The sequence below is a fragment of the Carcharhinus amblyrhynchos genome, chromosome 3 (assembly GCF_965287045.1).
Source record: "Carcharhinus amblyrhynchos chromosome 3, sCarAmb.v2.hapA, whole genome shotgun sequence".
NCBI lineage: Eukaryota > Metazoa > Chordata > Chondrichthyes > Carcharhiniformes > Carcharhinidae > Carcharhinus > Carcharhinus amblyrhynchos.
Window position 1 is genome coordinate 10,321,438 of NC_137326.1, and position 68,205 is coordinate 10,389,642.

Consider the following 68,205-nt stretch of genomic DNA (forward strand, 5'->3'; position numbering starts at 1 on the left):
AATAGTTTTATGGAATAAACAGTGTTGGTTAAATATGTAGGATCTTATGACATTATTTCCTCAGCACAGGATTAATTCCCAGCCTGAAAACACACATGTTCAATTGACATACGAAGACCTCATACAAACACAAGAAAAACCTTTTGCAAGTTATATACAGCCTAACTTTGAACAAATAAATAAGAATCAGTGATAGTTTTTAAAATCAAAGCAGGTTTATTTAAAGAGTGTCCTTTCTGTTAATTTGTTGTAATGTTAGCTTTTTACAAGATGCATCAAGTGCTCTTCGGTTAACCTTTCAAAAAGCACCATCATTTAGTAAAATGTCTAACAGCAAAGTTGGCTCATCAGGATCAGCAAGGGATCTTCTTTTACTTAAATGGAGAACCTCTGCGTCGTTTCCGTTTGCCAGCAGTGCATTTCTAAAATAAGGAATAGACCTATTAGATTAGCACAAGAAACAATCAGAGAATCTAATGAGCAGAATTTTACAGTCCATAAATGGCAGGTTTGTGAGTGGGGCCTGGACTGGCCCAGCTCCTTTACCATTATTGAGGCCCTTAAGTAGCCAAGAACCTCTTCCCATCTGGCCTCAATTCTGAAGCTGATGTGATGTTCAGGGTTTGGGGTTATGCAGTGATTAATGTGTTTAAGATGAGGCTGGGGGGGACAGAAGGGGGACAACTTCTCTCAAGGGCTGCTTTTCCACATCAGGTGCCACTGCTTGGGCCAGTGGCTTGCTGGCTAATTTAAGAATCAACCACACTACTCTGTGCCTGAATTCACATGTAGAAAAGACCAGGTAAGGATGGCAAATTTCCATCCCTGAAGGGCATTAGCGAACCAAATAGGTTTTTACAAAAATCGACAATGATTTCCTGGTTGTCATTCCAGATTTCAATTGAATTAAAATTTCACCAACTGCTGATTCAAATCCGGGTCCCCAGAGCATTACCCTGGCTCTACAGATTACTAATCCAGTGATAATATCATTATGCTGCGCCTCCCCTATGAATCTGCCTCCCATCAATGCTCTTCTCCCCTCTCCCCAGCCCATTCATCAAGACCTCACCTCTTTTCCCCGCCATGAGAGTTCTCACACTTGGTCATGGACTCAGGTTCTTAGAATCTGGGGATTGCTTGTAGACCCAGTACTAGCCATTGCTGAGTCTACAGAGCTGCAGGGCAATTAGATTCTACAGGACATTAAATGGAAGTGGAGCTGTCCTGTTTGATGGGATTGTGTACCTGGCCAACTTTTTAAAATTCTGCCCATGTATATATGAGAGTTGGCTGGGATTATGATTCTGCACTTTGCAGGTACACACTCTGGACTAAACCTGTAGAATCATCACAGCAAAATGCCTTACATTAACATACCACCACAATTCAACACTGTATAGTTTTTTTTACAATTTTAAAATTCATTATTATTGGACCTTTTGCAGAAGAGTTTTGATGTCTTCTGAAATGTCAGTGGTGACGAAACGTTTACTGTAGCGCTTGTATGGTTCTCCATCTGCCCCAATGAGAAATTTCTCAAAGTTCCAGGAGATATCATTCCGGAGGACTGGACTCCAAATGATGAACTTGGGATCACGTATTAAGATGCGTGGTTCGTCATGAGGTTCAGGTAATTTCTCCTTCAGGAAAGTGAAGAGTGGATTCGCATTTGCACCATTCACCAGGGTCTTTTCAGTAATGAAAAAATTCGGCTCAAAGCCATTGCCTGGACGGACATACTTCAAAGCGTTGAGAATCTCACTATTGTCATTGTTCTCCTACAAAACCATTGGTAAAACAATGTCAAAAACAAAATTACTTGGCACATCAGCCTCATTCATCTATTTCTTTATATGGTTGGCAAGTTGTGTGGCTGGTCTTACCAAGGAGGGATTAAGGAAACTGGCCTAGAGTTTCCAAGAATGAGAAGTGATCTAATTGAAACTCACAAAATTCTTATAGGGCACCACAAAGAAGATGTAGATAGGGCGGTTCATCGGGTTGATGAATTTGGAATCAGGAGATATAGTCTCAGAGTAAGGGGTAGGCCATTTAAGACTGAGATGAGGAAGAATTTCTTCACTCGGAGGGTGGTGAATATTGAAACCCACTATCCTAAGGGGAAACTCAATCACTGAGCATGATCAAAACAGAAATGAATTGATTTCTGGAGACTACTGACATTAAGGGATAATGTAGGAAAGTGGCATTGAGGTAAGTGATCAACCAGTATCATTCTGATTGAAAGGCAAAACAGGCTATATGGGCTGAATGGCCTACTCCTATGTCCTTATGTTCCTGATTAGCAACATTTCGACAAACAGCTAATTTCCATTTTCGGCAAGTTTTATTGCACCATTTTCACTGGATAATTCCTATCTTCTGGGAATAATGGTTTGTTGGTGGACAACTATGCCTCCGAGAACTTGGAAGTTTGTTGAAAGCCCAGCAAACCTCTAAAACTCACAAATCTGGAGCTCTAGAATATTTATAGGATCAAGAGAAACCAGAGTGTAACCAATAACCATTCTGAGAATGTGACACTACCATCACTCTCCCTGACTTAGATAATTCGCAAGTCACTAATGTAATTAATTATACACAGTAGCTTCTGACGGGCAATAAAGCAATGTACACAAACAAATCTTTCTGAGGATCTTGATCGACTCCTTGCAAAACGGTGGCAACAGATTAAGTTTTTTTTAGTCACAAGTAGGCTTACATTAACACTGCAATGAAGTTACTGTGAAAATCCTCTAGTCGTCATACTCCGGCCTATTTGGGTATACGGAAGGAGAATTTAGCATGGACAACGCGCATAACCAGCATGGCTTTTGGAGTGTGGGAGGAAACTGGAGCACCCCGAGGAAACCCACGCAGACACGGGGAGAACGTGCATACTCCACACAGTGATCCAAGACCGGAATCAAACCCAGGTCCCTGGTGCTGTGAGGCAGCAGTGCTACCCGTTGTGCCACCGTGTTGTCTAAGGCCTGTGTGAACAGCAGCGAGGGAACTAGATGTCCTTACACACTTGGGATTAAAATGAGAAATCTGGGCTGAACTTCAAAACAAATATACAACGATAAATGTAACGATGCGCAATCAAGACCCAGTATTTATATAGAGTTAAACATGACGAAAGGAATGAAGATAAGCGCTTGGAAATGAGACAACGGCCACACTGGAGAAAATACCGAATTAGATTGCTGAAATGCAAAGCAAATGTATCCAATGATTTAGATACACCAGGATGTTAAACTCGCCGGTGTTGCGATAGCCAAGTTATTCGCTTTTTAAAAAAGAAAAAAGGAGGTTTCAAGACAACGTATTTCAGTTAATATGGGGAGAATGCGGAATATCCCGGTAAAAAGACATGAAAGAGAAACGGCACACTGACTTGGTAACCAAACTGGTTGCAAGGAAAGCCAATCACCGTGAACCCCTGATTGCCAAAGCTTTTCTGGAGCTCGTTGAGGTCGTGGTAATCCGTGCTGGTGGCAGATCAGAGAGACGCGACGTTCACGACCAGCACCACATTCCCCTTGAGCTTGGAGAAGTGGAGAATCTCGCCGCTGAGAAGCTTGGCGGAAAACCCATAAAACCTCTTGTCACAGCCAGCCATCCTCCTGGGCGGCGACCTTCGCATTACTCCGGTGCCTCAGAATGTGACTGTTCCGCGGGGCAAATGTATCCGATCACAAAGAAAGCCCCAAAAGTTCTGATGTACACAAATGTACGGTATACTCTAAAGTATATTCACAGTCTGAGTGAGCTAAAAAGACATGGGGAGAGGTTAGTCAAAATATCTGGGATATTTGTGATTGTTTTAGTGGCAAAGGTACGTCAAGGGAAATTGTCACAGCGATTGTTTGCGTAGCCAGTTTTATAAGTAGACTTAAACGTCCCCCCCCCACCCCACCCAAGAAATCAGTGTAGAGGATATCGCAGACACTGCTTCCAAACTGGGGGGTAGTTTCAAGGGAATTTTCTTGTGAATGTTTGGCCCACTTTCTCATAATTGCCCACACGTTTTAGGCTCTCTGTTAGATCAATTTTAGGGCTTGAGCTGGGTCACCTAACAAATGAAAAATGGGCAAAATAATAAAGAGCAAGAAAGCGGTTACCTTGCTGGACTTGGTAATCCAAAAGTGCGGACTGATCGGTCCAGAGGCGAGTCCACCTGGGAAATGTATCAATTCTTTAATAAACAAATCTGAGGGAACAGGCTCTGGCGTTTAGTATAATGATAATCAAATAAACTGTTTGATTGTCGTTAACCCAGCTGCTTCACTGATGTCCTTCAGAGAAATGAATCTCCTCGATAGGAATCCAGGCTCACAGCAATGTGGTTGACTCTTAAATGCCCTCTGACATGGTAAGCCCCTCTGAGGGTAATGTGGAATGTGTAACAACTCTTTATATCAATCTGACATCCCTATCTACTTCAGGAAGACAACCATCATCCCTGTTACCAAATAAAAGCCAGGTAGTGTGCCTTAAGACTATTGTCAGGTGGCTCTGGCATCCATCATTATGAAATGATTTGAAGGGTTAACCATGGCACAAATCAACTCTGGCTTCCCAGATTGTCTGGATCCACTACAGTTTGCCGATCACCGCAACAGGTCCACAGCAGACGCGATCTCCCTGACCCTATACTCAACCCTGGAACACCTGGATAACAAAAACACCTATGTCAGACTCCTATTTATTGACTATAGCTTAGCCTTCAATACCATTATTCCTATGAAACTCATCTCCAAACTCCGTGATCTGCGGCTCAGCTCTTCCCCCACCCCCCGTGACTGGGTCCTAGACTTCCTAACCCACAACTTCCTAACTACAATTATGGGCAATTATGAGAAAGGAGGCCGAACATTCACAAGAAAATTCCCTTGAAACTACCCCCCAATTTGGAACAGACTGCAAACATTAAGGATAGGCCTCCTGCATGATCATCCTCAACAACAGTGCCCCACAAGGCTGTGTCCTCAGCTCCTTACTGTACTTCTTGTACACGAATGAGGGCCAAATTCCCCTCCAACTCAATTTTAAAGTTTGCTGATGACAGCAGCGTAGTGAGTCGGATCTCAAAACAATGATGAGATGTGAATCTATTATTAAGGAAGTCTTAATGCTTTACTTAGGAAATCACAGTACGATGAAACAGACTCAGCATGGTTTTACAAAAAGGAAATCATGTTTGAAATATTCATTCAAGTCTTTTGAAATGTAACTAGTAGGGTAGATAAAGACGAACTTAGTAGGGTGGAATTTTTGGCAAAGTGTCAAGTTGGACAGGAAAGCGCTGTGTTGCCCACCTGCAGTGATGTGGGATTTTCCCACCACATCTTTAGTTATTTAAGAGAGCTTTGTTTTTACATCAGATTTCACACCACCTCCATCATGGACAGAGTCTGATTGACCCATCCCACCATCAGAGTGAGTGTTTCAATTAGTGAGGAGCTCCATTGTAATGTCTCCCCAGCCCCTGTTCCAAATCCAGTGCAGACGATGGCTGCCAGGAAGGCTGTGCTAAAGTTTTCAGGCTGAGACCTTACCAGAACATTGATCACAGTGGAGGCGAGGCTTCAGATATTTTACCCTCGGGTGGGGAGGCGACCCTCCAGCAAGGTCGCCAACCCAGCACAGACGGCGGTGGCAGTGCTGGTAAGTGCCAACTCCCTGCACAGGAGATCGGGAGTGCAGTGCAGGAAGAGAATGAATGACCTCCTCTGCTCAGCCAGGGTAAGTCACCGTTCTCATCAATCTCTACTCACCCACTCACATATACAAACCTAATGCAGAACCTGCTTCCACTCTCCCTATCTGTCTCTTAGTAGGGAATGCTGTCTTATAACTGTTGAAGAGAGCACAATCAGGGTGGACAAATGACCAATTTGAAACTCCTAATGGAGTTTGAGGAGAGATCCATTCTACTTTCCAGGGAGGACAGGATCTCATTCCTGTGCTGAGGGTGAGTGGGTGTAAAAAAAAATGTGAAAGCCCACAACCCCATTATCCGCCTCGCCAAACTCACTTGGGTTCAATCTCATATCCTTATGTCATTTCCCTTCTCTTGTAGGCACCAGAGGCACCTGCAGGAAGGGCATAAGAGAGCAGGGTGAACAGCAGCTCCCAGGATTTTGCGGATGTGCACCTGGAAGAGGCATTGCAGCTTACAGCCGCACCCTCTATCCGCACAGAGACACACACTTCAGTGGGACTTAGTAGTAGAGAGGCTTTGGGGTCACAAACTGATGAGCACCTAATTTTTTTCTGATCCACACCAGCCAGAGGCAGTGACATCTCAGGGACTTGGCACTCAGAGGACTGTCAGGGACTCCACTGAGCCTCAGCCAGGTGACGTGCTTCTCGACCCAATTGTCATGCAGCTGTAAATGGAATTTAACCCAGTGAAGTGGGAAGTGATGCACCTGGGCAGGTCAAGCAAGGCAAAGGAATACACAATTAACAGGAGAATACTGGGAGGTGTAGAGGAAGCGAGGGACCTTACAATCCAAAGAGCAGAAAATTGTGAATCTTATGATTTCCAACCCATAATGGGTCAAAGCTCCTCATGGTGCACTTGGTAACATGACACTGTGAACTAGATGTCCTGTTGAAGTGGCTGTTTGTTCCATTCTCTGGTTTCCTATATCACAAAGCCACGGCAAATTTATGACCTGTGGGTGAAATTAATTCCATTGGGCAGTTTGCATAAACTCCTCTCTTCACAGGTCAAAGAGTCATTGGCTGATGAGAAGGAACTTGATGAGCGATGCTGTACAGTATGTTATACCAATTGGGAATGATAACTGGTCAGAAAGCAGCCCTAAAGAGTAAGTTCTCTCTGTGCATCAAAAATACTAAACATCATTGTTCTCATTGGGAGTATGGCTGATGCACCTGTAAAATCTCGTCAACACAAACTACAGAGGAAGACTTTATTAGGTTCTTTATAGATTCTAATTTGATAATAATAGGATTTCCAAGAAGGAAGAAAATAGTCAAATATTGTCCGAAGCAAATGAAAAGATTGCTGTTTAGTCTATTGATGTGTTACATCAAAGGAGAGCTAATTATCTAATAATTTTGCAAAATTAGCATTTCATAATGAGCATTTTAATTTCAATTTATCAAGTTTTAAAGTCACTGAAGTCCGAGTTAATCAGGAAGCCATTCAACCTTCAAATATAAATTTACAAGTTAGAGAAAATGATTTGAATAACAATATTGAGAGAATATATCCTTGTAACCAATTTAAATGGTCTGTGTGTCAATTAATTTTAAATTCTATAAGCAGTTTTAGGAAGCATCATAGGAATATGCATAAAATCTCAACCTGTTGTTACCTCCAACAAATGCCAAATGAGTGGTATCATGCTATAGCATGTCACTATGCAAAGTGTGTGGGTAGGCCACAGGATGATAGAGTTATTAAAGGGATCAAGGGATATGGGGGGGATAGTAGGATCAGGATATTTAATTCAGTGATCAGCCATGACCATAATGAATGGCGGAGCAGGCTCGAAGCCCCGAATGGCCTACTCCAGCTTCTAGTTTCTATGTTTCCATGTTTACTTTGACTTAGTTTTGCAATGTAGCTTCTGTGAGAGAGGAATGAAAACTCAAAGAGGCCCCAGTCATCACGAGGTTAATCTACATCCTGGTTTAAGAAACCAAAAATGAATTGCCACCCTACGGTGGTCTTTCAATTCATAACAAAATCCAGTTTGGTTTAAAGAAGCGATTTTGCTCCTTTGCCGTTTAGAGAAAGAGTATCAAGATCAGAAGAACATCAAAGTCATGATAGTGAGGTAATTGACAACAAAAATCAATAAGCAAATCTCAGTTTAAGGATGGGCTGTTGAGGTGGTCAATCTTAAAAAATGTTTTAAGGTCCCAGGGAAGACAAATAACAAGGATCATTTACTAATAGGTTCTATGTCCACATCAGGAGAGGCGGAAGAAACAATTAGCCCCATTAACCATGAGAATGAAGTTAATATAAATAGAGACAAAGGAGCTACGTGTCTAATAAAGAACAAATATGATAAAACAGACACTTTGACATTGGCTAATTTAACCTCTAAGTTAATAATAATAGTCATTATAAAAGTGCACAGATTAGAAATATGGTAGCCTGTTACTTGACAAGGTAATTAATGTAAAACTTACAGCCAAAAGAGCTAATATCAAGCAATTTGTTGAAATGAATCAAATTAACTTGATAAATAAATATACTCCATTCAAAAATGTCAAAGCCAGAACATGTAGTGCCAGGAAGAAACATAAAATTAAAGTAACCCAAAATTTATATAAAATTTATATAAAATTAAGAAGAAAATCTTCCCAGTCAATTAATGGGAGAGGAGGGATCAAGCCAAATATCACATCCTTTAAACATACAGAGGTTCTCTGTGAGTAATAATAAGTCTGATATAGGTATTTCTTCAAATGTGTTAAAACAGCCAATAATTCAGAATTATTTATTCCAACAGGAGAAATTATTTAACCCAATAAAGCCAATACAGACCAATTTAAAATAGATACAGCTCTCAGTCTTGACAAAGTTACTGTCAAGGATTTAAAATATCTGGTTACTAAAAATTCAAGCTACTGCAAGATGGTGTCCTGGAGGTCCCACAAAGCATGGGATGTGTACTTTAGAGGTTGGAGAAACCCTACCGTTCCTCTATTAGTTAATAATCTTGTTAATAAACTGCACTACTATTAATCAATATTACTAATACTGATAAACCTTGCTAAGACTAATAGACATTATTAATACTGATAAAACCCCAAGACTCACAAGTTCATTCCCTAGTTTAAAGAAAGAGGAAATACCAGCCAATCACCATAAGATACTGGAGCAGAATTAGGTCATTTGGCCTGTTGAGTCTGCTCCACCAATCAATCACAGCTGATAGGATTCTCAACCCCATTCTTTTGCTTTTACTGCGTAACCCTTAATGTCTTTACCAGTCAAGAACCTATCTCTTTCTCAAATGCATTCAATGACCTGTCCTCTACAGCCTCCTGTGGCAGTTCCACAGACTCACCAGCCTCTGGCTGAAGAAATTCCTCCTTTTCTCAGTTCTAAAGGGTCGTCACTTATCTGTTTCCCTATGATATCAGACCTTGATCTGTTTTTGCCAAAAGCAAGCTCTGAACATAGACTGGCTCCTGGCACCACTCCTGTATACCCTAGCCTGCTCTGTCCCACCACTCACCCAGTGAAGTCTTTACTCTCTGCACTTTTTTAAGCCCCACTGCTCACCAAGGCTCTGCCAATGTGCTGTGTCTCTAATTAGCTGAAAAGAATGACTCATTGTAGTGAGAAATCTTGAACGTTGATTCACGTAGTTAGTTACAATCACAGCTTTATACTTTTAAGCACAGGTAGTGATGATCAAAATGAGTAGGAATTCAAAGACTGCATAGTATGCTGAAATACTAATGCTTAGCAACAAGGAGTGGGAGGATGCACTGCTTATATTTCATGATCTGAGCTGTATCAGGTGGGGAAAGACTGCTCTGAGTCAACATTTCTTTTTGTGCTAGAAATAAATGGTAAAAAATGAAAGACCTGACAGAGGCGCTGCTGAGAACGTCCTGTTTATGAGTTAAACTTATGAATTCAGTGTTTGGAGACTGTCGGTGAGAGGATCTGAAAGTAAGCAGATATCACTCAGATGAGACTTGAGGATTTGAGAAGAAAACAGTGGAGAGAGTATGTGCCTTTCACTTCCATTTTGAAATGCAATACTGTACTTCTTTATGCAAATCATCTTATTTGCACCTTCTTACTCAGCACAGGAAGGAAGTCTCAGTTTGTGGTATGGCCAAAGGCAGAACTGGTGCTGTAATATCCAGCTGCAAATTGGTGGGTTATCCCTGCAAATATCGTACAAGTTTTTTCCACAGGGAAAGAAAACTAGGTTCTTGTACAGCACGCTTCAATACTAAGAATCTCAGTAAGTGTTGTGAATAAACACCTCAGCCATCAAATTATTTCTACTAAAGGCTCATGGCTAACAGCCAACAAAGTTAATCAGAACCCTAACCAACACAGTTTGATCCCAGTGTGAGCAACAGCATTGTATAACGCGGTATTAACCATACAAATTCAGCAAGTTCGCAGCACAGTACTGGATCCCCGTAGTGCAGAAGGAGGCCATTCAGCCCATTGGGTCTGTGCCAACTCTCCAGAAAATCATCTTACCCTGTAACCCCCACCCATTTATCATGGCCAATCCATGCAAGTCTTTGGACTGTGGGAGGAAACCAGAACAATGTACAAACTCCACACAATCACACAAGGCTGGAATCTATCCTGGATCCCTGGTGTTTTAAGGCAGCAGTGCCAACCACCAATATAGAGTTAGCTGATCTTAGTACTTTCTAAAAAGATCAGTCTTGCAATATGGGAAATAAAAAAACACCTCCATGGGGGAGGCAATGATGTAGTGGTATTGTCACTGGACGAACAATCCAAGGACCCTAGATAATGCTCTGGGTTTGAATCCCACCTGTGGCTAATGGTGAAATTTGAATTCAGTAAAAATCTGAAATTAAGTCTAATGATGACCATCTGGTTCACTAGTCATAGAGATTCACAGCATGGGAACAGGGCCTTTCGCTCAACTTGTCCATGCTACTCAGTTTTTACCATTAAACTAGTCCCAAATGCCTGTGTTTGGCCCATAAACCTCTGCAACTGTCAAAATGCTTTTTAAGAGATAATTGCACCTGTCTCTACTCCTACTCCTGGCAGCTCATTGCAGATACCACCCTCTGTGAAAAAGTTGCCCCTCTTGGACCCTTTTCTACCTCTCCCCATCCACCTTAAACCTATGCCCTCTAGTTTTAGACTGAACTACCTTTGAGAAAAGATGTTGAATATCCGCCTAATATACACTCATTATTTAACAGACCTATATAAAATCACCCCCAAGCCTCCTTCGCTCCAGGGAAAACGATCCCACGGGTATCCAGCTCTCCTTATAACTTAAACCATCAAGTCCCAGTCGCAACTAGTAAATCTTTCTTGTACTCTTTCTAGTTTAATAATATCTTTTCTATAATAGTGACCACAACGGTACATAGAATTCCAAGTGTAGCCTTACCAAATGTCCTTTATGGAAGGAAATCTGCTGTCCTCGCCTGGTCTGACCTACAAGTGACTCCAGATCCAGAGCAATGTGATTGACTTTTAATTGCCCTGGAGGATGGCCCAGCAAGCCATTCAGTTTTTGGCAATTAGGGACAGGCAATGAATGCTGGCAAATAGAAGCAGAAGTAGGCCATTTGTTCCCTCAAGCCTACTCCACCATTTAGTATTATGTCTGATCTGTTCCTTTCCATGTTCCCTTCTACCCTCTGGTAACCCAATTCCCTAGCCTAAAGAATCTATCTACCTCTACCTTAAAACCTTAGGAGGTGGGGAATTCCAAAGTTGTGCAACACTGGGAACAATTTTCTCCTTGTTTCTGTCCTAGAAGAGCATCCCCTTAATTTTAAAAATGGTGCCTAGTTCTGGACTCGCTCGCAACAGGGAATATTCTTTCCATGTCCACTTTGTTGAAGCCATTCAGGATACTTCAATCAGGTCACCCTTGTTCTTTTAAACTCCAGTGGAAACAAGCCCAGTCTGTAAATGACAACCCACTCATTCCAGGTATTAATCTAGTTAAACCCCCCTGGACTGCATTTACAGCCTTCCTTAAATAATGAGTTCAAAACTGCCTACAGTAATTGAAATGTGGTCTCATCACTGCCGTGTGTAACATTCTTTAACACTGAAAAGTACGTACACAGTTAGAAATGCTGGATTTCAGGTGCTGCTGTTCTGGCAGTAGACTAGGATGGCAGCAAAAGGCAAATTTGATGGCCAATTCTGACACTTTAAAGCTTTCTTTTAAACCGAGACAGATCCATACATTATGAATCTTTACTTGGCCAGCAAGTCCCATCCTTCACTCAGATATGCAGCTTAGTAATTTATAGTCATTTCATAACCTCTGTTATATGGTCAAAGAGCTAAAAAATAAAATCTTATATGTTTAATAATGAAGGGCCTTTCATTAGCTGCATCAAATTAGCTTTATGAGAAAGTTGTTAGTATGCCAAATGGCTTTTTTCTGTGCTCTATCTTTCTATGATTCTATAATTAGCACATGACTGGCTGAACTTGAATCTCTGGTTTTAAGTAAAAATAGGTACCCTCCTTTGTTTGGTAGCCATCATGCCTGAGGATTTTAATCCATCAGTATCTGCTTAGAATAGATAAAGACATGCATGCCTCCTTTATCTTTAAAACATATTCAGTCGTACTTTGCTACACTCACGAATCGCTTGCCTTGCCTCTACAACATGTTGTCATTTTCTCCAAGTTAAAATGGCACATAACAGGAAGATTGAGGACATACTTGCAAACTGAATGGTGTTCTGCAAAGCGGTCACCAAGTCTGCATTTACTTTCCCTACTCTAGAGAAGAGTACTTTGGGAGCAGTGAATACAAATTGAAGGAATGCTACTTAACCTGAAGAGTATTTGGGGCATTAAATAGTAAGGATTTAAAGGGACAGCTGTTGCACCTTCTGCAATTACAAGGGAAGGTACCATGGCAAGGGGATGGGAAATTGGCATGATGGAGGGCCCAGTGGGTCAAGGAGGGAGCAGTTCCTGATGGAGGTGGGAGGGTGGGATGAGGGCAAGAGATGACTTGTGGTAGCATTCTGCTGGAACATAGCAGAGGTTGATCCTTTAAATGCAGGGCTAGTGGGGTGATTGGCCAGTTGGGTTAAATGGCCTATTTTGGCACTAAGTTCTAAGAAAGTAAAAATATAGGATTCAAGTTAAATTTTTTTAATAAAGTAGGCATGGCTAATTTCAAGCTTAAATATTTTACAGCAGTGTTCTGACTTTTGACTAGCAAAATATGATTTGCATTTCAGTATTGTGCATTAGCTAAAAGTTTACAAAGCAACCAACTCAGTTTTTTTCTGGTAGTTTAAAGGTTAAAATCTTTTTGAATGGCAAAGAAAACGGGATACTGAAGCTTTATGTTTTTGTTAAGAACACACCCACAACACTCACAGGAAGTGTAAAAAATACACCCATAGTTTAAAAAAAAACTGGCTTTTATTTTGCTATTAGTATTGCTGGTAACTATTTATTGATACAGCCAAAAAAATAACAACACACCTAGTAAACTGCAAGTGAGGTACATTCAGAACCTCAAGATATATCTCCAATGTTAAAAACAAATCATAAAGGCAGGCAGTACATATACTAACATATGATAAATAGAAGGCATTGAATGCATGGTTCCACTGACCATGTCAATCCATTTATTGAGCGACTGCTCAGCTGTACTCCCCACAAACTGAACAGCAACTCACGTTTAGTCAGCAAGCTAAGAACCAAGAGAAACCTCCCACCTTTCCCTAACTCTTAGCCCTCCCCTGATTAAAATCTCCATGCTGTACATAAGTATGTTAGAGCCCGATTTGGTTTACATCAGTTATCCACTTCAGAAAGTTACCAAACTTTTATACAAAGAAATTCAACTTTTTATTTTTTTTTTCCCAATACACTTTTAAAAATTTCAGTTGAGGCTGCAGTATTAGCGTTATGAAATCCAATTATACAAAAGTTGAATTAAGCTACATCTATAAACAATTCAGGCAAATTGACTTCTTGGTTTGGTTCTATATTGAGCAATACAGGCTGACAGAGTGCTATTTCCTACCAGTAAGGCTGCACCTGTTGATCATGTGAAGTAGATAGGTCAAAAGAAAACTTACAGTAATGGCTAACCAAAGTTTAGGCGCATACATGCATATTGTAAAATTGACCATAGCTATACATCAGCACACCAATGAGCTAAGAAAGAAAAACCATGATTGGTTTTTAAATATTGGTAGCAAACAGAGTTGTCAGGAACGATATTACAGTTAAATGAAAGGCCAGTATAATCAAGACACTATCATACTAAGTTTAACAAACATCAATTCAAGATTTTTTTTTAAAAATCAAGTGACTGTAAATGTGTGGTAGGGTGCACTTGGCTTGCATTCTTGCTTTATAGAACACTGCAGAAAGCCTTATGCCTAGGGCGCTTTGCTTGCAAGGCAGCCCGTGTGGCCATTTCAAAGACTTCTCTCACTCCTTCTTTAGTTTTTGCTGAGCATTCCATGTACCCATATGCACAAATCTTGGTGACCATCTCTTTGCCTTCTTCAGGTTTCACAGGCTCCTGAATAAGAGAGAAGGAGGTGGATAATGTGAGTCAGCAGAAAAGAGCAGGAAAAAGAGAGTGAGCAGGTGGGAAAGAATGAAAGATTTCTGTATAATATATTTGAAGTAATGTAGAATTCATATCATAGAATCCCTGTAGTGCAGGAAGACGAATCAGCTCATCGAGTCTGCACCGACTCTTATCCAGGCCCTCTCCGTATCCCTCCCTGCCCATTCATCATGGCTAAACCATCTAACCTAGACATCTTGGGACACTGAGGGGCAATTAACACGGCCAATCAACCTTCTCTGGACTGTGGGAGGAAACTGAAGCACCCGGAGGAAACCCATGCAGACATGGGGAGAATGTGCAAACTCTACACCGTCACCGAGGCTAGAATTGAACCCAGGTTCCTGGGGCGCTGTGGAGCAGCTAACTATTCTGCCCAATTGGCTTGCCTACAAAGAAAAATTGATATTAGTTCTAGGCATATCTACACACACTCAATTTATCATACATATGGGTCATGAAATTTAGTAGCGTAGATTATTAAAAAAGCATCAAAACTTATTCAAATTCTCCAAAGATTAGATTTGCATGCTGAAAATTCTGCCAACATTCAGTCCCACTATCTCTCCTGGCACAAGACAGTGGATGGGCAATCAGTTCCCAGAACAATATCAGAACTACCAAATGCATCAAGATCAACTCTTACATTGAAAGACCTTTTCTGAAAAATCTCAAAAAAAAATGAAACGAATAGACACTGGATTGCCAACCTCAAAAGTTGTTTTTAAACATGTTTTGGCATTTCCCAAAATTGGTACTGTGACAAAACAAAAGAATTACATCTATATAAAAGTGGCAAAACAAAAACCGTGGGAGAATGAGATCAAAGCACAGAATATGGGATATAAGAAGATGCTTGTGACTGAAGTAGAAAAGTTGATGCTTTGTGTGGGTACCCTTTATTAAAGTTGATATGGCTGTCAATCTGAAGCATTAACTCATGGAGCTGAATTTTATCAATGATGGTTAAGGTTCATCACTGGATCTGAAAGTGAAAGCTAATCCCACTTTAAGCAGCCGTGGAATCCTATGGCATCACAAGCCTCTGCTGCTAGCGCTGTCATCCAATTAAAGATCAAGAACGATCTGGCCAATCAAAGGTCCAGAAGCACAGCAGCACCATTAGTAACCAAAAGTGCATCAATTGTGAGAAAATGCCCTCAAAAATCAGGTCAGTGGGGTCAGGGGAAGCCTGGGGCCTGGTAGTGGAGAATTGGGAGTGAGAATGGGAAAAGAGCTGTGGAACTCTGGCTGTGCCAATGCTACGAGTTGCTCCATGGGCCATGGAGTTCCCATCAACGGTTTTTTCACCCTCTCAGAACCTGACTGACTATCTCCCCCTCCTTTGTCTGTGTTTTTAAACGGCTGAATGGGAAGCATTGCATTTAGGCTTCCTGATGCAGACAAAATAACTGTGGGGCCAAGAAGTGGCCTTTAATTGGGCACCTAAATTTCCCTGCACTGACGATATGGCACATTGGCAATAAGATGCGAGATTCCATTACTGTCATTTCTGCCTTCTAACTCATCGCCAACAGGCTGTGAAAATTCATTCCACTCTTTTTAAAAGCTGATATTGACCAGTCTCATCTCTTTCGTCCTTTGTTCTCCACTAACCTGCTTCATCTTTGCCAGTTCCCTCCGTGTGTGCTCATCGTTCCTCAGGTCTTTTTTGTTCCCAACAAGGATAATAGGCACGCTAGGGCAAAAATGTTTCACTTCTGGAGTCCACTTCTCTGGGATATTTTCTAATTTGGAGGGAGAGACATACACAGGTAATAAAACATGCATTTTATTTTATAACATCACAATGCTAGACAACAGGAGGATGCCATTTGGTTCATCAAATCTGTATCATGTCTTCTGAAGAACTTTCCAGTTAATCTTACTCTTGCAACCTTTAGCCCTGTTTTTTTTTAATCCAATTCTCTTCTGAAGGCTATTATTGAATTTGTATCTTCATCCCCATCAGGCCATGCATTCCAAATCTGAACTGATCATGTAAAAAGGATTTCCCCTATGTCACCTCCTCTGTCAAATCAATTGAAATCTGTGCCCTCTGGTTATCCATCCATCAGCTATTGGAGGTAATTTTGCTTTATCATCTCTATCTTAACCCTGCTTGATTTTAAATCTCCTCTTAGCTTTCTTAAGCAGAATAACCTCAGCTTCTTCTGTGTTACCAAAATCCCTCATTCCTGGAACCATTTGAGTAAATCTTTTCTGCACCTGATCCAAATCGCAGTGCCCAGAATTAGATATATTACTCCAGCTGGGAATAGATTAGTGTTTTGCATCAGTTTAGCTTAACTGTCTGGCTTTTGTACTCTATGCCTTCATTTATAAAGCCCAGGATTGCATTTGGTTTATTAGCTGCTTTTTAAGCTGTCCTGTCACCTTCAAACAAATTTTCAAGCACTACCCACTGTCATATTTAAAAGTTTACTTTTAAAGACATGGATCATCATGGCCATGTTCCCCTCCTCCTCCCCCTCACCTCCCCAGGCGTTAGTAAGCACAGTTTTGTTTTGAAAAGGAGTTTAGACAACGTTGTGACAATTTCCAATTCCCAGGCAAGTTGACAGACAAAAGAGTCTTTAATATCAGGAAGGCTCTTTACAATGTTTCCAGAAGACTAACTGCACTATTAATTAGTAATACTATGCAAAAAGCTGAGAACAGCTATGCAGTACTAGGATTAAAGCCATGACACATTAACTATAGCGAGATTGTAGAAGAACAAGATTTTTGTTGGTGCACCATAATAGATATTACAAGAAAATGAACAATGACATCTGGAAACAGGTTTTTAAAGAAAACTTGTCAGTGGTTAAGTTGAGCTCTTTTCAATTGTAAAACCCTTGCATAATGAAAATTCTGGCTGTACATCCTTCTCAAAAATGTGGTATCACAATTCACTTTGTTTTCTATCTATTTAACGGGCTTTAACTTATTTAGAATTATCTTGTGTTGTCAAAATCATATCCTTCATTAAGAAGGAAAGAATTTCTAATTAAGGAAGACTGAATTACATCTTAAAAATTAAGCAAAATATAAACACCAACGTATGTAACCAATGGATACCAGAGATTTAATGCTTCAATTAAACCCCACATAACAAAACATTCTTACCTAAACTGTCAGGGCTATCAATAGAAAAACACATTAGAATAACATCTGTATCTGGATAGGAGAGAGGCCTAAGTCGATCATAATCTTCTTGTCCTGCTGTGTCCCAAAGTGCCAGTTCAACCTACAGAAGAAAATTAAAATAATCAATTTTCAGAATCTTAAATGTGACATAATTAAAATTTTGTCCATGCACCAAAGGAACCTTCTGTCCAGGTATCTTTTTCCCCTTCACAAAAAACACAAATATCCCCATATTTGAACAATCTCTTGTAAAGGGGCTGCTAAACACAATTACCCAGAGAACGAAAAGGCAAAGTATGAATACTGTCAGAAGTTCATGAATGCTCTATTCCATAGTTAATGAGTTACTAATTGAGGCTATTAAAAAATTAAGCTCAACAAGAAGGATGTCTGAAGAGTAAAGAATGTTTACCCTTTTGCATTGTTTTAGGGTCAAGATTTCTCAAGTCATAGAAATGTAGAAGACAGAGGCAGGAGTAGGCCATTCGGCCCTTTGAGCCTGCTTTGCCATTCATTTTGATCATGGCTAATCAAATTCAATATCCTGATCCCGCCTTCCCCCATATCCCTTGATCCCTATAGCCCCAAGAGCTATATTTCATTTCTTTTTGCAATCACACAACATTTTTGCTTCAGAGAGAACAAGATAGTTTTTCTTTATTTAGCATGCCTCAACCCACCAACTTCACACATCCTTGGGACAATTCCACAGCCATAAATATAGGATGATCACCAATACATCTAAGAAGGAACAAATGTATCAATGAGAAGGAGGAAAGAGTAGGGTTCTTTAGGGATCAAAGGGGGCAATCTGTGGGTGGAGCGTCGAACGAATACTTCACATCCATCTCCACCCCAGAGAATGAAGATGAAGGCTTGGAATTCAGTGAGAGACATCTCAAAGGTCTTGAGCAAACTGGTGTAGGGAGTGACAAGGTTGGCAGGCTTACAAATGGACAGATCTCCAGGTCCAGGTGAATTGTGTCCCAGGACGTTGTGGGAAGCATAGGTGGAGATTTCAGGGGTTCTGACCCAAATTTTTAATTCCTCTCTGGCCACAGGGGAGGTGCAGTAAGAAGTTTCACAACACCAGGTTAAAGTCCAACAGGTTTATTTAGCAGCACTAGCTTTCAGAGTCTCAAGCTCCTTCATCAGGTGAGTGAGGACTTGAGTTTGTGTCTTTAGATGCCTTGTTCGTGAACACAATTTACAAGATAATGGTTGGAATGCAGGTAATCAAGTCTTAAAATTATAGACTGTGTGGAGAGAGGGCCAAACACAGGTTAAAGAGATGTGTATTGTCTCCAGCCAGGTCAGTTAGTGAGATTTTGCAAGTCCATTCAAGTCATGGCGGTTACAGATAGTGTGAGATGAACCCAAGATCCCAGTTGAGGCCGTCCTCATGTGTGTGGAACTTGGCTATCAGTTTCTGCTCAGCGATCCTGCGTTGTCATGAAGGCTGCCTTGGAGAACGCTTACCCAAAGATCAGAGGCTGAATGCTCGTGACTGCTGAAATGTTCGCCGACAGGCAGGGAACGCTCCTGCCTGGTGACTGTCGAGTGGTGTTCATTCATTCGTTGTTGTAGCATCTGCATGGTCTCCCCAATGTACCATGCCTCGGGACATCCTTTCCTGCAGCGTATCAGTTAGACAATGTTGAAGGCTGGGTAGTTTGCTGTGGATAATGGTTTGAGGTTGTCCGATTGTGTGAAGGCAAGTAGTAGGGTTACGAGGATGGCCTTGGCGAGATGTCATCAATGAAGAAGAACATGTTGAAGGCTCTGGAGAAGATGTCGTAACTTCTCTGCTCCGGGGACGTACTGGACAACAAAGGATACTCTGTCTGCTGTGTCCCATGTTTGTCCGCTGTGGAGGTCAGAGTGGTTTTTCACTGTGGGACAGGGGAGGTGCCAGAGCACTGAGAACAGCTAATATGGTCCCGCCATTTAAGAAAGGCAGTGAGATAAACCAGGGAACTACAGACCAGTGAGTCTCACATCAGTAGTAGGGAAACTATTGGAGAAAATTCTGAAGGAGACAATCCATCTCCACTTGGGGATAGTCAGCGTGGCTTTGTCAGACACAAGGTCATGCCTAACAAATTTGATTGAACTTTTTGAGGACGTGACCAGATGTGTAGATGAGGGTAGTGCAGTTGATGTAGTTTATGTGGATTTCTGCAAAGCCTTTGACAAGGTTCCACATGGGAGACTTGTAAAGAAGGCAAATGCACATGGGATACAGGTAATTTGATAAGATGGATTCAAAATTGGCTCAGTTGTAGGAGACAGAGGGTGATGTCAGAGACTGCTACTAATCCAGTAGCATATCACAGGGATCTGTGCTTGGGCCCCTTTATTCACCATTTATATAAATGACACAGATGGCTATGTGGGAAGGTACGATTAGTAAATTTGGCGAAGACACAAAGATTGACTGGGTGGTTAATGCAAAGTTAAGTGTCTTTGGCTGCAGGAAGATATGGATGGGCTGGTCAAACAGGCAGAAAGAATTTAACCCTGAAAAGTATGAGGTGATTTACTTTGAAAGGAGTAATTTGACATGGGAGTATTCAATGAATGAGAGTGACACTAGGAAGCTCTGAGAAACAAAAGGGATCTTGGTCTGTTTGTCCATAGATCTCTGAAGGTGGAATGGCATGTTAATGGGGTGGTGAAAGAGACATATGGGACATCAGTTGGGCTGGAAGTCCAGTTTCAGCACTGAAAGTCCAAGCAATATGACATCAATTCCAAAACTGCAAAAACATTTCTGCTACCCAACTCAGGCACCTAAGAGGAGAAATATACTATGGCTTTTAGCTTTAAAAACAACACTTAAGCTGATGCATAAAAAAAAAAGTTTTGCTCTGCAGTATTTATTCAACGTCGGAGCAAGAGAAGATCATATATGGGTGGCACGGTAGCACAGCGGTTAGCACTGCTACTTCATAACTCCAGGGACCTGGGTTCGATTCCTGGCTTGGGTCACTGTCTGTGTGGAGTTTGCACATACACCTCGTGTCTGCATGGGTTTCCTCTGGGTGCTCCGGTTTCCTCCAGCAGTCCAAAGATGTGCAGGTTAGGTTGATTGGCCATGCTAAAATTGCCCCTTAGGTGTCCTGAGATGTGTAGGTTAGAGGGATTAGTGGGTAAAATATCTAGGGATATGGAGGGTAGAGCCTAGGTGGGATTGTGGTCAGTGCAGATTTGATGGGCCGAATGGCCTCTTTCTGCATTGTAGGGTTTCTATGACATATTTGGCTTGCGGGAGTAATTTAGATGAAAAATAACTTCAATGCCCCACCCATCAGCCCTTCTTCCCCACCCCAATTTTGAGAATGAACCTATATTAATATACACTCAAATAAAAGAGAAACAGGCAAACTATATACAAGGTGAGTTTTGGCCTTAATAGTGAAGGCGAATGGCAGCTAACAGAATATGGTCATTAAAACATTGTGAATGATGTTACATCAATAATGCACTAAAACAATAGTACCTCCCATCATTTAATACCAACCTGTTTTCCATCCACTTCAATATCTGCTACATAATTTTCAAAAACCGTTGGAACATACACTTCGGGGAACTGATCTTTACTGAAGACGATTAGTAGACATGTCTTCCCACAGGCACCATCACCAACTATAACCAGTTTTTTGCGAATGGCAGCCATCACTGTAAAAATACAAAATCACAATTTTAAGACCACTATTTTTTTTTTTAGGTACATACCATTCCAAATAACATGAGACTTTTCTTTAAAAAAATCTGTAGCTATTAAGATCTCATTCATTCAAATTTATTTTAACAATTGGAAAATTCAAAATGCAGTTGGATTTTAAGAGTACTACTGGGATCTTTTACTGGAAACATCAAGATGTGGAGATGCTGGCACTGGACTGGGGTGGGCACAGTAAGAAGTCTCACAACAGCAGGTTTATTTGGAATCACAAGCTTTTGGAGCGCTGCTCCTTCATCCATTCACTTGATGAAGGAGTGGTGCTCTGAAAGCTCGTGATTCCAAATAAACCTGCTGGACTTTAACCTGCTGTTGTGAGACTTCTGACTAGAAACATCAAGGTCAATTTTAACTGGCCAAATGACTGAAAGTAACACATTTATTATTAACTGGAACCTGGGACATTCTAGGAGTCCATAAAGCTTAGTTCTGATCCAAGTAATGCAATTCCCTGGTTTAATACAGAAAGTCTGAGAAGTATAAATAACATTTATATGAACCAATATTTCCAAATACAACATAAATCAGACAGCTGCCAATGCATTTAAGCATAAAATAGATGTACCATTTGTTCAGACACACATTTATTTCTTTCCAATAATAAAAACCCTGATTTATGGATTTAGACAATTTTCAGCAAGCAGAATGGGTGCATCCTTAAATTAACCTGATGTAATGCTTTTAAAAAATGTGGGTGTCACAATAGCTCAGTGCGTCAGAGCTCTTTCAAACTGTGGTGAACATTCAGGCTTCTGCAGATTCTCTACCAGTGACGTTGTTCATTACGACAGTATCATTGAATGACAATTTGTAGATGAAGGCTAGGCACTGGGCAAGGACAGAAAATAAGATCCTACAAGCTGGCAGAAAGCCAAAGGAAATTTCCAGCTGCTTTGCTCAACTAAGTAGTGAAGGAATGTATTGAGTCAATATGTCATTGTGGATTTTTTTTTCTTAAATAGCAGGGAGAGGAGGGGTGGAATTAAAAAATAAACACAAAAATGTTATGGCACAGAACTAGCCACTCATTTTAATCCTATTGTCCAGCACCTGGTCCATAGCTTTGCAGGTTACATGACTTCAGACACAGACCCTGGTACATTTTAAATGAGTTGAGCGTTTCAGACTCCACCACCAACTTAGGCAGTGAATTCCTGACGCCACCACCCTCTGGGTGAAAAAGTTTCGCCTCATGTCCCTTCTAATCCTTCTATCAATCACCTTGAATCCAAAGCAGAATGATATCCCAGATCTCAATCAATCCTTACGGTACAACAGATTTTAAACCATGCAAGTGATGGTTATATCATTAGTTTGGCTATGCTTTTGAACAGGGTAGAGAATGAATTCCTGCATGCTCATCTAATAATCAGTCTGGAAGTCTTACCTTGAAACACAATCTTCAGATTAAAAAGAAACTTTCAAGTTCCCAACAAGAATAGTGAGGTTAGAAATACTCAACACAAATCCAATTTAAACAAAACTTTCCTAGCACAAGTCAAATTGATACAAAAATATGATGTTGTTTGCACGCTTTCAAAGTAGTAAATCTTGGCAACAAATTTCTGATTGAAAATCTTTGCCAGAATGATTTTAATGCTTTAATGTATGTCACAAGTAGGCTTACATTAACACTGCAATAAAGTTACTGTGAAAATCCCCTATTTGCCACACTCCAGCGCCAGTTTGGGTACACCAAGGGAGAATTTAGCAAGGCCAGTACACCTAACCAGCACGTCTTTTGGACTGTGGGAGAAAACCAGAGCACCTGGAAGAAACTCACACAGACACTGGGAGAACACGCAGACTCCACATCGGCAGGTGACCCAAGCCAGAAATTGAACCTAGTACCATGAGGCAGCAGTATGTCACCCCAAGTATCGTGCAAATGTATTATCTGATCATACAAAGGAACTTATAATGCAAGGCTATGGCATGAGGGTTAGAAACCAAAACATAGTAAACAGAATTGTTAAATGAATGCACACACAAGGCAAAACTTTCAGTGGTTGTTACTTAGATATAGAAGCAGGAACTGCAAACAAAATGCAGAAGTATTATGTATGAAAAGCATTGTTAGCATTCTACAAAAATGGGGCAGTGGTTATTTAATATGCAGCTAATTATTTTTTATATAGTAAACTTGGAACACATCCCTCCTATTTTGCAAGATTCTGTGATTTTTTTCATATTGCTTCATATCTCTCTACTTCACTAATCGAGTACAAATCTCCCACCCCAAAGACAAACAGGGTGACTGCTGATAGAACATTCAGGAAACAAGATAGTACAACAAAGTCCATTACATACTACAAATTTCCATGCAAATATGTTTACTGGAAACCTGCCAAAATCATCTCCATCTAATTCATTCCGAGTTCAAACACATTTAATTTGTTTTCAGTACTTAAGTGCTCAAAACTCCTTGTCATTCCACCTCGAACCTTCAGCAAATCGGTATCTTTTTGAAGATGAAGTATTCAAAATTGATTTCAGAACATGATTTTTGATGCTTTATGCATTTCCTTCTCTCTGCATAAATTAGCTTGCGGTTTGCACTGCAAAATGCTTGAAAACTTGCGGAATTATTCTAGTGTGTGTCACTGGGATCTACTGTTGCAGCTCCTTTTGTTCTGCTTAGGCAAACTATTCCCCCCGCCCTCAATATGCAGCATGGGCCCCTTGTGCTTCCGAACCATCCTGGCATCCTTGCCGAGAACCCTCCTTACTCCAGACATGTCAGACTGAGGGAAACTGGGCTTAGTTACGTTAAGAAATCTGCTGGAAAAAATATAATTTTGCCAATGCAAAAGCTCTTGAGAACGAATACAAGTTCTAACATTAAAAAAAACAAGAAATTGGAGAAAAGGAACTTAGAAATGGCTGAAACATACTTACTATTCATATTAATATGTTCTTTCAACAACCTCCAGGATACTTGTCACTGCCAAGCAACCCTAAATACCTGTTCGAATGGGTGGATTGCATGTCAGAACCAGAAGGAAATGGCATGCGGAACCAAAAAGCCATAAATATTAAAGTAATCTCCTCCAGGCACTTATGCTGCTAGTGGTACCACCCACTAGATCCGTGTCTGTGCAACAGAATGTAATTCACAAGTTTTTGTTTGTGTCTAAATGACAGTTTGAACAATTCAAAATTGTCTATTGTGTGAAATGCTTTGAGGTGTACTAGCTGCATAAACACAAAGATTACTATTCATTTCCTTTTATTAGCTCTGTATTAAGCCTGTACAGGGTAGGAATGGATGCAGGTCAATGCGGATTTGCAGTGTTCCCATCAATATGCTGTCCGATTAATATAAAACCAACTCAACCTCTGCCACTCGAGTTCCCTATTCATGTATCTAAGGATTGTCACTTAGGTCTCTGATCATCACTTGCTCTTCTCTCTCAGAAGAATCAAGGGATATGGAAAGCAGACAGGAAAGTGGAGTCTACTCCTGCTCTTATTTCTTATGTTCTTATGAGGGAGCATGCTCGATAGCCCACACAGTTTACTCCTGCTCCAATTTCTTGTGTTGCTAATCCTGGCATGTGCCACGATATCACTATGGGGTAAGGTGAGGAGGCAATCCCCAAAATCTTCCTCAGCCGATGAGGAAATTGAACCCCCTTAGTCTTAGTACTACACCACACTCTAGCCAACCGTGCTAACCAACCCCTAACCTCCACAACACGACAAAGTCAAATCAATAAAAAAAAATATAGGCTGTAAGATCTACTGGTGGAATAAACTGATCTAGTGTGGTGGAAATAGGATGCTAGTTTCCAATCTTTGGGCTGAGTCGACACAGACTTGATGACAAAAGGAAATCAGTCTCCAGAAGTTTACACGCAGACATGTCCTTCCTTATGGGACACAGGTACCTATAATTTATACACGTGCTACCAGATGATATATCATCAAATCTACAGCTTCTAAAAGGAAGATAAAATCCCAGTACATTTACTGTTAAGCAATTAATTTAAATTTTGATCCAAACCCTAAGACATACAATAACCTTTACGGTTTCTCCAGTGACTACGTCATAGACTATGACAAAGAAAAGGCAGTACAGTCATTATTTTGACCTGCCTAAGAACATTGTTTTCTGTGGACACCAACAATCTTCAAAACAGTTGCTACATTCCATGAAGGTCTGCCAGATTAATAACTGCCTGACAATCAATTTAAAGGGCCATGATGGAAGAGAGTTGTAAAAAAATGTAAGTGCACACTAGGGAGCAGATTTTTCTTCCCAAAGTATCAAAATTACACTTGGAAAAATGAAGATTCTCCAGGCTTCTCTACTAGAATTGCATTAGACCTCAAACAACATAACCATTTTGAAATAAGCCACTCGGTGAGTGGCACTGCTCTCATTGAAGCATGGGCAGCACAGTGGTTAGCACTGCTGCTTCACAGTGCCAGGGACCCAGGTTCAATTCTGGCCTGGGGTCACTGTCTGGAGTTTGATGTTTTCTTTGTGAGTACGTGTGGGTTTCCTCTGGGTGCTGCAGTTTCCTTCCACAGTCCAAAGATGTGCTGGTTAAGTGCATCAGCCATGTTAAATTTCCCTGTACTGTCAGGGGCGGGGGGAGGTATTAAGGTATTATCAGGGTAAATATATGGGGTTAATGGGATAGGACCTGGGTGGAATTGTTGTCAGTGCAAGTTCGATGGGCTGAGTGGCCTCCTTCTGCACTGTAGGGACTCTATGCAAATTGTTTAGATAAGGAGAAGTTATAAAGAGACACAAACAAATTGAGTGGGACAACTTGCGGCAGATGGCATTCAGCGTTAGGTCATGCACTTTGGATCTGAGAAACATAGATCAGAATATTTTCTTAACAGGAACTGTAGGGGAGCAAAAGGATTTAAGTGCTCAAATAGGCCGGTCAATAAGAGCTAGTCCACTGCTACAGGTGATGTATCAAACTTAGTGGAACAGAGTGTGTGGCTTAGCTATCACCCAGGAAGAATGCAACGTAATACAAAATCATCACAAAACACGCAGACTAGGCAGTTAAATGGTAAATGGTAAATGACTTTTAACAAAGATATAATGTAAGGTCATACAACCTGACAGCAGAAATGCAAACACAAATGACAACTAAAACAGTACAGGGATCTAGGGATACTGGAGAAGACATAATTAAAAGCAGAATTGCAAGGCTAATAAAGCTAATGAAGACTTATTTCCAGGAATATAAAAAAATTGAAACTGGGGTTACGTTAATTGTATAGGCCCCTGATACAGTTAAAAAGATTGTGCACTGTCATTCATACTATAAAGGGGAAGTGATGGAACGCGGGCAGTGCGGTGGCAGAGTGGTGCTGCTTCACAGCGCCAGGACCCAGGTTCGATTCTCGGCTTGGGTCACTGCCTGTGTGGAGTTTGCATGTTCTCCCCATGTCGGCATGGGTTTCCTCCCACATTTCCGAAAGACATGCTGGTTAGATGCACTGACCCGAACAAGCATTGGATTGTGGCAACTAGGGGAATTTCACAGCAACTTCATTGCAGTATTAATCACAAGCCTTACTTGTGAATAGTAAATAAACTTTAACTTTATGGCCTAGTGCTATTATTGCTAGACTATTAATCCAGACGCTCAGCTATTGTTCTGGGGTACCCAGGTTCAAATCCCACTGCAGCAGATGGTGGAATTTGAATTCAATAAAAAACCTGGAATTAAGAATCTACTGCTGACCATGAAACCATCGTTGATTGTTAGAAAACCATCTGGTTCACTAATGTCTTTTAGGGAAGGAAATCGGCCATCCTTACCTGACCAGCCAGTGACACCTATGGTCCACTAATAAAAAAGGACATAGAAGCAATGGAGAAAATGAGAGAAAGACTGACAAGGACAGTCAATGACCCTAGAGAGTCCAAACTTTGGGAACGGCTGAACAGGTTGAGTTTTTCTTTCATTTAGAAACCAGGAAATAGAGACCTGACAGAGGACTTTTAAATTATGAGCGAGTTGGACAAGTCAGATGGGGAGAGAACATTGCCATTTGTGGCGAATCCAAAATTAGAGGCCATAAGTACAAGATTATTGTTACCAGCAAATCCGACAATAAGAATTTTTAAGCGACAATGGTTGGAATGTGGAAGTTACTGCTATGGGAAGTGGCCGAGATAAATAGCTTACATGTTTTAAAAAGAAAACTGGCCAAGTACAAGAGGATAGAAAGATATGCCGAAAGAGTGAGACGAGGCTAATAAAATGGGAGGACACTCGTGGAGCATAAATACTTGCGCAGACTAGTTAGGCTTAATTGCCCATTTCCATGTTGTATGTTCTAAATCACTTTACGTAACGTCTCAATACTGTTCATAAGCAAAGAATTTAGAGGTAAAATAATCTACATGTCAGAAAATGAATTAAAAATACAAATTGACAGAAAGAAGATAGGGGGCAGTCATGCTAAATGACAGCCAATTTTTTCCACTACACAACTTTTTATTTTCCATTGAGCTGGAAAATCTTGACAATATTTTCCATTTCAAATCAAGTAAAAACAACTATGAAACAAAGTCTCCACAGAACTTCACTGAAAGGCAGATGGGGTACAAAGAGAAACATTGGCAGCTGACTCACTGAGCAGGTTTCCCATTGCTGGTATAGACGACTTTCAACATCAGAGTCTTCGCCTGAAAGAAAGACTGCATCATCTACAAGGCACAAGGAAGGAGTATGATGGCGTACTCTCTAATTGCCTGGATGAGTGCAGCTCCAATAATACTCAAGAAGCTCGACACCATTCTGGACAAAGCAGCCCACTTGATTGGTACATCATCCAACACCTTCAATATACACTCCCTCTATAGTGGCAGCAACATGTACTGTGAGATGCACTGCAATAACTTACCAAGGCTCGTTCAAGAGCAGCATCCAAACCTATGAATTCTATGAAGGACAAGGACGGAAGACGCACGGGAAGCTACACACAATCCGGACTTGGAACCATAATCGCCATTCCTTCACTATCACTGGGTCAAAAACCTGGAACTCCATCCCTAACAGAACTGCGTGTATACCTACACTACACCGACTGCAGTGGCTCAAGAAAATGGCTCACCACCTTTAAAGGGCATCTAGGGATGGACAATAAAAAATGCCAGCTGAACCAGTGATGCCCACATTCTGTGAAAGTATATAAAGAAAAAAGTTCAAAAAGCAAAGGAGTTCTGTCCAGTCTGCTGATCAATCCTTAACCTATAACCAAAACAGATAAAACAGACTATCTCGCCGTTCTGACATTTCTGCTTGTAGGACCTAAGTGCATACAAATTGGCTGCTGCAATTCCTTGCGGTGACTACAATTTGAAAGTACTTTGTTAGCTGTGAAGCTCTTTGGGATGTTCTGAAGTCGTGAAAGACAATATACAAATAGAAGTTGTTTATTTCTGCTGCCACTTTGATTAGTGCTTGTTCCGTCCACCTAGTGTGTGGATGTTGACAACTTAAAATGTTTTAAAAATATATGTGACATGCCAGTTCTCAGTTCGCAAAGACAAACTCAGTAGCTACAAGTGTCTGTGTGAACATCATAATTCTATGCTTGCATTTACACTGTCTGATTTTCCCAGTTAAGAAAAGCCTCCACTGTTATTTCCCTAAATAAGTTCTGTAGATCTAGTTTGGAGTTGTTGAAGGTTGTTAGAGAGAGATGCAAGCTTTTTCAGCTGGCTGCACAAAAGCAGCTGAAGTAGAAAAAAAGCTGAAAATCACACTAAAAGATAATTACAACAACAAACTAAAGAATGGAATTGGCCACTCAAATATGCAGTTAATAAATATTAGGTGCAATGCATTTTGAGGTATCCTAATGTCAAGTCTCACATGAAGAAAATTTCTTCTACAAAGAATTTTCCAAAAAAGAAAAATCCTTTTCTTAAGCAAAGCGACATTTATATTGACCTAACATGATGCAGATAAGAAATTATTTGCCCCCAGTTCTGCTATTGACTTTGACAAACGAAAACTCTATGGCTAACCTCGAATAGAAAGTCACTGGCCACAACAGATCTGTTTGCACTACAATCTTGTTTTAACATCCTAAATTTACAAATTCCAACTTTATTTGGATAGTCAGAAGCTTTTTCCCAGGGTGGAAAAGTCAATTACTAGGAGGCGTAAGTTTAAGCTGTGAGGAACAAAGTTTAAAAGGAGATGTACAAGGCAAGTTGTGTTTTTTTTTTACATAGAGGGTGGTGGGTGCCTGGAAGTCGCTGACAGGGGAGATAGTGGAAGCAGATATGATAGTGACTTTTAAGGGGCATCTGGACAAGTACATGAATATGATAGGAATGGAGGGATATGGTCCCCGGAAGTGTTGGGGGTTATAGTTCAGTCGGGCAGCATGGTCGGTGCAGGCTTGGAGGGCCGAAGGACCTGTTGTTCCTTTGCTATAATTTTCTTTGTTCTGGCTACAGTTGCCTGAAGGATGAGGGGGGAAACAGCAATCCTGTTAAATGTAAGTTAATGGGTGCCACAGATTGCTGCATCTTTATGCTCAAAAGACACATCATCTATAACTGCCGAGAACCAAATTTCAGCAACAAATTCTAATGTTGCATGTCTGTTTCTTCATTTCAACTGTGAGCTGAAAGCGCCATTTGCTAGCTCCAATGCTATGTCATACAAGGAAGTGATGAAATTCATGGGTCAAGTCATCATAGCTAACTTGTACACCTACAATTTTACTATGGCAGTTTTGGAAAGGCTTTCATTTATTCAGCGCCTTTCATCACCTCACAACATTTCAAAGTATCTTTCAAACGTAAGCCACATTAATATAGGAAGCATGGCAGTCAATCGGCACATAGTAAAGACTGACAAACAGGAATTTAATCATGCCCATATAATTTAAATGACGTTGGTTGAAGGGTCTATTAATGTTGGCCAGGACTTTACAGTGATGGTAAAGATGGGGAGTACTCCCCTGCCCCTCATCAAATTAACACCATGAGTCTCTTACATTCACCTAAGACAGATAAAGGCAAGGTTTAATGCCTCTTATGGAGTCAGTTAGCCTCAGTTTGCAAGATGGTTGGTTCCTGCTGCAGAGCGATGCCAATAGTGCAGGTTCAATCCTGTACCAGCTGAGATTATTCATCAAGGTCTGCCTTTTCAACCTTGCCCCTCACCTGAGGCACGGTGATCCTCAGGTTAAATTACCACCAGCCAGATCTCCCCTTCAAAAAGGGAGTGTAGCATATGGTCATCTGGGACTACGGGGACTTTACTGTCAAAAGGATGGAACTTCCAACAGTGTAGCACCCCCTTAGTTGTGCACTGGAGTGTTAGCTGTAAACAGGCTTTTAGCCAGAGGAAATTATTCAGATCAGAAAAATATCAAATTAAAAGCAGAATAGGATATCACCCCAAATAACTCATACACAAATTGATCAACTCAACAGGAAAGACTGGCACAGCTCTGAAAAAAGATGACCATTACTTGACCTCAGCATGCATTCTTAGAGGAAACAAAGAAGTTTAAATGTGGACGTTTATTGTTTTGATAGAAACACTTTGTTACTGCAATTATTACTAGCGTATTGTAGGCCACAAAATACTGAAATGCATCACCATTTCTGATTAGACGTTAGACACTGATAAATATTTTAAGAATCTTTCCAATAAACAAACTGAAATCTCTGCCATAATGCAAACTTAACATTCTTTGGTTTCAAAGGATAAATACCATTCATGCTGTTGACACAAATAGTTCAATTCTACTTAAAATTATTAATCCACAGGATGTTCTAACTTCTGACAGTCTGATCCAGTTTCTAGAAGAAAAGGTGAAAGCAAACCCAATGCTCAGACTCTCATACCCAAGTTCCTATCCCAGATCAAGCCAAAGGGAATCAAAGATGGATCCAACCTACTTTAATTTCCCCACTCCTGAGTAAGTTCTTCCCCTCCAAAACAAAAGGAAATCTGCCATTTAAAAATTAATATACTACATTAATTGCTACTTTAAATAAGCATCCAATAGAAATGCAATTTTAAAAAATTGTTTGTTTGAAAGCAAAGTTGTTCCAAAGTAGCAGCAAGTTTCTCTTACTTTGGATTTCCGAAATATCCATATTTTCAGCTAAATTGAATATGCTGCATTCAGTGAATCTAATGCATAAACTTATTGTCAAGTCCCTGCATTAAGATTCTGCCTAACAGGTGGTCTCAAACGTGTAGTCAAAATGATCACTAATCTGACTGAAGGATTATAAATGGAGCAATGTGTGCCTACATCACATCTCTGTATTTCCTATTCTATTCCCTGTTTTAAGAGTACTGGCCAGTGCAATGGATTTTTTTTTCTTAAATATTACTCCTTTCTTACAAAGCCAATGCGCAAAGGGGACAAGCAAGCCTTTAATCCATCTCCTTGCTTGCTCCAAAAACCAATTCAAATTGAATCTAATTCATGGTCCGCTCAAGAGAGACAAACAAGATCCAAACTGACAAGAAAAGGCATTGCATCTGATCTTGGGTTTGATCTGACACTTGATCTTAGCCAACAGGCTGAGAAGCAGATTGTTCAATTTTCTTCATTCCATGCCATGGATAGGGAATTCTATTCAAAATTCAATCATTTCCAGTATGTCCTCACTTCAAGGCAAGTATGTGCCGAGACTGCCGTGTGTCTCATCAGTACATTTAAAGCATTATACAGTACGAAGGTGACAGAAACACTGGTAACCACTAAATGCTGGTACATATGTTTATTTGTAAAATTAAAGTTACATAACAATATAAAGTACACTTCCTCTTTAGAATGTAAAATGAGTTTAATCTGCATTATATTCATTTGTCACCTTTTTGCCAACTTCATTTTGTTCATATACAGAATAGCAGAGATAGATTTCTACTCTTTCATATCTGTTGAAGCTACAAAGTCTAGTTTGAGAAAGGCTTGATATTTGTTATTTTATAATCTCTTTTGTATGTTTTAAAAACTTCATCTGGTACCATGGGAAGTTGAAGTTCCACAAAAACAAAATACAGCAGCTTAGAATTATTATTGATGCCTTCAGAAAAATTCAATGATGAAGAGCTTTAACATCCTAATCTAAACTGACATGAGTCTTCCCCCACAACCTCCCACTCCATATGGATAGCAAGATAAGTTATGATGAGTTAACAATTTTTTTTGTAGGAGAGACAATGTGAAGAGAAAGACAGATTTGCATTTATATAGCACCATTCACAATCTCAGGTTGCAAATCATTTTACAGCCAATTCAGCACTTTTGCAGAGTAGTCATTGTAATTGTTTGGGGTGGAGATGCAGCAGGGAAGCATTTCTATTCCAGTTCATCATGTCTTGTTGAAAATGTGTATGTAGTCATTGTGTGAGAACAAAATTGAGACTGAATGTAATGGGCTCAATAATCGAGGCAGCAGTCAAATTGTGCACAGCAAGTGCCCGCAAATGGCGATTGATGACCAGTCAATCTATTTTAGCTACTGTAAGAAGTCTCACAACAGCAGGTTAAATTCCAACAGGTTTATTTAGAATCACGAGCTTTTGGAGCACTGCTCCTTCATCAGGTGAGCAGAGCGTTTTAGCTATTGATTGAGAGATATTGATCATGACAAGGGGAGAGAAAATTAGAAACTAAACCAGATTTGTGAAACTGGCAGAACAGTAATATGGACTCAGTTCACTAATAATGACATCGTTGCCAATAATGGGTTGAAGGGAGAGAAACAATGTCTTCAGCCACTTTGATCCACACTCTGGAATTCTGTCCTGAAATTATACTGCCAATTTCCTTATCATCCTTCTGTATCCTCTGTAAAGCCCCATTTCTTTGAACAAGCTTTTGGCCACCCTTCCCAAGATTTCCTTTGGCTTGGCATCCATTTTTCCCTTGAATCTTATAAAACACCTTGGGGTATTTTCATCCATTAAGGCCCTGTTTAAATTTGATTTTGATATGCAGTTTCAAACAAACATGGAAAGAATAGACTTGCATTTATACAGCACTTTTCATGACCACCTCATGTCCCAAAGAACTATAGAACCAAAGAAGTACTTTTGAAGTGTATTGTTGTAATGAAGGAAATGTGACAGCTACTTTGCACACAGCAAATTCCTATTTCCGGCAGTGAAATAAAGACCAGATAATGTGTTTTTGTTGTGTAAATTGTGAAGGTAGAATGCTTTGTTGTAAATTTGTACTTGATAGAATTCCATTGGCAAGCAGTGGGTATTTAATACGTTTATAGTGTAGTCACAAAACAAAACTGAACACATGGTACTGAAGATTTTTGTATCAACCGTCATAATCTATAATTAGAATCTGATGAACTTAAAGGTTACTTTTGAATACATATTACATTCATTTAAGTACAACCATTACATATGTTGGCTTTGCATACAAATTTTACACTACAGTGACTTTTACATACTGACAAATGCGCAAAAAGGTAGCACATTTTTTGTTTAGCTCATTACAATTTTCAGCTATTTTATTCAGTTAGAGACATCAGTGAACGTGTTGCAGCATATATTCTAGCCCAGTTTTTACCAAAAAAAAACTGTTAAAAGAATTTATGCCTTTTAAATTGATTTTAACCCCAGGGCAAATGGTTGGGGGTTAGTGGGGAATGTAGCAGGGAGATAATTCTATTCCAGTTCAACAAGCCTTGTTGGAAAGATGCATGTGCCCATTGCATGAGGACAACATATATATCCAAGGTTTACCTACAAAAAAAATCTGCTTGGTTGATATCAGAGAGGTATTGTGCACCCTAGTGAAAGCTACTGTTTTGAGGAGAGGAGACAGAAATTGAAAAATTAAATAGCCTCATCTTAAAATATGGGCAAATTATACTCAACTCCAAGGACAATTGGTAACTTCACTACTTGTGGGATCAGTATTTCATGCAATTGATACTAAATGTAGCATGACTGAACACAGAGCTCCTGATTTTAAATGAGATTCTGTAAAACTATTAAAAACCTGCCAAGTTGGCTGTAGGAAGAAAAACAATGAAATAGACTGAATCTATATCATGCCATATGTTTTGCTCAGTCTAGCCCCAAGTGCCTCAAAGCTACCAAATTACTTTTGATTTGTGAACAATATTGTTACACTGCCAAGCAGCACATGCATAGCAAGATCCCACAACAGCAAATGAGATGAATGACCAGATAATCTGTTTTCCTTTGAGGGAGGAGTACGGATCAGGACAAAAGAAAAACTCATCTTTAAAAAAAAAAATGTCGGACAGGATTCTCTGGCCGCACTCGCTTGAAAACCGGAGATTCCCACTCGACTTCAACGGATCTTTACATGGTCCACCCCTCTGCCCGATAGAATTCCAGTAGTGGGCAGGTTGGGAAAATTGTGGCCATCATGGGGCCTTTTACATTCAAACAATACTATTGATAACACAATTTCACTTAGTAATACAGTCAGCCTATATTGTGTATCAATATGTCAATCTGGGCTTCAGCCCACAGTCTTCTGACTCAAGAGGGGAGATGCTGATAACTAAGTGAAGCAGACACAAAATTTGATCTGCAGTAAATGCTGCCACAGCAGGTGGGTGTTCACATCAGAATTTGTGTGAAAAGAAAGTTGCGAGACCAAGACTTACAGTGAAATGACATTATTGATCAAATTTATGTTTACAGGTTAGGTAAATATTGTGTAAGGCATCTTACTCGATCATCTACCTCTTTAAATTCAACCTTCAGAAGCTAACTTCAATGTACAGATAAATATTTGACTTTAAAAATTAACTATAAATAGTTTTGTCAGTAAAAGTTACGTTTAACAGCAAAACAAAGGTCCATCTAGTCCAAAATAGAAAATAATGAAAAAATCATTGCAGGTGATTCCCTAGCTACAACTTGATAGATAAGGACCAGGCATCCCTACCCAGCTGGACGATGTTGGAAAGTAATCACAGAGGAAAGGTATGTGGTCAATTGTGTCAAAGGCTGAACTGGTTGAGGATTAGGAGCTTATCTTTGTCACAGTCACAAAGGATGTCATTTGTGACTACAACCATATTAGAAGTATTTCAATATTTATGCAGGATTGGAAACCTGCTTGGAGGGATTCAAGCATAAGGTTCTGGGGCACTTATTGGGGAGGGGGTGCAAGAGCACAATCAAAAATTTGAGGAGAAACAGGGTGGAGATGGCATGTAGATGGGGACACGGGTTGTTTCTTGAGGTGGACAAAGACAGATATGAAGGAAAGATGGACAGTCCCAAAACAGAGACAAATCATTAATAACATCAGCTAACCAGGGAATCAAGGAAGGAATAAAGAAAAACAATTGCAATGCTGTGAGTAGGACTAGGGGGCACAGCCTCAAGATAAAGGGGAGGCGGTTTAGAACGGAGTTGAGGAGGAACTTCTTCACTCAAAGGGTGGTGAATCTCTGGAATTCTCTGCCCGTTGAAGTGGTGGAGGCTGCCTCGCTAAATATTTTTAAAAAGCGGGTTGATGGGTTTTTGATAAGAGAGGGGATTAAGGGTTATGGGGAGAGGGCGGGAAAGTGGAACTGAGCCACGACAGATCAGCCATGATCTTATTGAATGGCGGGGCAGGCTCGAAGGGCTAGATGGCCTACTCCTGCTCCTATTTCTTATGTTCTTATGTTCTTATGAATCTGAAATAAAAACAAAGTGCTGGAAAAACCTCACAGGGCTAGCAGCGGCTGTGGAGAGAGGAAGAGAGAGAGAGACAAACAGAGTTAAGGCTTTGAGTCAAATGACTTTTCTTCCAAACAGGAAGTAGGAAGTTGGTCAGCAGTATAGTGAGTGGGGTTGAGGGAACAAAACGTGCATCTCATGGGAGTCAAGGGTTACGGGTCATGGTGGTGATTGTGAAGGGGGGGGGGGGGGGAGATAAAAAGAGCTGAGCAGCATGCAGGCAAGAAGGTGGAGTTGAGACACAAGCAAATCAGCCATTTTCTTATTGAATTGTGAAGCATGCTCAATGTACTGAATGGCCAATGCCTGCTTGTAAGTCCGAAGCTCCTATAACAATGACAGCAACCTCGGGACTCTAACGTCCTTGCACGTATAGTATGTTGCTAAGGGGTTCCAATAGGCAAATGGACATAAAATGAAAAAAAAACACATTACCTCAGAATTATAATGGGCAAGTAACTCTAATTCATAAGCATGTCTATTGAAAAATTTTACCAGAAGCATTACACTCACAGGAACAAAATTTCAGTGAACATAAAATTCAAAACATTCATTCAAAGCATTTAGAGTCAATGAGATTAAGACTCGGGGCAGCATTCTGAAAATTGGTCAGCCTTTCAAAATCAAATTGTTCAGAAAAATGGTAATAGTGCACATAGCAAAATCTTAACAAAATGGATCCACAGCAGAATTTTATGCACTTCTGATGTAAAACAGTGACATGCTATTCCACGTTAACAATAGCATCCCTGTACATGCTTCAGAATTAAGTTTGAGCATTAACTCAAGTGGTTATCACATTTGCACTGGGTGTAAATTAAATCCATTCACTTAAGATGGATACTATCTGGCAAAGGAGGACATTATTCAATGGTATTAACAATACTTCATCTGTTTCATAAACTGAATAACCACTTATGACAAAACAGTCAACAGTACTCAACTAACTAAATGCTTATGTTTAATGCATTTGCTATTGGTGAGTCAGTGCTGCAGTTGTGAAGTTTTTGAAAGCAGATCACAAGAAACATCTGTACGCCTTTTGATGAGGTGAAGGCTGCTCAAATATAGATGTTGCACAGATGGATCTTGGGGCGAGATCAGAAAAAATAACCACGAATCATAAATACCCACAATCTAAACTCTCTTTAAATGAGGACACTTTGCAATTAGTTTGCTTTCAAGTTCAAATATGGTGTTAGTAGGGTTTCCTGAGCTGACACCCAACACTTATCTCAGTGATTATACTGGCCTTGCCATATCATATTAGATACTCAAGTATTAATGTGTAAATGCAGCTGAGAAAGAAAGCAATTAATAGGCCTGGAAATTAACTCATGGTTTCACAAGATGCAAGCATCGCTGCCAAGGCTAATTGCCTGAATCAGGTGGTGGTGAGCTGCCTTCTTGAACTGCTACAGTCCATGTGGTGTAGGTACACCTACAGTGCTATTAGGGAGCTAGTCCCAGGAACTTGACCCAGTGACACTAAAGGGACAGCAATATATTTCCAAGTCAGGAAGGTGTGGGGCTTCGAGGGGAACATGCAGGGAACGGGGTTCCTCATACATGTGCTGTCCTTCAGCCTCTAGGTAGAATTTGGAGCTAGACGAGTTCATCAGGTTAACACATGTATGCCCTATTTCTGGCTGAACTCAGCAGATTCTTTCCTCTGACCCAACTCAACACTACCACCATACTCCAACCATGTCCTGCTCAGCCAACTAGTAATCTATTATGTTCAACTAATACTAATATACTAATCATATTTACAATGTGGTCCACTTATGATTCAAATATAAATTCTCCATCTCTGAACTATACAGACTTCACAAGTACAAAATTAGCTAATTTCAAACTGGACAGTGTTAATGCCATTACAGGTAGCTGTCGGCTAGCCTCGAAACCTCAGCTTTTTTCTCTTCTTATAGTTGCTACCAGATCTGCTGAGATTTTCCAGCATTTTCTCTCCAGTGAGTTCTCAATTATCAGTCACCTCCCTCTCTTTTGCCTTGCTGCAGAAGTGCCAGATCCATGCTGATTGTGGAACTTGTGACAATTAACTTTGTAACTTGTGTAGCTGTCTGGTAGCATGTATAAACATTCACAGAACAGAATTTACACGGTAGCAAGTTGACATCGGATGACTTGTCTCTCCACTCAAACAAGCTTCCCTCTTGTACTGGCACAAAGGTGCTGTTTTCCCCCCCAGTAAACATTCCTCTCAATTGAACACAAGTATTTGGCAAACGTTTATAAAATAACCCAAACGTGTCTGAAAAGTATCCTCTGCAAGGTGATCAATTATGGCATTTCAGATCTGAAAGCACTGGCTTTCATCATGCCACTGTGAAGCCAATAACTGCCTTAGAAAGAATCAGCAAACCATCCTGAACTTTCCACCAGAAAAATGGGATAGTTCTGGTTTTGCATTTGGACAATCTATTCTACAGGTACGACTTCCAGTGTAGAAAATAATGGCTGCTTTTTTGTGCTTGAACTTCTTGTATTCTGGCACAATTTTGCGTAATTATGTTCTCGTGACAACAGCACATTTGGCAGCACACAATAGTTTTGAGCAATTTACATTTTTTGGAGATACTGCTCTGAACTTTGCCCATAGCAGTTAATTTTGTTTAAATTTTCATCCACTTGCTTTTGCTTTGCTATGCTCACAAGAGACTCTCAGTACCAGTGAAACAACCCAAATTAGACTGGCTGTAAGTTGCACTGGTTTGTAACAGAACACATCAAACTGAAGGGTATGGTGAAATACATTAGCTGAAAAAATGAAGCAAAACGCTGGTAGGACACAACTGTAAACATCAGTTTAAGTTTAATTATTAGTGTCACAAGTAGGCTTACATTAACACTGCAATGAAGTTATTGTGAAAATCCTCACCTGTCTGGGTACACGGATGGAGAATTTAGCACAGTAGATGCACCTAACCAGTACGTTTTTTGGACTGTGGGAGGAAACGGAGCACATGAAAGAAACCCACACAGACGCAGGGAGAATATGAAGACTCCACACAGACAGTGACCTAAGCAGGAAATCAAACCTGGGTCCCTGGCGCTAACTACTGTGCCACCATAATGTGTATGGTAGAGAAAGGATATTTGGAATATTTGGTTATTTACCACTTAGAACATGCCTTATCCTTCGAATTTTTGTTGGAAACCTTTCAAGCTCTAATCAGAAAGCTGCCATTTTGCCTTTAGCAATTTTAGCCCTAGTAAAGAATTATATTCCCAGAGCAATGTATTTGATAGTCAGTAATATCTTTTGGGTGCAGCAACAATACAGGCCATTGAGGCAGAGTTCCAAAATGCAGTTATAGCACGCAAGAATAATAAAGACTAATAAATTAGCCAGGACATTTTCATGGTAATTACACCCAACATGCATAGAAACTGAAAATATAAAATTTGCTTTTGTAACCTGAAGAGTTTCATTTCGGAGGATTTGTAATCTGTTGTCGAATAAATCTAATCTCATCATGTTACATGCACAAATGTTGATTTGGCCTTCCTCTGATAGGTTAACAGGCTGTAAAACCACAAGATGCATTGAGGTATCAAGACTTTACATAATACATATGCAAGTTAAATTCAATACAATTTGGTGTCTAGGGAAAGGGGGTCATACCAGAACTGCAATACACTGAACTTTTATATTTTGATACCCAATTGTACGATCTCCTTCCAAAACAAAATTTCAAGATCCAGTGTTCCAGCAAAAATTACAACTAAAAAACCTAAACATATTTCTCACCCAACAAAAGCTGAAACTACTGAAAACTTAAACTTGCTAATAAATTAGCTGACATTGTAATAATGCAGGGCACACCACTATCCCCACTGAATATGTTCACATCTCAAGTTTTCCACAGAAACAGCGAAGCAATGAAACCGTTGAGATTTAGACACAACAATATTTTTTTTAAATTTAAAGTTGCATTTTCTCAGGAAATATTCATAGCAGCACTTTGAGAGGTGTGATTATTTGTACTATAAGGCACAGCAGGACCTTCATCAAGATTAAACTTGTAATGGGTGCATCACACCTTGTGTTTTTTTTAAAAAGGTCATAATCCACCTTTTTATCTGCACTGCTAGACAAACATAAAAGGTAAATGTAATGGATTGTTCAACACTCATCAACTCTGGACCATCTGTGCATTCCAGTGACAATCAGGTATGTGAAACATCACTAATACCACAGCCTTGGGTTCTACTGATATCACAAAGTTATAACTCGAAATGCCTCACTGACTATAGTACTTCAAAACATGATACAGAATTGTTTTTTAGACTATTTCTGTATAGAATGTACGATGCAGTAATGATACTGTAGAAATTTTAATTACAGTAATAACTATCATTGCATTAGTGCTTCGATTACAAAAAACACTGCACAAGTAATGGCTAAATTTGATTCCAAATTTGCCTCCCTTTTGAATACCTGAGATTAAGCTTTATTGTTTTAAATGGAGTTTAATCCATCATATGAACATCAAAGCTTTTATGTTTCATCAGATGCTCAACAATAACAGAAATGACTTTCTAATTATCAGAGCTAAATATATAGGTAATGCAAAGATACCTATGGACCATTGGACAGATGACACTAGATATGAACAACTAATTTCAAAACATTTTTGAATTCCACATCTAAATTATTTGCCTTCGCTGCTGGCCAAATGCAGTCAATAACAGTTCAAGTGGGCGAGATAAAGGAAATTATATATTCAGCTGCAAATAAACACTAACACCTAAAGTTGTTGCCGGATCTGTAAAAACAAGTTCTTGCATAACACCTTTAATGCAGAAAATATCCTCACTGTATCACAGAGGCCCAAAGATCATGAGAAAATGATATTAGGGTAGGTTTAATAGAAGACATTATACAAGAGAAATGGGGAGTAGAGAGCAGGCAGGACTTTAAAGGAGAAAATACCAAAAAGGTGTGGGGCTCAGGCAACTAGAGCACAGCCACTAATGCTGGGCAAGACAGAAGGAAGGAAGCACAGAAGACTAACTCAGATGAGTGGTGAACTTGCAGAAGTACAAGTTGATTGTTTGAGGGTGAGGATGGGAGGCTAGTCAGAGAGAATTGAAATAGTCAAATTGTTTAAATGAGCTAGGCAGAAGTGAAGGGAGTTGATGTCAGAGGTGGAAATAGGCAATCTTCTTGACAGGTGAAGATCGAGTTCAGTTTTGTACACCAAGATTATGAGCAATCTGCTTCGGATTGAGAAAGAGCTAAAGACCAGATAGCTTGTTGCTTGCAAAGGCTAAAGATGAGTAATTCGATCTTCATAAAGTTTAGCTAGAGCAAATTGAAATTCATCCAAACTGAATGTTGACCATGTAGCCTGACACCACAAAAGATGGTGAAGAGTTTGACAATATCTAGCACTAACATCACTGGCATATAAAAATGAAAGCTGACCCTGTGTCTAAGGATAATATCACCATGAGATAACAAATATTTGAAGAGGAAGGCAGCAAGATTGGGCAGTTTTTCACCAAGGCAGAAGCATCAAGAATTTTTAAAGTTTATTTATTAGCATCACAAGTGGGCTTACATTAACATTGCAATGAAGTTACTGTGAAAGCCCCCTAGTTGCCACACTCTGGCGCCTATTCAGGTAGGCCAAGGGAGAATTTAGCATTGCTAATGCACCCAACCAGCACGTCTTTCAGATTGTGGGGGGGGAGCCAGAGGATCTGGAGGAAATCCACAAAGGCACGGGGAGAACGTGCAGACCCAAGCCAGAAATCAAACATGGTTTCCTGGCGCTATGAGGCAGCAATGCAATGTGCCACAGTACCACCGAATGAAGCAGAGGATAATAATTTCCAAAAGAGAAACATTCCAAGGCACTTCAGAGATGTTGACAAAACAAGCAAGGATGGTCCCTAACTTGCAGAAAAACACCTGTGAATTAGAGCTGACAACAGAAAGTATATGAAAGAGGGTTTATGGGGTCAGTTTATAGGGGAGGATAGAACTCAGGACACTCTTTTCTCCATGTGTTGACTTTAGATTAACTGGTGAACAAGTACTTTTGACAGAGTGAATCACAAGACCAGAGCTTAATGTGAGCCAGTCTGTTCTGGTGAGGGACAGCTGAGCCAGGTGTGTGCTGGATAAGCTCAAGACATCGCCCCTTGCACTTCACAAGAGCAAAGATTTGTATCGTATGTTGATTATGTCACTAAGAAAAGAAAGGGGGGGTGGGGGCAGAAGAAAGAGTACCATTGCACATTGTTGTCTAATAATCCAAACCATGTAATTTTCTGCTTGACTGCATTCAGATAAAACATGTTAAAGAAGATTGCTTCCATGAAGAGTCACCTCATGTACTCAGAATAACTAAATCAAGACTGAGACAAAACTCTTAAAACCATTTGGATTTTGAAAACAGCCAACACAGTAGTTGTTGGGGCATACATTTTCACTACACAGCAGTGCACTGAGAAACTTGGGTGACTGTGTCAAGTTTGCATGTTCTCCCTGTCTCTGCATGGGTTTTCTCTGGGTGCTCCTGTTTCCTCCCATCATCTAAACCCGGGTCTGCATGGGTTTCCTCTGGATGCTGCAGTTACCTCTCTGCCCAAAAGACGTGCTGGTTAGGTGCATTGGCAATGCTAAATTCTCCCTCAGTGTACCCGAACAGGCACCAGAGTGTGGCGACTAGGGGATTTTCACAGTAACTTCATTGCAGCATTAATGTAAGCCCATTAATAAAAATAAACTTTTTTTACATTTTTTAAAAATCAGGGATGGGCAGTAAATGCAGTTTCAACACCCACATCTCATGAACTAATAAAACAAATCTACCCTGTAAATATTTCGTAGACTTGTATCAGATCACCTCTCGACCTTCTGTGTCTGAGAGAATGATTGTCTAATTTGTCTAATCGCTCCTCGTAACTTAACCCCTGAAATCCAAGATATCATTCTTGTAAAAGAAACGCATAATACTGCAGTTACTGGAATCTGAAATAGGAAGGGCTGGAGAATCTTAGCAGGGCTGACACCATCTGTGGAGAGAGAGTCCAGCCAACATTTTGAGTGGAGATGGGCCTTCATCAGGGCTCTGAGGAAGGGTCATCCAGACTCGCAACGTTGGCTCTACTCGCTTTCCGCTGCTGCTGTCAGGCCTGCTGAGATTTTCCAGCATTTTCTATCATTCTTGTGTGTCTGCGTTGAACTTCCTTCAGGTCAAAAGATCTTTCCTGAGGTGTACACTAAGTGGGGTCTGGCTGGGGTTTTGTACAACTGCAGCATAACATCTGCATTCTTTTGGTCTCCAGCCTTTTTGATACGAAGGCCATATGCGTTGGCCCTCTTGACTATTTTCCATACCTGTTCGTGGCATTTTAAGGAGCTAGGCCCTGAACCCCCTGAATTTAACTTTGTGCCTTCTGAAAAAAAAACCCAGATCTGTCCTTTTTTGATCGGAAATAGTTAACTCACACTTGTTTATATTAAAATCAATTTGCCACAGCTTGGCCCATTCACCCAATCTATCAACATATAGTTTTATGCTGCCCTCAACACCGTCTACAATGCTGCCCAATTCTGTGATGTCCGCAAATTTGGATATTTCATTTTTTATAAGACTTCGGAGCAGAATTAGGCCACTCAGCCCATCGAGTTTGCTCCACCATTCAATCATATTTTTCTCATCCCTGTTCTCCTGCCTTTTTCTTTGATCCCCTTATTAATCAAGAACCTATCTAGCTCTGTCTTAAAGACATTCAATGACCTGGCCTCCACAGCCTTCTGCTGCAAAGATTCCACAGATTGACCACTCTCTGGCTGAAGAAATTCCTCCTCATCTCTGTTTTAAAGGATCGTCCCTTTAGCCTGAGGTTGTGCCCTCTGGTTCTAGTTTTTCCTACTAGTGGAAACATCCTCTCCACCTCCACTCTATCCAGGCCTCACAGCATCCTGTAAGTTTCAATAAGATCCCCCCCTTCATCCTTCTAAACTCTGCGTGGGTTTCCTCCGGGTATTCCGATTTCCTCCCACAGTCCAAAGATGTGTGGGTTAGGTTGATTGGCCGTGCTAAGAAATTGCCCCTTAGTGTCCAGAGATGCATAGGTTAGAGAGATTAGTGGGTATAATATGCAAGGATGTGGGGAGTAGGGCCTGGGTGGGATTGCAGACATGATGGGCCAAAGGGCCTCTTTCTGCACTGTAGAGTTCTATAATTCTACGTTCCAACGAGTACAGACCCAGAGTCTTCAACCGTTCCTCTTACGACAAGCTCTTCATGTCAGGAATCATTCTTGTGAACCTCCTCTGCACCCGTGCCATTATCTAAACTGTTAATGAATATTGTAAGAAAATTCAGGCCCCAAGATAAATCCCTGCCAGACGTCACGAGTCACATCCTTGTAATCTGAGTGCTTACCCACTACTACAACTCTCTGCTTCCTGTTGCTCAACCAGTTTCCTATCCATTATCATCACTCTACCTTCAAACTGCATGGGCTTCTATCTTAGCTACCACTCTCTTGTGCGAGACTTTATCAAAAACCTTCTGGAAGTCCGTATAAGCGGCATCCGTTTTAAGGCAAAGGTGTGTAGGATAGATTGATTGGCCATGTTAAATTACCCCATAGTGTCAGGGGGATTAGCAGAGTAAATATGTGGGGCTCTGGGAATAGGGCCTGGGTGGGATTGTGTTCAGTGCAGACTCGATGGGCTGAATGGTCTCTTTCTGCACTGTAGGGATTCTATAATTCTAAAGATACGCAGGTTAGTGGATTAGCCATGGTAAATGCATGGGCGTTATGGTGATCGGGCAGGGGATGGGGGGCACTACTTTTGTCCCCTCCGATATGGCACGCTTGGCCAGTTCACCAGTGACAACATGGTCTGGATCTCCCAGAAGCTGATGTTCTGTCACTTGTTGTAATAGGCCATGGGAAGCTTTGCCCACGACGCGCTCGAAGATGTCACTGACAAACGAGTATATGATGTTCATGAGCGTGGATGAAATGCCGGCGTCTGGGTGAACTTGCTTCATCGTTCTGTCGATGTCAGAGGTGTAACTCTCCTTCCTGGACTCTCTCCTCCTCTTGCTTCCATTCACAGGCATTTTCTTGACAATATTTTGGATCCCTTCTTGGAAACTCCGAAGATGCTCTTTCAGAGAGTCGGTGCAGACTCGATGGGCTGAGTGGCCTCCTTCTGCACTATAGAGATTCAATGGCTCATCCAGTCTCCCATGCTGAAGTTTAAAAATACATTTTGCGCCACTTTGCAAATCACCATTTTAGTTTTTTACTGCATAATTGCCATGGTGAAACAAGCAGATTCTGGGTTAATTTTTATGCTCAAAGCTGTATTTTTGTCTCATTTCCTTTCAACTGACTTTTATGAATAGTTTGCATTTCTCTCACTCCAATTGTTTTCCTATCTCCCCCCCAGCCTACACAGACCCACTATGTTGACATCAGATCTCTGCAGCAACAACCTTGAATTAAAAGAACTCAAATGCACAATAAAACTTCTAGTATATTGCATTCTTCTGAAAAACAATTGCAATGTTGTTCAGGGATGGAAATTATCCCAGAAATGTGATAATCAAAAAACCATTATAATGTTAAACAGATCTAGTTTGTGAGAAACTTAACATGGCCCCAAGACACGAAAATGGAATTTTTGGCTTTTACTAGAAAAGCATTTCTATTGTGGTTGCAAGAAAGCCAACCAAGTTTCGGACTTTGCTAAAACCAAGCAATTCCAAGTACGTTTTTTGGGGAACATGGGTGGATTTTAAATTTTAGCAGAAAAAATGTTTAAAGCTTACAGATCACCATTGATACTTTAGGGGTTCATTTTATATGTATACATACACACACACTTGGAGCTGTAGAGTTTTATTCATGTTCACATGCAGAGAATTAAGCAACCTATAGGTAGGGGTAAGTTACACTTCACTTAACAAGCCCTAGTGGCTGTGGCAACACACAGTATACCATACCATGGATAGTGATGGTAGAGTCTCCAACTTTCTTTCCATCACATAGCTGACCTGGAATCTGCCCCATTATGTTGGGAGGATTTGCAGATTATTTCTCAACCTGCTTGGCCACGTTAAGAACAGGCCTGCTTGGGCCATCAGGTTCTGGGGTGGACCTGCATCTGGCCCAGAGGTAGGGTCACTACCCATAATCTGTCAGAATATAAACAGCACCAATAACCTGATTTAAGTCACGTCAGCAACAGAGCCAAGGATAATGATGATCAATTGAAAACTAGCTAATTTCAGTTAGATAAAGGAAACATATGACCAATTAACTAATTGGAAAAATGACAAATGAAACAGATCAAGTGGGAGATATTTAAATTTGGAATTGAAGTAAAGACTCAACAGTAATAGTTGTAAAGGTAAGGTGTCAAAGACTAGACTTCTGTGGAAGTAGGCACTAAATTATTTTGAAAAGGAGGCATGCAAAAAAAAGTTGCATTTAATTAGTCCAAAAGTTAGATAACGAGTAAGTTCAATGAAGCACCATATTTTACATTAAAAAAATGAAAAACACAATAGTAAAATTCTTAAAAGAACAAAGGGACTTAGGAATGTTGACATCATGCAGAGATCTCTAAAGGTTTAAATGCAAGTGGAAAGGCCATTAAATAAAGGCAAGTGTAATTCAGTTTTTTTTATACAGAGGGGCACTCAATAGGAAAGCAACATTGAGTTGGTACAACATATTGGTTAGGCCATTGTTGGAATATTGCATACACGGTAGCCTGGGAAAGGCATAATTAGTTTCAATTAGTTTCAATTAGAATGATTAGATAAAGAGAGGTTATCATTCTGAAGCACCACTTGGAATTTGGGTTTTTCTTAATGAAAAGTTTAAAAAGGGATCACATCGTGATTTTCAAAATTATGAAACATTTTGAGTAGGTAAACAGTGAAAGGTTGTTCTGCTGGTTGGTAAATTGGAATAATCTGAGGATTGTTGCTATAAGAATGAGAAATTATTAACCCATTCACAACTATGACCTCCAGACCATCATTTGAACATAGAATACTTCAACACAAGGCAGAGGCTGACACTGAAAATTAAACTGAATTATACAACTGTTACAGCACAGAGGAAGCCATTTGGCCCATTGTGCCTGCCCTCAGAATGGCATTAAGTCAGTTGCTCATTCTCCCATCTTCACCCCATAACCCTCCACATTGTCTTTTCAGATAACACTAATTCCTTTTTGAAAGCTTCAATTGAACCTGCCTCCCCCATACACTGACAGTGCATTCCAGGCCTTAAACACTTGCTACATGAAAAGGTTATCGCATTGCTTTTGCTTCTTTTGCTGATCACTTTAAATCAGTCGCCTCTTTCTTGATCCTATCACAACTTTAAATCTGTGCCCTCTCATTCTCAATCCTATTGCGGGTGGGAACAGTTACTCCTTATCTACTCTATCCAGACCCCTCATGATTTTCAATATCTCTTATCAAGCTTCCTCTCAGCTTTCTTTCCTTCAAGGAAAACAGAACATTCTTCGCCAATCTATCTTCATAACTAAGTTCCTTCAGCTGAGGCTGAACTAATGTGTTATACAAGTTCAATGTAACCTCCCTGCCCTTGTATTCTATGCCCCATTAGAGTAAAACATGGTTTATTTAATAACCACACTGTCAACCTCTCCTGCCATGTGCAATGACTTGTGAACAAATGCACCCAGGACCCTCTGCGCCCACACCAACTTTATTTTATATTGTCTCTCCAAATTCTTCCTACCAAAATGAATCACTTCGCATTTTTCCACATTGAGTTTCATCTGCCATTTGTCTACTCGTTCCACCAACTTGTCTATGTCCTTCTGCAGTGCTACACTATATCTTCTTCATAATGCTTTTAAATACCGTATCGTGCGCAGGAATCTGTGTCCTGTAGACCAAAAGGTCCCAACTCTGTTCCCTGGGGAATTCCACTAAATCTTCCTCCAGCTTGATAAACATCCATTAAACCACTATTCCTCATTTCCCATCACTCAGCCAATTTCATAACCATGTTACTATTATCCCTTTTAATCTACCAGTTATAACTTTGCTCACAAGACTGTTGTGTGGCACTGTTTCAAATGCTTTTTGGAGACCCATGTACACATATCAACAACACTGTCCACATCACTCCTGGGTGTTACCTATTCAAAAAACTCCAGCAGGTTAGTTAAACGTGTTTTTTCCCCCCTTAGGAAATCTTAGGAAAGTGCTAACTGCATTAGACCATATTTGTCCATGTGACTATTAAATTTGTCCCAAATAACTGTTTCTAGAAGTTTTACACCAAAGTTAAACTGACTGGCCTGTAGTTGCTGCATTTATCTTTACACCCTGGTTTGAACAAGGGTGTAATGTTTACAATTCGCCAATCCTCTGGCACCACGTCAGTCTAAGAAACATTGAAAAATTATGTCCCTACAATTTCCACTTGTACTTCCGTCAGTATCCTTGGATGCATCTCATCTGGTCTTGGTGTCTTATAAACTTTTAAGTATATACGAACATACACATTAGGACAATTAGGCCAGTTCCCCACCCACCAAACCTGCTCTGCCATTTAATAAAATCATTGCTGATCTGTTTGCAAGCTCTAGTCTACATTCCTACTTTTCCCAATAACCTTCCACCAACTTGTAAATCAAGAATCTAATTTAGCTCTGCCTTAAAAATATTTGAAGACTCTGGTTGCATCACATTCTGAGAAAATTTCAAAGACACAAAGCTCTCAGGCAAACGAATTCTCCTCAACTCTGTATGAGTGATCCTTTATTTTTAAAATGTGTTCCCCTACTTCTGGATTCTCCTGCAAGAGAAAATACCCTCTTCACACCCACCCAATCAAGACCCTTCAAGGTCTAAACATTTTTAATTAAATCATCTCCTACTCCACGAAAGTCCAGTGGATACAGCCTAAACCTATCCAACCATTCCTCTCAAGGCAAACTGCCTAATCCTGGTCTTAGTCTAGTAAACCTTCCCTGAACTGCTTCTAATGCATTTACCCATTTAATCTAATCATTTATCCATCAAGAACAGCTCCTTCCCTGCTCCTGTCAGACTTTTGAATGGACGTACCTCGCATTAAGTTGATCTTTCTCTACACCCTAGCTATGACTACATTCTGCATTCTCCTTTCCTTCTCTATGAACGGTATGCTTTGTCTGTATAGCACACAAGAAACAATACTTTCACTATGTTAATACATGCGACAATAATAAATCAAATCATTTCCTTGAGACTAGTACTGTACACATTACTCCAGATATGGTTTCACCAATGCCCTGTACAACTAAAGCATAACCTCCCTACTTTAGTAATCGATTCCTCTCACAATACATAAAAAACATTCTATCAGCTTTCCTGAATATTTGCTATACCTACGTGCAACCTTTTTGTGATTCATGCACTAGGACACCCAGATCCTCTGGAATCTGAGCTCTGCAATCTTTTGCCATTTAAATATTTTGCTTCTTTATTCTTCATGCCAAAATGGACAATTTCACATTTGTCCACATTATACCTCATTTGCCAGTTCTTTGTCCACTCATTTAACTTATGTTGCTTTATAGCCTCCTTATATTCTCTTTACAACTTACTTTCCTACGCATTTTTGAAGGGGCTGATTGAGGGGCAGCGCTCCAACAGCTCATGCTACCAAATAAACCTGTTGGACTTTAACTTGGTGTAGTGAGACTTCTTACTGTGCCTACCCCAGTCCCACATCAGCATCTCCACATCATATTTCTGGAACATTACTTGTGGCTTCTATAGTGAAGACCGATGCAAAATACCTGTTCAAATCATCAACACAGACAGCATGTCCAATACCTCTTTATCAATATTAAATCCTTTGTATAGGTATGTGAATCAAAAAAAAATGTAAATACAGGGAAATGGGATTAGAGTGATGCTAAATACACAATAGGGTGTGCTCTGCCCTATTAGCATAGTTCTAGATCATCAGCATCCTTTAAAAATAAGTTTACATTTATTTTAAAAAGGTAGCAATATCCATTCAACTGGGACACCTGGCCTACTTAAAATAGCCTGTTTTTGGAGTATTTTAGCATGAACAGTTTTGAAATAGATGTATAACCAGAGTCCACTGAGTTACAATACCGATTAGCACAATGGTGTTAAAAAGGAAGCTGCTGCACTGACTGCTCCTCTGATATGTATAACCTGATTAGAATTTGCATTTAAATTGTTCACAAAACCATCACAATAATAACCACAAGGTTATTCTAGCTGCTACTCTGATTTTAAGCATAATGGTTCAATATAACCTACTTAAATGTCTGTAAGACTTCAATGAACAGAATTATTTATTTACATGCTATACTCATTAACTGTGAAAAATCAGCAGTTTAATTACAGATTTTGTACTCCTAAACTTGAGCTATGTTTTTAAGTCAAACAATTCTAGGATAAGGACAGGTTTTTGGAAAGAACTTGAGGTGAACCAAGAACATCACACGTTCAAACTAACTGGGTCAATTGTGATGTTACATGTAGTGTATGGGTATCAATTTGCTATGCCTAGTGAGAACTCCTTTCTAATATAGGAATTATTTCATGGGATGTGGACATCACTGTCACGGCCAATATTTATTGTCCATCCTCAATTTTTTCATGGGATATGGATGTCACTGGCAAGTCCAGTATTTATTGTCCATCCTCATAGAACTGAATGACTTGCAGGGCCATTTATAAAAATTAATTTGTGGGATGCAGATATTGCTGGCTTGGTCAACAGTTATTGCTTATTCCTAGTTGCCGTTCAACTGAGTGACTTCCTAGGCCATTTCAGAGGTGCTGTGGGTCTGGCGTCACATGTAGGACAGACCAGGTAAAGACGGTAGATTTCTTTCCCTAAGGACAATTAGTGAGTCAGATGGGTTTTTAAATCACAATCACCAATGCTTTCACGGTCACCTTTAAACTTTTAATTCCAGATCCTTTTTACTGAATTCCAATTTTACCATCTGCCATGGTGGGATTTGATCCAGGTCCCCAGAGAATTACCCCAGGTTTCTGACTTACTACACCACTGCCCTCCCACTAGGCCATGAGCACTTACCATTTTACTATGGATCTAAAGTCAAATAAAGACTTGACCCAGTCAGATAGCAGATTTCCTTTCCTGAAGGCATTAGTGGACTAGATGTAATTTTTTCCCTGACAATTCAGTAGTTTCACTGTCACTATTAATTGAGGCAATTTTTTTTTAAATGTGAGAGTTACCCAATTAGCAGCATTTAAGTTCCCCAGCGGCTTTGATGGGATTTTAATTTATCTTTGGATCACCAATCCAGGCCTCTGGATGTCTAGACCAGTAACATCACTACTATGCCCCCATAACCCAGAATCTACTACACAGATTTGTAAGTGGCCTTGTGCATTTTCCACGACCTAAGCCACAGTAAGGAGGGACCTCTTGCATAGGAATGGTTTTACTCTGGGGTGCCAGTTAAACATTAGCTTTATCCAAGTTAATATCTAAATGCAAATTTTAAAACCAGAAAGTTTTACGTGCAGGCGCTCCAGAATTCCTCATTTTGATTATGCACTTATTATCTACTTAAAATATTTTTACATGAAATATTTTAACTATATTAAAGGTGCTAAGAAGCTTCACAGAAATGTAACCTGGAAGGCACAAGTCAACAGCGTGATGGAATACTTTTCACTTGCCTGGATGAGCGTAGCTCTAACAGTCAAGAAGCCTAATACCATTCAAGACAAGCAGCCCACTTGATAGCAAGATCACCCATCATCTCAAACACTCGGGCACACAATATCTGCAGTCTGCCTGTACCATCTACAAGGTGGTAGCTTCTTTAATAGCAATTACTAAACCCACGATCTCTACTACCTAGAAGGACAAGAACAACTGGCACATGGGATGGCTATCTGCCTAATATGCTCCAGGTCACACACCATCCCAACTTAGAAATATAGTACTGTTCTTTTATCATCACAAAATTCTACAACTCCCTGCCTAATTGTCTGGAATATAGAAGTTCAAGTAATGGCACACCACAATCATCTCCTAGGCAATAAGTCCTGGTTTTGTCAGTGATGCCAATATTCCACAAAAGATTTTTTTTTAGAAGCAACTAATTATCACTAAGCCATAAGGAAATGTTAGAAGGGATGACTAAAAGCTTACTAATACATTTTTCTATCATTAGAAGGATCAACACATTTCCTTATTATGCTGATCATTTGTTCTCTCGTCACTCCATCATTTTCTTCACCAAAACATTGTGATTTATTTACATCCCACTAACATTTGACAGGAAACTGGCTCAGACCTCTGGCCTCCTTGCACTAAACCATTTTTAAAATTTCTCCCACTGCTGCAGGCATTGGCTTCTCACCATGGGTATAGTTGTATATCACTGGATACCTCAAATGGCCATTATTCTTTCAAATGCAGGCCTTGACAACTGGCATTAGCAGGCTATCCAGCTGCGGAAGGCATCACAGCCAAGCTCATTATGGACACATAACAGAAATCTTCACACAATGAGGTGCGCGAACCAAGACCAATTCTCCCTTCCCTGACCCAGATACAGAGCAGCCAATTGTACACACAGCTATCTCAGGTGAGATTAGCTAACTCAAAGCCAGAGGATCAAACCAAAAATCTTCTTAATCTCAAAACAATTGCCATCTCTGGGCAATCTGGGTGTTTCCCTTTTCTCCTCAGTGCCTTCTCCCCACCCCCCACACACAATAAAATTAGTTTACATAGCATATTCTGAGATTCAGCGGGGGTGGTAGGCTAGTCAGGCTCAAAATCTGGCCACACAAATAGTTTGAGAGAAATTTGCTGCAACTCACATCATGTCTGACTGATCAAATGTCAGGGTACAATGAGGCACAATAGATTTTGCAATGGTGGAGCTCATAGTACATTTCAATTTACTTTTTTTTAAAAAGTTGAAGAATCATTAATCCAGTCCAAATAAAACTGAAAACATTTGCAAAATTTACATGGGGAAAACATTTCTGCTTTTTGCTATCCCGATAGGATCGGAACCAGTTCCCATTTTTTCACTTATGGGGAAACAATAAAAGCTTCCTTCATTGAGAAAATGTCATCCCCAGAGATGTCGCGACAGCCAAGACATCACTACTGTTTGGGTTGCGCCTCATGGGCTTTATCTTGTTTTTTTCCTTTGGTTGGTGTATAAAACTATTTAAAAAAACATGCAAAAATTTTCTTATTTGTGTCATGAAAAAGAGTAAACGTGGCTTGAAAACAGAAAAGCCGCCATGGCCATTTCAAAACAAGAGTGAATATTCACAGACTGCAGCCCTGAAATAGCATTAGCAGTTACTCAAAACGAGGAGGGAGAAAAATCCCAGATTAAACCAAAACTATATAGGGAAATTACACCACGTCCGACTGCCTTAACATTTCACTTTTATTAGGGACACTTACGTGAATTTGGTTTTAGAGGAATCCTATGAAAAGAACAGATCAAATGTTAAGATTTATTCTCTTTTGTTTTAAAGAGAATATTCTAATCTGGGCAATATTTGACAACGAAAAATCAAAACTTTCTACCCCCCGCCCTTTTTTTAAAAAAAAGTCGAAAAATCTTAAAAATATAACTGGTGTGCCAAAAGAACAGGGACACTGAAGCCAAAGAAAATCTAAATTTAGGGCGGTTGCCATTTTAAAATAGATTACCTCATTTTAGATGTCCTGATATTTCCGTTTTGTTTAAATATATCAAAAAACGTTGGTTATAACTTCAAATTCACAAACCAAGCACGCCAATACGCGACAGATAGCATTTCAAAAGGCACTTCGTAAACGCTTTTACAATTTTAAAAATAAAAAAAAACAACCCTTGGAGCCTTCTGAGGGGTGGGCTCGTTTTCTTTAAAAAAAAAGAAAAAGACCCCCTTCGTAAAACACGCCAAACACAAAGGCCTCCATTTATATTGTTTCCTCTTCGAATCTCACACACCAAAACAAGAAACAACCACACGAAACAACCTTTTTCTGAAAAAAAAATTATGGCCGTAAACCGGCATTTCAGACTCAGCAGAGTCTGACTGGAAGTTAGTTTAGGGATCGATTTGACTGGAGGAATTAACAAACAAAAACAAGAGAGAAGGGAGGAAGGGGGGGGGAAGAAAAGTTAAAAAGAAACTTCTCCCTCCACACACACAAAAACAAAATTGAGGAAAATCAATACTAACCGACAAGAGGGGAAACACTAACTCTGCACTTGGGGAAAGGGGGAGGTTGTTAATTAATCTGTGCGTTCTACACTCTCTAAGTTTGTATAATTTTTTTTAATATAAGTGTGAGAGGGAGGGGGCTCCCTCGCCGCCACCACCACCACCCTTCGAGATGCTCATATTTTCCTTGGGTTGGGTCAGACCCCCCTGAAAACTCCTCCAAACACAAGATGGCGGCCGCCAGCAACAGATGATTTTTTTGGGGGAAAAAGGAGAGAAAATTAGGCAGAGAGAGAAAAAAAAACAAAACACTGAAATCTCAACCCCAGAGGCTAACAGGCCGGGCTCGCAGGTTATAATGGTGTGTAAGAATCGCCAACGTATTTATTCCGAAACACTTTTTTTTTCTCCTCTTCCCTTCCTTAAAACCCTGTCAATTGAAGACAAAAAAAGAGAACATGTCCTGTCAGAACCAATTCCTGTTTGAAACAGAGAGAGAAAAAAAATAACCCTCCTCCCTCCCCCACCAAAAAAAAAATTGGGCAGGGAGGGTTATATCTAGAAAAGAAGCCATTTGGATTGATTTATTTGATAAATAAAGGTCTCAGGGTCTCCCCCGTTAGAGGTAAGATTGATGGGAAGGTGACTTACCAACAGGGTTTTTATTTTTTTGCCTCTGTTTCTGGATAGGGATGGGTTTTGTTGTCCTTTTCTTTCTCTCTCTCTGGCGCCGCTTCCTTTTTTTCTTCTCTCTCGATTGCAAAGCAGCCCAGGCTCTCAGACAACGCGCCCTCCAGATCAACGTGGCCACGCCTGAGGGGGTGGCAGCCACAATTCAAAGCAATGCAGGCAGCCCTTGTACAAAGACAAGCCTCTATTTCCTCAGCAAACTGGAAATGGATCATGTGAAGGGCCTGCAGTGAGAGAGAGAAAGAGAGAGAGAGAGAGTGAAATACTTTAGATTAGAGTGGGGAGAATTTGTGTGTCTGTTCCTCAAATTACGATTGTTCTTGATAAGGCTTTGGCACTGCACTGGTTAACACATTTACAGAGAAAATTCCTCCGTGCCTGCTTCAATGACTGGTTTGCCATAAATCACAAAAGCATTTTTTATGCCGATGCATTAATCAACAGTATGCTACCAGAGGAAATTAACCTCCTCTGTGGCAAAATGCATTCTGTAGCGTACACCTGAATCATGTAAAGTTTCAGGTTCAATCTGTGGTCTGTGGCACTCAGGGCAATGAGAATTAAATTCAGCTCACTGAACTATTCCAAATACTTCAATAGAGTAACATTTGTGCCAACCCAATGCCAACAAGCCAGAATATGCACTTGAAATGTCCTCCTCTCAAGAGGACAGTGCCTCTGATATGGATAGTCTAGCTGAACTAAAATTGTACGCAGGTTAAATATAAATTAGATTCTCCGGGTCAGTGATGCAAACAGTATCCTGTAATGCTCAATGGTTGGAAGAGAGTTTAATGGGCACCTTGTGATCTTTTTCCAGAGTCACCTGTCTTGCACAAGGCCTGAGAAAAGTGGCAAACAGTGAGAGTGATCTTCCATTCCAAAGATGTGTGGGTTAGGTGGATTGGTCATGTGCAAGGAGGATTAGCAGGGTCAATAGATGGGGTTATGGGGATAGGGCCTGTGTGGGATTGTTGTCAGTGCAAGTTCGATGGGCTGAACGGCCTCCTCCTGCACGGTAGGGTTCCATGATTCTATAATAATTTCTGTTGGACCCTGGACCAATGGAGGGTGATTTTAGTCAGGCCAGGGACTGGACCTGTTTGGCCCGCTGTACCAGGTAATTGCAGATGAGTGTGAGGTTCTAGCCTTTTCGCTAAGATCAAACGTCAGATAAAGCCCAAGATCAGGTGCAATGCCTTTTCTTGTCAACTTGGGCCTTGTTTGTTTTCTTGTGGGGACCATGAATCAGATTCAATTTGAATTTGTTTTTGGAGCAAGCAAGGAGATGGACTATGGGCTTGTCCTGTCCATTCTGCATGTTTGCTTTGTCATTTTAAGAATGGAGTAAAAATTTTTAAAAAGTGTGAGATTGAACTTCAGTCTGAGGAACAGCTCTTCGAGATAATTGAAGAGGAGCTGTAACCTGTGTCCCTGCCTATATGTGAAGAAGATGGTTTCATGCAATCTGCAAAATGGACAAATGGCATTGGTATCTGTAATACAGGTTAGATGGATATTGGAGGCCAACAAAACAAGCAACACTTCTAACCCTAGAATCTATGATTCAAGAGGGGATCCTTTACCTAGTGATGTTTGCCTCTGTCTGCCAGCAGGTTATTACACTAGGTATGTTCAGATGGAAGACTAGGCAAGGAAATAGATAGTGTGCAACTGCGCCTTACACAGAAAATCCCACTCTGTAGAATGAAATGACACATGCAAAATTGTCAAGAGAATTTCCCTCCTCCAGTTAGGTTTCCATCCCATTATGGTACCGAAATAGTCACAGATTACTTCCTATGAGATTGTGACAATGGTAAACTATACTCCTTTTCCTTCTCCACCATTCTGAAACCTTTGATGTGGTTGACCACACCATTGTACTCTCAATGCCTCTCCGCTAACATCCAGCTGGATGAATCTGCTCTCATTGTGCTTTCATTCTTACCTATCTATTCATAGCCAGAGAATCACCTATAATGGCTCTATCTCATCACCCCCTTTCTCAACCTTTCCACTGTCAGACTGCTTATTTGAAATTCAGCACTGAATGAACAGAAATTTCTTCCAACTAACATGAGAAAGACTGAAGCTGTTGATTTCATCCTTCACCCTGGCAACTGTCTGAGACTGAATCAATTTGTTTGCAACTTTGGTGTGACGTGTGCCTAAGACATGAAAGAGGTCATAAATTGTTAAATCAATTCTTAGATTTTTGCTGTGTAAAAAATGGACTTTGCTGAACAAAAAAATGATTGTTACAGATCATGTAATTCATAAGTTGGATTCAGTTTTTGGAAATTTCCAACAGCAGTTATGAGGCTAACAGACAACAGTTATCATTGTGGAATTTTACATCTCTCATTATGAAGACATATTACAATCAACAAAATCAGGGACTATTAGTCGATCCATCTCCTCCGACTTGTCCAATAACAAAGAGGAAGACATCAAAACTTGTTATACCTGCAGAGATGCTAAAGGTCACCATTTATGGATTTTGACCAGAGGTGTGGAAACTGTTTGTTAGCCTGCAACGGATTCATTAATGGACAAAGTCACATGATCTAAGCTTTTGACCTTTGAAAAGTTTTAACATGACATTTCTAGACTCGCAACATAGTCTGCTGTTTAAACTCCAGCCTACAAATATCAAAGTAGGACTCGAGGCTGATTAACAGTCTGCATCAAGTCTAAACCTCCTATTTCTTTGGAAGATTCCTGCCTTGCAGACCAAGTTTCTGTATGCCAACCATATCTTCCTATGTTTCCATCAACTTTAAAGGAATTCTTCAAAATCCTGCTTTGGCAAGCTGAACTAAACCTCTTCTGTGAAGGAACCCTCACTGTACTCTGACAATCATGTGGTCTCATATCCACATCTGTGCTGCTTTTTCTCTAAGTTATTCATATTTGTTATAACTCCTCTGTCCTATCTTATTTTTATTGTGTGTTTGTGTAGGAACTTGTAACCATTCCCCAGGTTTGAATGTGTGAATAAACTATACGTCTGATTTAACTCCAAAGAGAGTTTGCTGTGACTCACTTTAAAAATTTACCCCACAAACAGAGGGTTTGGGGAAAAGTGCTATAGTCTATTTTAAAAATTAAAATACTTCTGCTAATGGACAGATGGCAAAGTTCAGTTTTGCCTCCCTTCCCTGTCCATAACAGGTGTCTTATTTGAGTGAGATGAGCTTTTAACCTTATATTCATTTTTTAAAAATTCATTTTATGGGACATACGTGTTACTGGCTGGCATTTATTGCTTGCCTCTAATTGCCTTCCATTTTGGAAGACATTTGAGAGTCAACCACATTGCAGTGAGTCTGGAATCACATGTAGGCCAGGCCAGGTAAGGACAGAAGATTTCCTTCCCTAAAGAACATTAAAGTTTATTTATTTATTTGTCACAAGTAAGGTTTACATTAACACTGCAATGAAGTTACTGTGAAATTCCCCTAGTCACCACATTCCGGCGCCTGTTCGGGTCAGTGCACCTAACCAGCACGCCTTTCAGATTGTGGGAGGAAACCGGCGCACCCAGAGGAAACCCACGCAGACACAGGGAGAACATGCAAACTCCACATGGACAGTGACCCAAGCCAGTAATCAAATCTGAGTTTTTGGTGCTGCAAGGTAGCAGTGCTAACCACTGTGCCACCATGCCGCCCACAAAGTGAATCAGATGGGCTTTTATAATAACAGCAGTGGTTTCATGGTTATCACTTCTAATTCCAGATTTTTATTGAATTCAGATTTCACCATCTGCCTTGGTGGGATTTGAACCTGATTTCCAAATCTTGTTCTGGGTTTCTGGATTACTAGTTCAGTGACAATACCACTGCCTCCCTTATTCACTACGACCATCTACTTCCACTTCCATTGCTCATCTGCTGCTGAAACCCTCATCAATGTCTTTATTAATCCAAATTTGACTGTGCCAACACTCTCTTTGGCAGCTTCTTACTTTCTATCCTCTGTACACTCAAAGACATCCAAAATTCTACTGATGTCCCAACCTGCACCATGTCCCATTCACCCACCCATCATCCCTGTGATCATTGAGCTACTTTTGATTCCCAGTTAGGCAATGTCTCCACAATCCTCTCAGATGTTGGCACTCCTTTAATTCCGTCATTTAAAGCATCACCAATTTTAATTGCTCCACTGTTAGTGCCTTCAGCTGCCAAGGCCCGAGGCTCTGGAATTTCCTCCCTTCATTTCTATTAAGATATTCCTTAAATCTAAGCTTTTGGTAAAAGGCCACAATACCTCCTGAAGTGGCTCAATGCCAAGTTTTCTTTTATAATGCTGCTGTCAAGCTCCTTGATTAAAGGTGTTATATAAATGCAAGTTATTGTTGTTGTTGCGAGATAGCTCAAGTTGTGAGACATAGATTCCTGAGAGACACTTCAAGGTCTGAGCGTCCCTGGGCTAGAGAAGGAAAGTTAGCCAGAAACCCCTGTTCCTATTGCTCATCCTTGAAGCATGTTCAGAAATGGTAGCATACCATTTAATGATGTTAAGGATGAAGTGAATGAAACTTTTTTTAATAGGCAACTGGTAATTTTTGTAATTGAAAGCTGAGCAGGCAAGTTCTGTTTTAATTAATTTAATTTTGTAGAAAGGTTTTCTCTCTGAGTATATGTGGCAGTTGTTAAATTCCACCAGTGCTGGCTCTCTTTATTTGCAGACTGTTCATCCTTTCACCACTGGAGCCAGGTTGGGGCAAGTACTAGGTCAGCTATGCCTTTAGAAACACATCAGAAATCAGTTGCTCACAAATCTTTTTGTCAAATTGAGCTCTCCAACTGATGAAAGTATCCATGCATTGATGGCCCTGTTTATTTCTCATATGCTGTTGCTTTCAATTGTACTAAGATCCTGTCCACCACATGCCAAGCCTTGTCACTTCCAGCCTGGAACTCAGCAAAAGATAACAGCTTTGATGATGATGTGATGCCCATAGAGATGTCATGAACAATTGAGTGAGAGCCAAGGGATAGCAAATAGAATGGAATTGTGCCTGGACCGAATCCTCTTACACAATGAATGAGGAGCAAAATAAAAGAAACAAATAATATTGCTAGCAGACACATAAAATAATACATTTTTGAAGTAAATTTGGATTTGTTTAGATTTAAAAGTGTTATTTATGTGCACTAATGATCTCAGTTTCCCTACTATGCTGTATCCCACTAGTTACCACCTGCTACTCCGGAAAAGAAAAACTATTTAGTCCTACTCTTTGTTTCCTGTCTGCTAATCAATTCTTAAACCATGCCTTTGTGTTACCAACAATCCCATGTGCTTTAATTTTGCACACTAACTCTTATGTGGGACTTTATCAAAAGCCTTCTGAAAATCCAAATACACCATATCCACTGGTTCTCCCTTATCTATTCTACTAGTCACCTTCTGTAAAAACTCCAGTAGGTTTGTCAAATATGGTTTTCCTTTCATAAATCCGTGTCGACTTTGCCTAATCTCATTGGTGTTTTCTTAGTGTCCTGTTATCACATACTTTAGACAGACTCTAGCATGTTTCTTACTACTGACATTACGCTAACTGGTCTGTAATTCCCTGTTGTGCATTCAGGGCGGCACAGCGGCACAATGGGTTAGCACTGCTGCCTCACAGCGCCAGGGTTTGATTCCCAGATTGGGTTACTGTCTGTGCAGAGTCTGCATGTTCTCCCCGTGTTTGCGTGGGTTTCCTCCGGGTGCCCCAGTTTCCTCCCACAGTCCAAAAGACGTGCTGGTTAGGTGCACTGGCCGTGCTAAATTCCCCCTCAGTGTACCCGAACAGGCGCTGGACTGTGGTGACTAGGGGATTTTCACAGTAATTTAGTTGCAGTGTTAATGTAAGCCTACTTCTGCCATTAATAAATAAACTTTATATTATTTCTAGTATTTCCTCACTAGCAGCTTTGCAGTCGAACAGGGGCATTTTAAGAGACCAATCACGTGATGTCACTGATGACACCACTGTTGACATAATCGGCTGTTTGCACGGGAAAATTGGCAGTCTATCTTAGCAACCTTTAGTGTTAACATCCTTTCAGTAGAGCTCTGTGTTTGTTTAAAACTTCGAGGCTGCAACCTATCTTTTAAAACCACCACACTCCATCCCTCCTTTTTTTTTAAAATATTAGGGTTATATTTGCCACCCTCAATCTGCTGGGTAAGTTCCAGAATTTTGGAAGATGACAGCCAACGCTTCCACCTCTTTTAGTACCCTGGAATGTAGATTATCAAGCCTTGGGGATTTATCGGATTTCAGTCCCATTAATTTCTCCAGCTCTGTTTTTTACTAATACTAATTTTCTTCAATTCCTCCTTCTCAGTAGACCCTTGTTTCCCTTGTATTTCTGAAAAATTATTTGTGTCCTCCTCCATGAAGACAGAACTAAAGTACTCTGTCATTTCCTTGTTCTCCATTATAAATTTTCCCCATTTTGGATTGGAAGACACATTTGTCTTCACTAATCTTTTTCTTTTTACATATTTATAGAAGCTTTTATTATCTGCTTTTATGTTTCTTGCAAATTTATTCATACTCTTATTTTTCCCCTCTTGACCCTCTGTTGCTCAAGATGAAAGTATCCATGCATTGATGGCCCTGTTTATTTCTCACATGCTGTTGCTTTCAATTGTACTAAGATCCTGTCCACCACATGCCAAGCCTTGTCACTTCCAGCGTGGAATTCAGGCTGGAAGTGCTCCTAATCCTCAGGCTCACTATCTTCTCTTGCAACTTTATATAATTCCTCTTTGGACATAATACCATCCTTAATTCTTTGTACATACCTGTCTCATCTCTAGAATCAATTATTGAAATGCTCCTCTTGCTGGCCTTGCATCTTCCACCTTTCATAAACCCTTCAAAACAATACCACACACATCCTGTCCTATATCAAGCACATCACCTCCCACTCTCGCTGGCCTACACTGACTTCTCATACCCCAGTGCATTAAATTTAAGATCATCATCCTGATCTATAATCCCCTCCATGCCCTTGCCTCACTCTGTTCCTTTAATTTCTACCAGTCTGTAATACTCTCTCGAATGCCCCATTCCTCTAATTCTCATTTTATGTGTAGCCCGCAGCCGTCCCCCCAACATTTCCCACCATTGGTGACACAGCATTCAGTCTCCTTGGTCCCAGTCTCCTTAACTCCTTCCACAAATTTCTCTGCACCTGTACCTTTTGCTCCACTTTAAAAAAAAGTCATCAAAGCATATCTCTTTGATCATCTCTCCTGGATCTTGTGCTTGCTGTCTCAGTGTCTTGGTACCACTTTCACTAATGCTGAGGAGATCTGCTGCACTGGAACAACCCACTACTCTTTCTGATCAACACTTATTCAAAAACAAAATACAAGTTGGTCATGGTTGCAAATTGTACAAAGTGAGAGAGGCGAAAGCAACCACAGAACTACAGAAGGATAAATTATAAATGCAAGTGTAAGGGGAAGATGGTGAATGTGCTTAATGGAAAAAGACTTACTTTTACATACCATGCTTTAAAACCTCCAAACTATTAGTTAAATACTTTGTAAGGTAAGTAATGTGGCAGCCAAGCTCTGCACAGCAAGTAGCCACATGAAGTAATGTGGTAACATCAGGATAGTCTATTTTTAGTGATGTCAATCAGGGGTAAATATTGATGAGGAATCACCAGCATTTTTTCAATATAGTGCCACGAAGTCTTTTAAATCCATCTGCGAGGGCGAATGGGGCCACGGTTTAGCTTCACATCTGATATACAGCACTTCAGACAGTATCAATCCATAATAAAAACGGAAAATGCTGGATAAACTCAGCAGGCCTGGCAACATCCATGGACAGAAGCAGAGTTAATGTTTCAAATCTAAATAATCTGAATATAGAGTATCAATCCATATTTCTGTGCTCCACTTTCTGGAGTGGGACTTGAGCCCACAGCATTCTGACTCAGAATCTATATCTGAGCCATGGCTGACAGATCAATGAGTGCTGTTTAACTTGACTATGGGTGAAACTGAAAGAAATTTGAGAATGATTGTGGTCTCAACTTTTAACGTGTTCAGTCACTGTGGAGTACTAACCACTGAGTCCAGTCACTGTAGAGTGTCGGTGGCATACTGGTTAGCACTGCTGTCTCAGTGCCAGGGACCAGGTTCAATTCCTGGCTTCCGTCACCGTATAAGTGGAGTTTGCACATTCTCTCTGTGTCTGCGTGGGTTTCATCCAGGTGCTCCAGTTTCCTCCCATAGTCCAAAGATGTATGGATTAGGTGGAATTGACCATGCCAAATTGCCCCTTAGTGTCAGGGGGACCAGCTAGGGAAGTGCATGGGGTTATGGGAATAGGGCCTGGGTGAGATTGTGATTAGTGCAGACTCTTTGGGCCAAAAGGCTTCCTTCTGCATTGTAGGATTCTATGAAATAGGGAGATGGTGGCATAGTGGTATTGTCACTGGAATAGTAATCCAGAGTGTTAAGGTATGGATCAGAAACCTCAAAGTATGTTATGCGTCCTTACCTGGTCTGGCCTACATGTGACTCCAGAGCTGCAACAATGTGGTTGACTCTCAACTGCCCTCTGAACAAGGGCAACTAGGGATGGGCAATAAATGCAGTCTAGCCAGCGATGACCATGTCCTACGAATGCATAAAAAAAAAGCCACATCCCATGAATGTGTAAAAAATCAAAGTGTTATATATGGTATATTACCAACTAAATAACAAGTCTCACATTACCATGTGTCAAGCCACATCTTGAGTGTTCCCACTTCTGGTCATTGAAACAGAAAGGGAACAAGTTAAACATAATGATAAAAGGAAAATATTGCAGTTAAAGTTAAAGCTTATTTCTTAGTCACAAGTACGCTTACATTAACATTGCAATGAAGTTACTGTGAAAATCCCAGTAGGCTTACATTAACACTGCAATGAAGTTACTCTGAAAATCCCCAAGTCGCTACAATCCGTCACCCATTCAGGTACACCGAGGAAGAATTTAGCATGGCCGATGCTCCTAACCAGCGCGTCTTTTGGAATGTGGAAGGAAATTGGAGCACCCGGAGGAAGCCCACACAGACATAGGGAGAATATGCAGTCTCTGCAAAGACAGTGACCCGAGCCAGGAATCGAAGCCAGGTCCCTGGTGCTGTGAGGCAGCAAGTGCTAACCACTGTCCTATTGTGCTGCTCTGCAGATGCTGGAAATCTGAAATAAAAACAGAAAATGTTGCACAAACTCAGTAGTTTGGCAGAGGAAAACAAAGTTAATATTTCAAGTCTAACATGATTTTAAGTCCTGGATTCAGTGCAAAGAATGGTCACATAGCATTAGGTCAAGAAAGCATAAGTTCAAACAAGCAGCAGCTAAATTCAGGATTAACATAATCTCATTTACATTTAGACCATACTCTTGCATAGGAAAATAGCAGCAAAATCTTTGGACTCATTCAAGAGGCAATTGGATCCTGTAATCCAATTTTAATCTCTACAGCATGATATCGACGTAAGTACTTACATTTGTAGAACATCATAACCACAAACAATTTGAAGACACCTCCACAAATAGGTATCAATGAAACAGATCACAGGAAGTTACAGAAAAAATAAGAACATAAGAACATAAGAAATAGGAGCAGGAGTAGGCCATCTAGCCCTTCGAGCCTGCCCCGCCATTCAATAAGATCATGGCTGATCTGTCGCTGCTCAGTTCCACTTTCCCGCCCTCTCCCCATAACCCTTAATCCCCTCTCTTATCAAGAACCCATCAACCCGCGTCTTAAAAATATTTAGCGAGGCAGCCTCCACCACTTCAATGGGCAGAGAATTCCAGAGATTCACCACCCTTTGAGTGAAGAAGTTCCTCCTCAACTCCGTTCTAAACCGCCCCCCTTTTATCTTGAGGCTGTGCCCCCTAGTCCTACTGTCTTTTTTGAGCGGGAAGAGTCTCTCCACCTCTATCCTATCCATCCCATTCGTCATCTTATACGTCTCAATGAGATCTCCCCTCATTCTTCTAAACTCTAACGAGTACAAGCCCAGTTTATTCAGCCTCTCCTCATAGCTCAACCCCCTCAACTCCAGTATCAGCCTAGTAAACCTCCTCTGCACTCCCTCCAAGGCCAAAATATCTTTGCACAGGTGCGGCGCCCAAAACTGCACACAGTACTCCAGTTGCGGCCTCACCAATGCCCTATACAGCTGCAGCAAGACCTCCCTACTTTTATATTCAATCCCCCTCGCTATGAAGGCCAGCATCCCATTTGCCTTCCTGACCACCTGCTGCACCTGCAGGCTGGGTTTTTGCGACTCATGCACAAGGACCCCGAGGTCCCTCTGCACCGTCGCCTGCTGCAGTTTTTCGCCCTGTAAGTAATAGTCCTTCCTACCATTCTTCCTACCAAAGTGGACCACCTCACACTTGCCAACATTAAATTCCATTTGCCATTTCCTGGCCCATTCGCCCAGCCTATCTAGATCCTTCTGCAGACTCTCCACACCCTCCGCACAATTTGCCTTTCCCCCAATCTTGGTGTCATCAGCAAATTTCGACACCCTACACTCGGTTCCCTCCTCCAGATCATCTATATAAATGGTAAAAAGCTGAGGCCCCAGCACCGACCCCTGGGGCACTCCACTAGTCACCATCCGCCAATCCGAATAGCACCCGTTGACCCCCACTCTCTGCCTCCTATTTGACAACCAATCCTCTATCCACGCTAACACCCTACCCCCAACTCCATGTCCCTCGACCTTCTGCAATAACCTCTTGTGAGGTACTTTGTCAAACGCCTTCTGAAAATCTAGAAAGACCACATCCACCGGCTCTCCTCTATCCACCGCCCTAGACACATCCTCATAGAACTGCAGTAAATTTGTCAGACACGACTTCCCTTTAATGAAACCGTGCTGCGTCTGCTCTATCAAGCAATTCCCTTCAAGATGCCTTGCAATTTCCTCCTTAATGACAGATTCTAACATTTTACCTACCACAGACGTTAAACTGACCGGCCTATAATTCCCCGCCTTTTGCCTGGCACCCTTCTTAAAAACGGCGTAACGTTAGCTGTTTTCCAAACAAACAAACAAAAAAAACAAACAAAAGGAAGTGGTATGTTAACCTTTGAGGCCAGAGGGTTGGAATAGAATAGTAAGGAAGCAGGGACTAAAACATAGATCTACTGGAGGAGATATAAAACATGGCTAAGAGATTAAAAGAGTACATTGCATTTGTGATTACCAAGGAAGACAACTTTGCCAGAGATACAGTGAACAAGTAAATTGCCAGAATATGAAAAAAGTGATATTTTAAAACAGTAGATAAAGAGGAGGTACTACAGAGTCTGGCAGTACTCAATTGGATAAGTCACCCTGTCTGGGTGGAATGCATTTTAGAATTTTGGAGCAGGCTAGTGTACATAGGTACTGGCCACAATCTTCCAATCCTTAGAATCGGGAGTCATGCCAGAGACCTAGAAGATTGCAAATGCCTTTTTTTAAAAAAAGAGCAGAAGGATTTCTGGCAATTAAAGATCACTTTGTTTAACATTGCTGGTTGAGAAACTCTTGGAAACAGTAATCTGGAACATAGCTAACAGCCACTTGGATAAACATGGACGAATAAAGGAGAGGCCACTTAGATCTTTTAAGGGCAAATCATATTTCACTAACTTGATTGTTAACTCATCAAAAAAGGTACTTATCACATATTAGGCTAGTTAGAAAAATTGAAGCCCATGGGAAAAACTGAGCAATAGCATCTTTGATGAATTGCCTGAGACAGAAAAGTTGTACTGAATGACTAATTCTCAGACAGGAGGTGGGTATACAGTAGAGTTTCCAAGTTAATTGCCGGTGTTCTGTTCAGATAGCCCGATTCCGGGGGTGGGCAAGGCTCAGAGAATGGCATTCTCCGTTGGCCTCGGGTGGGATCATATAGGCCTCAGGCGTACATGCCAGTAAAATTCCGCCCTTAAAAACATTTACTTCTGTGGATCTCCAAACTTAATTACTGCAGTTGCCCAGCACCTGAATACAATTAAACACTCAACTAATGTACAATTAACAACTAGGACCACTGTTGTATTTTGATATGTATTAATGACTTGTATTATAAATATATAGTTTATAAGATTATATTTTGCGACTATGCCTTTGATTTAGGGTAAAGTGGAAAAATGAAAGGGGGGGGCTCATTTGATACATTTTGAATTCCATTGACAGTAAACCTGGGTGGTTTGGTTGTTAAAGATTAAAGTGGGGAAACAAGTTATTTAACTGGGAAGAGGGTGCAAGGTTTTCATATTTGTAGACAATGGCAGAAGATTTGCGCTAACAATGGATAGACTGTTAAGTCTTCAAAGTCCTAGGAAAGTGTTAAGAATGTCAGGTTTTGTAAACAGTTATACTTTAACTGTCTATTAGTTTGAAGGCAGAATGAATTTGGAATCAAAAGAATAGCTAATCGGTATTTCTATCTGGGAACAAAACCTATATGACTCATATTATGATAGAGATGGGCTTTGAAAGGGAAAGGGTTCATAGGGAACTATTTGTAAGATCAGGTTACAGACTTTCCAAAAGGTACTGCTGGAACACACAAAAAAATCAGTCTGCCAGGATCTGAGAGAGCTTAGGTAGCCAGTCTCTTTAGGAATTCATGGTACTGGAATTTGGATCAGAATTTGCATTAGATTGAAAAGTCAAATTTGTGAGGATTAGAGTAAGACTGGAAGATTCACCTAACTTGAGCTGAAGGGTGAATCTCTAGGAAAAATCCACCCTTTGAAAGACAATTCCAGCATTAAAATTTATCTAGTTGGGATGAGAAAAGAATGTAAGTAAACTCTTAGGAGTTGGGAATCACTTTGGACTTGTTCCAGGAGAATGATTACTGACTTAAGAGACAGCATGAAATATAGTTGTTGAGTAGAATTTTTGGTTGTGTTAAATGTAAAAGGGCACAGTTCTGTCCTGTAGCTGAAGTAAAAATTTTCTACTGAAGTAATGTTTCATTGTGGTACTTTTTATTAGTTTGTTGCATAATGTGAAATCTTGTTGTGTTTAGCTAGATTCTTTCCTGAAAGAGCCAGGGAAGGCTTTATGCACAGAATAGTATCACTCAGTGCCGTCCGATTCTAAGGCCTTCCAATTATTTAGGACTTTGATGAGATCAGTACTGTGTACAGTTTTGGTTTCCATATCAAAGTTCCAAAGAAGAGTTATATTGGACTTGAAACATTAACTACGTTTCTCCATAGATGTTGCCAGACCTGCTGAGTTTTTCTAACACTTTCTGTTTATATTTCAGATTTCCAGCATCTG

General features: G+C 40.4%; 1 protein-coding gene and 1 pseudogene across 3 annotated transcripts; both read right to left on the reverse strand.

The window, feature by feature from the left end:
* Positions 1 to 238: 238 nt before the first annotated feature.
* Positions 239 to 3,628, reverse strand: LOC145341331 (glutathione peroxidase 1-like; annotated as a pseudogene). The gene is made up of 3 exons (XR_013886359.1): positions 3,404 to 3,628; positions 1,440 to 1,781; positions 239 to 422 (listed from the first exon to the last, which is right to left on the reverse strand). The product of XR_013886359.1 is annotated as a glutathione peroxidase 1-like (transcript).
* Positions 3,629 to 13,142: 9,514 nt separating this feature from the next.
* Positions 13,143 to 55,102, reverse strand: LOC145363672 (transforming protein RhoA-like). 2 transcript variants are annotated; one of them, XM_080218899.1, is made up of 5 exons: positions 54,833 to 55,102; positions 21,001 to 21,158; positions 17,457 to 17,577; positions 15,942 to 16,072; positions 13,143 to 14,273 (listed from the first exon to the last, which is right to left on the reverse strand). In XM_080218899.1, the coding sequence occupies exons 2-5, from the start codon at positions 21,154 to 21,156 to the stop codon at positions 14,100 to 14,102; spliced, it is 582 nt and encodes a 193-aa protein (XP_080075025.1). In that variant the 5' UTR covers positions 21,157 to 21,158; positions 54,833 to 55,102; the 3' UTR covers positions 13,143 to 14,099. The 2 variants fall into 2 exon arrangements, with proteins under 2 accessions (XP_080075025.1, XP_080075017.1); XM_080218891.1 differs by lacking the exon at positions 54,833 to 55,102 and adding an exon at positions 24,121 to 24,208.
* Positions 55,103 to 68,205: the final 13,103 nt, after the last annotated feature.

Excerpts from the sequence above, each read along its gene's own strand:
- LOC145363672 (XM_080218891.1), bottom strand. Across the intron at positions 16,073-17,456 it reads TGATAGCCCTGACAGTTTAG|AAAATATCCCAGAGAAGTGG; the intron begins GTAAGAATGTTT and ends CCTCCAAATTAG. Across the intron at positions 14,274-15,941 it reads AACTGGCAAAGATGAAGCAG|GAGCCTGTGAAACCTGAAGA; the intron begins GTTAGTGGAGAA and ends TCTCTTATTCAG.